Source organism: Saccostrea echinata, unplaced genomic scaffold (genome assembly GCF_033153115.1).
Source record: "Saccostrea echinata isolate AGI-Se365-2 ecotype Australia unplaced genomic scaffold, CSIRO_AGI_Sech_v1 ptg000006l, whole genome shotgun sequence".
In the NCBI taxonomy this organism is placed as follows: domain Eukaryota; kingdom Metazoa; phylum Mollusca; class Bivalvia; order Ostreida; family Ostreidae; genus Saccostrea; species Saccostrea echinata.
The window spans coordinates 11,051,987-11,124,075 of record NW_026889755.1 but is presented as its reverse complement, the minus strand read 5'-3'; the positions used below and the strand labels follow the sequence as shown (position 1 = coordinate 11,124,075).

General features: G+C 33.8%; 1 protein-coding gene and 1 long non-coding RNA gene across 2 annotated transcripts; both read right to left on the bottom strand.

Annotated features, from left to right (window-relative positions):
* Nucleotides 1-31,049: 31,049 nt before the first annotated feature.
* Nucleotides 31,050-31,869, bottom strand: LOC133180523 (uncharacterized). Its single transcript, XR_009720348.1, has 3 exons — nucleotides 31,792-31,869; nucleotides 31,396-31,459; nucleotides 31,050-31,217 (listed from the first exon to the last, which is right to left on the bottom strand). It is a non-coding gene; the product is annotated as an uncharacterized LOC133180523 (long non-coding RNA).
* A 6,963-nt stretch (nucleotides 31,870-38,832) lies between these two features.
* Nucleotides 38,833-42,933, bottom strand: LOC133180371 (uncharacterized). The gene is made up of 5 exons (XM_061314914.1): nucleotides 42,891-42,933; nucleotides 42,314-42,741; nucleotides 42,049-42,219; nucleotides 41,553-41,771; nucleotides 38,833-40,754 (listed from the first exon to the last, which is right to left on the bottom strand). The coding sequence occupies exons 1-5, from the start codon at nucleotides 42,931-42,933 to the stop codon at nucleotides 40,218-40,220; spliced, it is 1,398 nt and encodes a 465-aa protein (XP_061170898.1). The 3' UTR covers nucleotides 38,833-40,217.
* Between the last annotated feature and the right edge of the window lie 29,156 nt (nucleotides 42,934-72,089).

Here is a 72,089-nt window from a genome sequence, read left to right as displayed (position 1 = left end):
GTGATTAAAAGGTCATGCATGTTGCTTAATCTAGTGATTAAAAAGTCATGCATGTTGCTTTAATCAAAACTCATGTTGCTCAATAATAACAAAAATTTACACTAAGAAAATATATAAAACAAGAGTAGAAAAAGAGGGACATGTCAGATTTCACCCTATCACTCTAGTAACGGATTCACCCTATCACACTAGCAACGGATTTCATCCTATCACACTATCAACGGATTTCACCCTATCACACTAGTAACGGATTTCACCCTTTCACACTAGCAACGGATTTCACCCTATCACACTAGCAACGGATTTCACCCTATCACACAAGCAACGGATTTCACCCTATCACACTAGCAACAGATTTCACCCTATCACACTAGTAACGGATTTCACCCTATCACACTAGCAGCGGATTTCACCCCATCACACAAGCAACGAATTTCACCCTATCACATTAGCAACAGATTTCACCCTATCGCACCAGCAACGGATATCATCCTATCACACTAGCAACAGATTTGCCCCGTTTTAAATTCACCCATGCTTGAATATGATAACAAGATAATTCTGTTATGTTGAATTTCCTTAAAGAACAATAACTATTTAACGCCATATAAACAAATAACCGTACCCCGGATGATCTGATGAGAATATTAAGCAAGCGATTATCACAACTGCAGAACGCTTCATTAATATCATTTTCTACTAATGGCCAAGTCTCTGTCGATCGAAGATGGCTTTGTTCAAATATTTGAACGGAACACCGAAAAGAAAATCGGAATTATTACTTGAAACTGATAAACCGATTTTATATAAACCCGATTTTATATAAGCTAATAAAGAAGTTTATGACGAAATTATCGAAAGCGGTGGATAAAAGGAAAAACGTGGAAACTATAATAATTACAGGCCCGAGGTTCGAGCAAAAATGTCCAAAGTTTGCTGAAGCAATGCCGCCAGGAAATTTACTGAGGATTTTGTAAGTCCTGATGAGAGGAGCACTATTCCAAGTATAAAATCCTCATATTTGCGACTGTTTATTTTCTAAGGAAGAACTGACAGATTTACCCAAAGATGACAAAGAACGTCCCCTTTTATATGGGAAACTATGAGGCGAATTTAAAAGACTATATAAAAACAATTACGATTAAAAGGTGGCATTGTTTCGACACAAAATGCAATTTCTCCAACGACTGGAATTCTCAAACACCATAGCCTTTTGTAACGTATTGACCTAAAAACTTGGGCTAAATAAGTTCTCAACCGCGTGGCTTTTGTTAGGCTTAAGGGCATTTATAGTGCAAGAACAATTCCAACTGACTTTCCAAAATTGAAAAAAAAAAAAAGATTTCCTCGAATAGATTCAAACGAAAATTGCCGAGTTTGACGTCCCAAATGAACTTATTTCTAACTGGGTTAAGACAAAAGTTTTGTTTCCGGGGGTCAGCGGACAATGGACGAACGAGGTTCGAAGCAAATCAATATTCATTTGTTGGATTATATGACACTCGGCAAATCACTGCCCTGTTAGCAATAACACGATCTGGCTTATTGCTCTCCATCAGGTAATTACATGTGAACCATACTGTTTTTAATAAGTATGTTAAATTTAACTAGAGTTTCATATTCTACTGAAACAATATACAATTAGAGTTAATTTGAGTCTAGCCAGGCGTTATCCAAGACATATTACTTTTAAAAGTTTAAATTTCGTATTTTAGGTAATTTACAAGGACGCATAAATCAATGTCATCCAAAGTTTAAATTCTGTGTAATGCCCCAAAAATATTTTCAAAAAATTAATTACCATTCTGTAAATCGTAGGATGAAAATGGAAGCAGGCATAATTTATAACTTTTTTTGCAATAAAACTACTTTGTCTTATTAATTATCAGTTTTGCTTTTCCTATCGAGTAAATTTTACTTAGAACAACTTGCTGAAGATGAATTTTAGATGATTTTTTTTAAAATAAGGAATAAAAGAACAGTAACACCAAAGACAAAATGTAACAAAGAAGACCAACATGTACATCATTTTTTTCCAGTAATTGTTTTTTACTTTTGTTTTGTTTGTTGTTTAACGTCCCTCTCGAAAATTTTTCACTCATATGAAGACGCATCCATTTGCCGGTGGAGAGCTGAATTTTTTTTACCTATACTCGGCACTCAGGGCCATTGAGCAGCGAGGGATCTTTTTCGTGCCAGCAGCTACTGCGACAGGGGACCTTGATTTATACGGTCTCATCCGAAGGACCGGTATCCTCGTCTCAAAGTGAGATTCTAACCCGCTACGTAAGGATCAACTCCTTACTCCGTGACTCTAGAGCAGACACTATAACCACTGCGCCACGCGGGCGACTTTTTTAATATTTGTAATATTCCTATATTTCCTTCATGAGTCGTAATTTGTTTTTCTGAAGGGGGGGGGGTACCGGGGTGTCCCCAACAAATATCTTCAAATTCAAAATTATTTTGTTTTATTACAAAAATTCAGAAAATATATAATAGTAAAGTGTGTATGATTTCGTTATTCGTATGGATGGTGTAGGATTAGGTTATGAGCGGGGAAGAAGAATAATGTCTCTGTACATGCCGGGTGCCTGCGTAAACATTTTTTTGGCTTTGGTTGTTTTATTTATGTTTTTTTTTTGAGGCGGGGGGTGCTGTGTCAAAAAAATATTAGGTTTAAAATCCTAAGACCCTTATTGCCCCCAGTGTAATCCGCCTTTTTAATACATAGTAATATTTATCCATCGTTTGTTATACATTTGTTACCACGATTTTGTCGTTATTAACAATTTTCATAGCATCTTTAACATCACTGAGCAGTTTTAAATATGATTCTTTCAATTTTTATCACTGTGTGGTTTTACTGAGTTGAAGTCTATCAGGAGATAAAAGTAGATCCACACCTTTTCCCCATTAATTCGTCCAAATTCACAGAAAAAATTACAAATTAAATAATAATCAAAATAAAGTCCAATATTTTCTCATTTGAAAGAAGAAAATTTAATGAACATTTTTATGAAAGGAGATGGGGGAACAAGGCGTGCAGAATTCCTGTAGCTTCAGATATATAATAATCGTATTCAATTTATGAATTTAGCATTAAGAGTAAAGTTCTCATTATTGAAATTTATGAAATTACGATATACAAAACTTTTCTGAGGAAAATTTTATAATACGTGGTACTCTCGGGGTTCGAACCCCAGCAATAAAAACTCTGAGTATCATTTTCTTTTTGAGACCAACGCGCTAACCACTATGCTACAACTCTTGATGAATATCGCGAATTTCACAGAAATTAAAATTTTTAGTAATCATGGCAACACCGTTCATCAAAATCGAAAACCGATGCACTAAATTATGTATCTTAGTGTAGTCTACTTGTGTGCCAAGTTATATTGAAATCAAATTGAAACTGTAGGAGATGTAGCGTTTTCAAGGAATTTCACAGAAATTTCTTTTTGTATAACCATAGCAAACTTGTTCATCGTTCATCACAACCGATGCACTAAATTATGATCTTAGTGTATTCAACTTGTGTGCCAAGATATATTGAAATCAAATTAAAACTGTAGGAGGGGTAATGTTCTCAGAAATTTCTATTTTTAAAAACCATGGTTACACCGTTAATCAAAATCAAAAACCGATGCACTAAAAATGTATCTCAGTGTAGTCTACTTGCGTGCCAAGTTATGTTGAAATCAGGCAAAACTGTAGGAGGAGTAGTGTTTTAAAGGAATTTCACAGAAATTTCTTTTTTTAGTAATCATGGCAACACTGTTCATCAAAATCAAAAACCAATACACTAAATGATACACTTAATTATGTATCTTAGTGTAGTCTACTTGCGTGCCAAGTTATATTGAAATCAAATAAAAACTGTAGTTGAAGTGTTTTAAAGAAATTTCACAGAAATAATTTCTATTTTTAAAGATCATGGCAACACCGTTTATCAAAATCTAAATTATGTATCGTAGTATAATCTATTTGTGTGCCATGTTATATTGAAATCAAATGAAAACGGTAGGAGGAGTAGCCTTTTTAAAGGAATTTCTCAGAAATTTCTATTTTTAGTAACCATGGCAACGCCGTTCATCGAAATCAAAAACCGATGTATTTCTATTATGTATTATGTTCTATTAATTATGAATTATGTATCTTTGTGTAGTCTACTTGTGTGCCAAGTAATATTGAAATCAGACCAAAACTGTAGGAGGAGTACATGTAGCGTTTAAAAAAAAAATGTTTACAGACAGACGGACGGACTGACGCCGGACACCTTACTATCGCATAAGCTCTTCTGGTCTCTGACCAGTAGAGCTAAAAAGATGCAATTATCTCCAAAAACCTGGATGCCTATATTTTTCTATCCTAACTTATATTTGATGATCAATTTTCAATTAGAAAATGCACAGCTGGTGTTTTTTTCCCCCGCATTTCCTGAAAATATATTTGAGATTTGATAATTTCCCCCATATAATATGATTAATAACTATAATGATGAACTTTTGAAGAAATTCAATGGTTAAATTCACGTTAATATGTGAAATCAGAGACATTTTTGTTAGCATTAATTACTTAAAAGCTGATTTTCAGAACCTGGGGATCGGACTACCTTAAAACATTTCACCAATGTCGAACACTCCAATTGTTAACTTATTGGACACCTACAGGTAAACAGATCTCGTTCTACTTTTGGCGACTTCTCCTGGCACTGTTAGGTAAAAAAAAAAAGAGTTTTAGAATTACCATCGTTGTTTTTCAATCGTAGAAATCAGCGATTCACTGGTTTATATGGCTAAATATAAGCACTATCTGTTTGGTCTTATTTAACCGCATTGCGACATTTTTAACTATGTACTACGCATGCGTAAAAGTAAGTTCTATTAAATTCATGAAAATTTATTCATTTTACAACGCAACACTCGGATGAGGATATTTTTGGGATGTTGCCCCCCTTCCCCCACTTTTGAAACCGTTGTAACGGACCTGCAAGGCTTATGTGTAAGAAAACCCATCCAATACCGTATGATTCTTTGTGTCCCCAAATTCTCTACATTTTCCATGTACAAATAAGAAACCAAATTCTCTACATTGTTCATGAATAAATAAGAAATGAAGAGTATTAACTGTGAATTAATCGATTTAAGTTTGCAACGGATTTTCTACATTTTTCTGACGTCTCTATATGAGTGAAAAATTCTCGAATGGGACGTAAAACAATATACAATCATCTACATTTTTCTCGAGATATACAGTTCACCCTACGGATTATTCCTGCATATTTCAGTAGAATTATCATGTGAAATATTTATAATTTACGCTGTTCATTTTCTCCAGTGCTTATATTAAATTGTTTGCAGAGTGCTTTTTAAATGCTGTTTATTTCTCTGCGTCGCCCTATGTTTTCATTTCAATGTTACCTGTAGCTGTCCAATAAGTTGAATCTTACCGAACACTTACCGGTAACGTATTGGATGTAGTGCAGGATATTAAGAAATTTACTGGATCAGGATTAACAAAAGGTGACATCAACAATATTGTAACGAAGTTTAATATGTATGTAAAAAAAAAGAAGAAATCAAATAGCAGTCTTTCTGATATCTTTTATTTATTTTGTCTCATTCACATCTAATTGTAATTAACGTCCAACAAGACGTCTTGATTTGACAGTTCCTCGGACATCATACAACCTCCACAAATATATAAATGGATTTGTAAGAGAATTTAAAAAACATAGACAGATGACTACACGATTGGCATTTGAGGAAAAATGTATGTTATCATTCCAAAGTGACAGAATAAAAGGCCCTGTCAAAACAACAAGAAAAACAATTAATAAACCAATTAAATTCAAGGTGCTGACAACTTTTTTCTGTCTCAACGAAAACATCCTGGCATGACTCTGGAACTGTGAATTTTCTTGACGATTTTCAACAGATGTCTTGTTATCATTTGAGGAACGGGGAGTCGTAGGTAGCTGCGCCATTTGAACACGAATCGTCTTTACGTGTGTGGAGTTTGAATTGCCTACAGGATTTATTTTCATGTAAGTTTTCAAAACAAAGCGAACTGTTACAGAGTAGAGGATAAGCGTCATTGATAGCAGAGATAGAGAAACCGACCTTACGTATATTGAGTGTGCCAGATAATGTCCGTGATAGACATATGACAAAGTACGTTCATTGAATGCATCAAAATCCCCGTGAGGGGGTGAAACAAGAACAAAGTTTATAATCACTACAACAAATGAACTGCCCAAACAAATATAATACTTTCGGTTTTGTTGAAAAAAGTACAAGTTCCAGTTTTCTCGACATAAAACCAGATATCTCTGTAAACTAATTAGAAAGGTCTGTAAGAGGGACAGACACAAACCATTGATCGCCAAGACTGTTTGCAGGACAATTAAGATCTTGTTCCTGTTTAACAAAGGGTTGAAAATTAAGGGACAGATAGTCATGCTTGCAAGACCGATTATAAAATCGCTCATACATAACATGAGAACTAAAAACTTATAGGGGTTCTTTCGTATATCCTTATCTTTCATTAAAATAAAGAAAACTCCTCCATTTATCGAGAGGATCAGGATTCCAACAATCGTTACTGAGATATATACGGGTAGCATTGCGGAATAGTCATCTTCTTTATGAATGGAACAATTTAAGCTGCCATGTGAACAGTTTCCTGTTATGTTATTCATACCATCCATTGATAGGAGTGCCGTTTTAAATCTGTGGCTTCCGGTGGATGTTGATGATTGATCTCAATATGAGGTCTCCCCGAGCAGCTCTGACAAATGGGAGATTGTAGGTATATGTGGCTTAAACTGAAATAACAAAAAATAACAATCAAGCAAACTTACATAAACTTATTGAGCGTATCGAATCATTAGGACGCAACGTCAAGAATTGCTACTAAACGTTGTAACGCTAAAAACGACGTCGAAAGAGATTGTCTGATGTGCAGTGTATATGAATTTAAAGAATAATTAATCACTGAACTAATATTAATCTGTAGACAGAACCTTGGCAAAAAGTATTTTCTTATTTTCATCAAGATAAGAATTATGTTCCTAATTTTCTATCATTGTGTTATCTTTTACATGCGAGGTCAAGCTATGCCAACTCTTCAAATGCAGATTTAAATATTTAAATTTTCCGGTTGATAATTGTTTGACGATGATCATCTATTTAACACCCCCCCCCCCAAAAAAAAAAATCTACCTAAGGAAAGACAAACGCACAGCCGAAAATATACATGTTAAGTTTGAAGGTACAAAAATATGTTAAATAATAAAGAAATAGGAAATGCACATAGACTTACATTCCCAAAACAAATTTGGAACCTAAATTCGGAATAAATTCATAGGCTATTAATTATAATACATATTTGACATGACGTCATTTAGGCACCGGGACATGCTTGCAGGACATGGAAGGTGTTTGATTACTCGATTTAAAATATGCATGGAAAAACTTCTTCACTTTTCGAACCTAAAAATTCATTGAATGGGATATCCTTAAAGACCTTTGTTCCAGTGGTTTTCCGTATCCTTTCTCTGAACAGATGTTCTCAACAAATATGTTAGATTTAAATGTGATGTTAAAGAACAAATTTCGAAGAGCTGTGAGATTTTTTAACTTTTTCGTTAAAAGGTATATGTGGAAGGTGCCTCTCTGTTACAAAGGGACAAGGCAGAAAACGACGTTATTCCCGAATATAACGGCCTGTTAATGTATGAATACCTTCGTTTTATGTTTATACTATTATTATTGGAGAGAAAAAACCCTTTATTTTCATATAAAACACTTCATATTTATCGTCCGAACTGGACTGGAACTGAACTGGAGATCATGAACATCAGCTTTGCTAAGTTTTTTAATATAGATAATGCATAATAATGAGCCTAACGCGATAGAATACGGGCAAAATTTCTGGCAAAGCAACATAAAGGAAAGAAAATTGCTAGTTGGACCTCATTTTATACCTGTTATTATAATCCAAAGCATCTCCAATTTAGAAATCCACAAACTTGACATGAAATTAGATTCTAAAATTGTAATTTTTCACTGTTTTTATATATACATAATTATTCTTTTCTTACTCGTGTGTTATACGTGAATATGGAATCAGGTTATTATGTTTTGAATCAATGCTTAAATCTACATGTCTTTTTCTGAAGTACATGTACCTTCATTCAGTGAACTGTCCGTTGGATTGTAAAAGATTAATGTAGATCTTAGTCTACTTAATGAGATAAGGAATGCGTTAAGATATGTTAGAAAAAAGTTGTGTTTTCTTACCTCTATTAATTTATCTACGTCCGTACTTTTATTTCTTTGTATTCATTAGGATCCTGCCAAAGGCGAATACAGCGTCTGAAGTTGGCATGTGGTTGTTGATGTATATAAATATATAATCATACAAAATGAAATCAATAGATTCATTACATATATAGTTTTTTCCTATATGCTCCTCACTATGTAAATAAGAGATGTACTGATATGTGTATATATCTATACTTATAAATTAATAATTTTTGCAAATAAACTCCGAAACGGGTGCATCAGAGTTCTTACTTACTCCTCTAACAATACACTATATATATACAAGATGATGTCCGTAAACTATATTTAGATTTCACTCGCATAGTAAATGTCGTACATTAAATTAAAAGTCTACTTTTATTTTCTGTAAACAGCCATGAAATAGCAAAAACGTGAGTACGGTGGCGTTTCCGGTTGGCGGATCTAAGTTACTGGCAGTTTTTAATGAAACTGACAACAAGCAAATCGTTTATTTACTTCATAAAACGTCATCGCTTTATTATTCAATCAAAACTTGATTTCAATGATATAAAAGAAATAAGTTGTGATAACCGATTAAAAAGGGAAATGTGCAAATTATTCTCGTCATTCGCCGATCTTAATATTGACGGAAGCTTCTAGAACATCAGATAGCATCGAACCCGAAGTTAAAAAGAAAAACGAGGCGATTATAGCTGCGTGAAAATAAAAAAAAAAAAAGCTTTTGTGTGAATGGTCAGTGAAATAATGGTAAATTATTGATAACACTATAAGTTGTGAATATATTTATATATCGAAATACTATTACATATACGTAGTAAGTTTTTCTAATAAATTTATTGGTAAAATAAGTAACTTTATTGGTAAAATTTGTACTTCGTTGTCCCTCGTTGCTCAAGGGCCGTAAATGCTCAGTACAGATCTAAATTTGCAACCACCAGCAAATGGTGAAGGTTCAAAATGAGTGAAAAAATCCTTAAGGGACGTTAAACAAACAAGCAACAAGAGGGAGTTCACATCTTAGCATAATCCAGAGGAGAAAATGTTTGGAGATCTTAAATTTCGTGGTCTCAGCAATCTGACTGAGGACACGGACATGACACGAGATGGCTCAAGCATAAATGAAAAGCTATAATAAAGTCCTTTGATCAAAGGTACTATAATATCCAAAGACTCATTAACAAGACAAAATTATTGCATCCCTAAGTGTAGATTAAATATTTATAAATCATCTTTTGTCCCAATGGCAATAAGGGAATGGAACTCTTTACCTCTTGAAACAAGACAATCCACTACTATAGGTTCCTTCAAAAATTGTATAAACTCTCAAAAAACACCTACTCCTGCCTTTTTAGCTCACCTGAGCCGAAGGCTCAAGTGAGCTTTTCTGATCACATTTTGTCTGTAGTCCGTCTGTCCGTCCGTCTGTAAACTTTTCACATTTTCGACTTCTTCTCAAGAACCACTGGGCCAATTTCAACCAAACTTGCCACAAAGTATCCTTGGGTAAAGGAGATTCAAGTTTGTTCAAATGAAGGGCCACGCCTTCTTCCAAGGGGAGATAATTAAGAATTTGTGAAAAATTAATGGCATCATTAAAAAATCTTCTTCTCAAGAACCACTGTGCTTGAAAACATGAAACTTATGTGGAAGCATCCTCAGGTAGTGTAGATTCAAGTTTGTTCAAATCATGACCCCCGGGGGTAGGGTGGGGCCGCAATGGGCGATCAAAGTTTTACATAGGAAATATACAGGAAAAATCTTTAAAAATCTTCTTCTCAAGAACAGCAAAGCCATGATTGGTCATATTTATATGGTAGCATCCTCAGGTAGTGTAGATTCAAGTTCTTCAAATCATGACCCCCGGGGGTCGGGTGGGGCCACAATGGGCGATCAAAGTTTTACATAGGAATATATGGGAAAATCTTCAAAAATCTTCTTCTCAAGAACAGCAAAGCCAAGATTGGTCATATTTACTTGGAAGCATCCTCAGGTAGTGTAGATTCAAGTTTGTGCAAATCATGACCCCCGGGGGTCGGGTGGGGCCACAATGGGCGATCAAAGTTTTACATATGAATATATAGGAAAAATCTTTAAAAATCTTCTTCTCAAGAACAGCAAAGCCATAATTGGTCATATTTACATGGAAGCATCCTCAGGTAGTGTAGATTCAAATTTGTTCAAATCATGACCCCCGGGGGTCGGGTGGGGACACAATGGGCGATCAAAGTTTTACATAGGAATATATAGGAAAAATCTTTAAAAATCTTCTCAAGAACAGCGAAGCCATAATTGGTCATATTTACATGGAAGCATCCTCAGGTAGTGTAGATTCAAATTTGTTCAAATCATGACCCCCGGGGGTCGGGTGGGGCCACAATGGGCGATCAAAGTTTTACATAGGAATATATAGGAAAAATCTTTAAAAATCTTCTTCTCAAGAACAGCAAAGCCATAATTGGTCATATTTACATGGAAGCATCCTCAGGTAGTGTAGATTCAAATTTGTTCAAATCATGACCCCTGGGGGTCGGGTGGGGCCACAATGGGCGATCAAAGTTTTACATAGGAATATATGGGAAAATCTTCAAAAATCTTCTTCTCAAGAACAGCAAAGCCATGATTGGTCACATTTACATGGAAGCATCCTCAGATAGTGTACATTCAAATTTGTTCAAATCATGACCCCCGGGGGTCGGATGGGTCCACAATGGGCGATCAAAGTTTTACATGGGAATATATGGGAAAATCTTCGAAAATCTTCTTCTCAAGCACAGCAAAGCCATGATTGGTCACATTTACATGGAAGCATCCTCAGATAGTGTACATTCAAATTTGTTCAAATCATGACCCCCGGGGGTCAGGTGGGTCCACAATGGGCGATCAAAGTTTTACATAGGAACACATAGTAAAAATCTTAAAAAAAAACTATTTGTTAAGAATAGCAGAGCCATGATTGGTCATATTTATATGGTAGCATCCTCAGATAGTGTACATACAAATTTGTTCGAATCATGACCCCCGGGGGTCGGTGGGGCCACAATAGGCGATCAAAGTTTTACATAGGAACACATAGTAAAAATCTTTAAAAAAAACTATTTGTTAAGAATAGCAAAGCCATGATTTGTCATATTTATATGGAAGCATTCTTAGATAGTGTACATTCAAGTTTGTTCAAACATGACCCCTGGGGGTCGGGTGGGGCCACAATGGGTGATCAAAGTTTTACATAGGAATACATAGGTTAAATCTTTAAAAATCTTCTACTCAAGAACAGCAAAGCCATGATTGGTCATATTTAAATGGAAGCATCCTCAGATAATGTAGATTCAAATTTGTTCAATTCATGACACCCCCCCCCCCCCAACCACTTTTATATTTAAACTTTTCAACCTTTCAAGATTGAAGTGATTTCTGCTTTTTCCTAGCCATAGTGCTCAGGTGAGCGATGTGGCCCCTGGGCCTCTTGTTCTCTTTTGGTGATCGTTACTGGAATGTAATTCATACTAGATTAAGACACAATTGCGTTCTGAATAAAGATTTATTTAGGTGCAAATTCATTGACAGTCCATTATGCACTTGTGGAAAAATAGAAGACGCATATCATTACTTTTTTTCTTGTACGAAATACACTGTCCCAAGAAACGATTTGTTTAATGCTATTTTTAGAATGATTAGTTTACGTATTGTAGACACTCACGTACTGTTATGGGGAGATGATTCGATTAGCATTTCTGAAAATGAAAATTTATTTTTAAATGTGCAATTGTTTATTAAGAGATCTGGTCGTTTTTGAATCATTTGTACATACTACATCAAGTCAATTTTGTACATGCACAACCTATGTAAAATAATCGTATTGACCTTTGGTTCCAGTGTAGTTTAATTTTTAACATTATTTTGTGTAATGAATTGTTATAAAGGAGAGGACGTTCTAAGTTTTAAGAACTTGAGTCCGATCCTTTTGTTGTAATATCTAAACAATAAAATATGTTCAAACAAAGACTCATTATTAGCTCTACAGATATTAGACACTAGAGAACTTTAATTGTCACTTAATAGTCATTTATTAATAATATCATTTAGAATTTAAAAATGAGTTGTTGTGATCAGATTAATAATTATGCAGAAGCACAAAGAATTTAAATAATTAATTTGACCCAAAAACTTTTTAAAATTTATTTCCAGACTTTGCATGTTTAGAGAAAGTCAAATGAAGAATTTTAAGTATTTAAATTCAAATACTGGCCTTCAGACAAAGCCTCAATAACTCCTTATGGGGGAGAGAGTTTTGAAAACATCACGGAAATTTTTTTGAACCGATATTTAATGAAACTAAGGACTTGGTTTTAATGAGTATCTTAATATGAGTCTCTGTTATATCTATGCTTTTTTATGATGTCAGAATCAGCTTCATCAAAATTCACACAACTGAACACTAGATAAGGTCATCCATGGGTAGACATATGATTAAACACGTTATCACGAACAGTACATTCGTTAGGATTCATTACAGAAATCACTTTTGTAATCTTGTCATTCACAGTTGTATTCTTTACATGAACTAGATTGCTTAGGTCAAGTAAATTTTGCGTAGCAACTTGCCCGAGGGTTAGTGCTTACAAAAGTATTTATCAGCCCTTGTAATGTTACCCAGGCAAATTACTTTATCAATACATGATCTTTTTTTTCTAATCAAGTTACGGTTCATTCCTTTAGATAGATTCCACTTCCTCTTTCATTATATCTACCGTGTGTGAAACTAACCTATACACAATTGGTCTATATTTTCAAAATCTATAGACCTGACTGATTAACTATACAAGGACGACAACATTCTTTATGTTTAATGTAAATATTATTCATATTCCATTTCAAGTTACACTTCTTGCTTCAACATTGTACAGGGTGTTTCATAATATATGTTACATTTTGAATCTTCAATTTCACAAACACAAGAAAAAAATAGAGACAAGTGTTTTTATCAACTTGATGCATGTATTTATAAGATTCATTATGTACAATTACCAACTAAAATATTACACATTGGACGAAATCTCAAACATTAATGAAAATTAGTGAAATTTCTTAATTACGTCATTTTTGTTACGTTGAATTTCACAACGTCAAAAGCCACCACTAAATGTTTTAATGATCTCCACTATTTCAACTACAATTGAAAGTTGCTTTTCGAAATTGGTATAATCTTGTCACACATTTTTGCTTAGACACTCCTCATTTGAAGGTTTATGTTTTGAGCTCATTCAGTATCTGCGGTCTAGGATTGTAGACCCTGTTCCTAAACAACCCCTACAGAAAAAGACCTAAAGATTGAGATCGGCGAATGCAGCGATCAAACTCTTTCCTTGGGGTATTGCATTATTGAAAATTTGTACGCTGATAACTTCACATCATATTTCGAAGTTCAATATATGCTGGAAATGCTAATATTGCCAGCATTAATTTCGAAAACATCTATCTGACACTTTTCTCGGGAGTATGCTAAACTATCTAAGAGTCTACACTTCACCATTTAAATCTTCGATTATTAAAGTCCTTAGGCTTTCTGGAGTACCGTGTCATTTATCGCATATTGCCCGTCCCTGTCCTTTAACCTTGTTTCTAGCCTTTTGATAAGCATCTTAAAAAGCTTCCATTCTTTTGGAATATTTCCTTCATCAACTTCTGAATGAATATTGGCGACATGTATTGAAAAAAAAAAAACAGCTTTACAATTCAGCAATATCTTGATAAAATAAGTTTACTTCGAAAAATATTCAAATTATGACATCGGCTTTTATGTCACAATTAATCATTGTGATACCAAGATTACCTTGACTTTTTCACATGGAATAAAAATGCAGGATTTCATGTTTAAAATGATATATAGTTTGTAATAGAATTATGATAGATAAGAAAAATAATTAGATTTAAAAATGTAACATATATTATGAAACACCCTGTATCATTTTCCTTCTCACTTTGCTTAATATCAGACTATGTCACTTGTTTTTTTCTTCAAGTTCAGATTTTATGTCTTGAGTGTCTCCTGTCCCCATTTCATCCCATTTCTTCAGCTGGCATTGTTGTGGTGTATTTTCTGTATCACTTTAGCTATCTTTTTCTGTCTCTATTGTGGCATCCTTTTCTACTTCTGTTATGTTTTTTTTTTCTGCCTCTATATCCTTTTTTAGTTCTTTGCCTCTGCGGAAACTTGGTCTACGCTTTCTCCCTGATGGTTTCAGCTATTTTTCAAAAAACCCACAACACTACTATTCAGTTAAAATTAAGTTAACACCAAGGTTATAATGTCTGAACTTTGCATGTGAAATTCAAATATCTCATTAAAGCTGGATTACACACAATCCAAAGAGTCTCAATGGGGTCAAACAAAACTGCAGGAGACTCAGTTTTTATAGTCATTAATTCTGTCGAAGTTTTTAAAGCATCTTTGATCTTTTATGTGTAATTCATGAAAATACTTTTTTAGGTTAATAAATGTGACCAAACTTTAATTTATGATCTACTTTTACGTCTTTTTGAGAATTTGTTACTCATTTTGAGGCACCACCACTTGTCAGTGTTAACTGGTGTTTACATCTCCGAACTTATTCAATACTTAACATATAACTTAGATCTTACTCGGCACTTATGGTCGTTGAGCAGTGACGCATCTTTTTCATGCCAGAACTTACTTAGACACGATACTTTTATACAGGCTCGTCCGAAGGAACGGTACCCACGCCTGGCAATGGGATTCGAACCTCCTACTCTTACTCTGCAACTCGAAGCACTATCGAAGGCACTATCATGTTTGAACACCATCTGTTGTCATTCCAGTTATCTTCTTTGTGTCAATCAAAAATGTAATAATGTGGATTTAGGATTCAGGAACGTACGAAACGCTCAATACAGGCATGCATATTTTGAGACTCCCGCTCCTTCTCTCCAGAATCTTTTTCCCAATCTACAGCTTATGAGTGTTATTAAGCCTTTTCCAACAAAAAACCCTGATCTCATTGTTTCTTCTTCCGCTTTGTACATGTACTTAGTAATGTCTCATCCGAAAGCCCCTCTTTCACTTTTAATGTCGGGCGCTTTGCAAAGGAACAGTCACTGCCTATTATTATCAGGTTTGACGCCGCCCTGCTACCGAGAATCGAACCCTGGCCTCCCGATAACGAAGCGAAAACCCTACCACTAGGCTATCGTGACAGGCCAATGAATGTAATATGTAAATGTGAAGGCATAGTATAAAAGTAAAGGATCCTTTTGTAATATCTTGGATTTCTTCCCATTTCATTCCTAGGTACCACTGAGAACTTATCATTGGTAGTGTATCCTCCATCGACGTTTTAACATGAAGAGAAATAAGTTGCTGATCAGGAGCAATATTTATTCCAATGATTCCTCTTAGTAAAGTAAACATTATGAAAAAGGTAAAGATATCTTATAGTTACCGATCTCCTATAACAATACCATTCTGTGACTCCAAAGGTGGGATGAGGCGACCGTTTTACTAACAGACCGAGTACATGTACTCATTAGTAGGACAAAAAAAATACAATCACATAAGCTCAACAATCCCCCTCTCTTCGTCGCATGCGAGGCGCAGTGGTTAGAGCGTTTGTTCTAGAGTCGCGGTGTAAAGAGTACATCCTTGCGTCGCGCATTCAAATGGAGACTGGTCCTTCGGATGATACCGTATTAACCGAGGTCCCGTGTTACGTGCTAGCACGAAAAAGATCCCTTACTGCTCACTGGCCCTGAGTGTCGAGTATAGGTCTAAGTTTGCAGTCAAGTGGCAAGTGGTGGTGTCTTCATATGAGTGAAAAAATTGAGGGACGTTAAATAACAAACACCCCCCCCCCCAATAAAACAGTTAAACAGACAGTCGTCAAAAGCGCTTAGTGCAATCGAATTCTTTACAAAAGAGCACTAAAAATATCAGTCTTTAAAAAATTTGGCTAAGAGGATAGATACGCCTCCTCCACATCCTATTTCAACAAATCAACACTTACAGTACACAGACCAACAGTTATATAGAGAAAGCCCCCTTTCCGAAATTTAATTTTCTTTGCTAAATATTATATCACTGAAATATGTAAGAATAGATATTTGTGTTTAATAGCGATAAAAAAATTTATCGAAAGAACGAAGCGCTTTTGACTCTCTAATTTTTTTTTTTCACATTATTTTGATGTATCATGTTCCTATGAAATAGGAAAGGAAAACCTTTTCCCTATGGTGTGTTTTGAATTCCTTAAAAATAACTTGAAACGTCCCTAACAAAAAATACTATAGTAAACTATAGTTAACTATAGTACCAAAGTAAAAACTATGGAACTTTGATTTACTATAGTTAAAACTTTGGAACTTTGATTTACTATAGTGAAAACTTTGGAACTTTGATCTCCTGTAGTGAAAACTTTGGAACTTTGATTAAGTACGAAAAATCCTGTGGAATTATGTTTTTGATTCCCATTCTTTACATTTTATGATATTTCAAGTTTAAGATTCATAAAAGCTTTAGAGAAATTTTTTAAAACCCGACCCCTCCCCTAAAAGAATAATGTACAAGATATGAATTTTAATGTAAAGGTTGTCGCTGGCGCCGATAAATAAGCAATATTTATTTCAATGCATTTAATTTTAATGTTATGCAGATGTAACGTAAGTCTTATTTATGGAGAAAAAAATAATATATTATTGTGTCATTTAGAATCAAAATATCTGCTTCATCAACTTCAGTCAACATTTTTGTTTTAATTTATAAATGTAAATATTGCATTTGAATTAACTACTTTGTATATTCAAATAAAGATGTACAACAAAAACCAGCCCCAACCAACCCCATATCCACCCCTCCCCTAAAATGGCTAAATAATAAAAAAATAATAAAAATACATAAGTTGTTAAACTAATGAAAATCCTTTGAAACTTTTATTAAGTATAGGGAAAACTTTGAAACTTTAATTAACTATAGTAAAAACTTTCGAACTTTGACTTACTATAGTGAAAACTTTGGAACTTTGATTTACTATAGTGAAAACTTTGGATCTTTGATTTACTATAGAAAAACTTTGGAACTTTGATTTACTATAGTGAAAACTTTGGAACTTTGATTTACTATAGTAAAAACTTTGGAACTTTGATTTACTCTAGTGAAAACTTTGGAACTTTGATTTACAATAGTAAAAACTTTGGAACTTTGATTTACTATGGTAAAAACTTTGGAACTTTGATTAACTATAGTAAAAACTTTGGAACTTTGATTTACTATAGTTAACTATAGTAAACTATAGTTTACTATAGTATTTTTTGGTTAGGGGTATGTAGATGAGTCATTTGGTACAAAATATTACATTTTTAAACACGTTTTTCTTACAATTTGTTATCTCTGGGTCGTCTCTGCACAATTTTAAAAAGACATTTCTGTGCATTTGTCTTGAAAGAAGCGAACAAATTTTTTTTAAAAAGAAGACCTACAGACTATAAAAATGAACTCCCCCCCCCCCCCAAAAAAGAAAAAAAAAAACAAGATGTGTTTGTGAAACACTGATGCCCCGTATGGCAGCTTATGGCAAAGGTTAAAGTTTGTCAAATGCAAGTCAAAATCCAGGCTAAAAGTACCCAAAGAAAGGTCTTGTCTCGAGGAATAGACCTGTAAAATTTGAAAGACCTAGCTCCAACTGTTCAAAAGTTATGGCCAAGGTTAAAGTTTTTTTAAAGTAGGTCAAACTCCTACGTCAAGGTCAAAGTGGTTGGTATCCAAAGGAAGGTGATGGCACAAGGATTACATATATGAAGTATGAAAGCCCTAGCACTAAGCATTCAAAAGTTATTGCCAAGGTTAAAGTTTTTCAAAAGTAGGTCAAACTCCTAGGTCAAGGTCAAAAGGTCAAAGTGTTTGGTATCCTGAGAAAAGATCTTGTCAAAAGGATTACATATGTGAAGTTTGAAAGTCCCAGCGCCAACCAATCAAAAGTTATGGCCAAGGTTGAAGTTTATCAAGAGTAGGTCAAACTCCTAGGTCAAGGTCAAAGAGGTTGATATCCAGGGTAAGGTCTTGTCACAAGGAATACACATGCGAAGTTTGAAACCCCAAGCACCATCTGTTCAAAAGTTATGGCCAAGGTTAAAGTTTTTCAAAAGTAGGTCAAACTCCAAGGTCAAAGTTGTTGGTATCCAAAGGAAGGCCTTGTCACAAAGAATACACATGTGAAGTTTGAAATCCCAAGCACCAACTGTTCAGAAGTTATGGCCAAGGTTAAAGTCTAATAAAATTTTGCAAAAGTGGGTCAAACTCCGAGGTCAAGGTCAAAGGGTCAAATATGATGGTACCCAAAGAAAGATCTTGTCACAAGGAATACGCAGGTGAAATATGAAAGTCATAGCTCCAACCAACCAAAAGTTATGGGCAAGGTTAAAGTTGACAACAGACAGACAGACAAACGGACAAACAGACAGACAGGACAAAAACAATATACCCCCGGGATCTTTCGATCCGGGGGCATAAAAATATACCAATGCGTAAATGTATTGCTTCTTTGTCATTTTAAATTCCAGTATGTTTGTGTAGCGATGATAGCTCGTAGTTTACGTTACAGTATACCAGTCCACCGCACTAAATAGTCGAGAAGTTTTGGTTCGATCCTCGCACTGAGCATTTTCTTTCTTTTTGTTTATACAACAATCAATAATTTTTCAAACCTACTAAACTTCATTTCATCTGTCATACTCTATTATCAGGTGTCTTTAAGTGAAGTGACACTGTGTTAAATGTGTCTGTTAATCAGCTGTTGGTGTTCAAAATAAATGTGAAAGATCTCTTATTCGTATACACAGATCTTCCTATACGAATGCACGGTATCTGATGTTTAATCTTTGAAATGCAGTATTTATTGTAAACAATCAATATGTTTTCAATATCATATCGGTTTTAGGCTGGAGTAAAATATGCCTTTGGGTTAATCTTGATACTTCAAAAACTTGCATTTTAAAAATGTTTGGTAAGTTTTCTCAGTTTCTCAGTTATCAATTAATAGTAATGATACCAAGAAACTGTAATATGATTATTATTTGTTAACATTTAATTGACGAATATCGAATATTTTTTAGATCATCAAAAGAGGGGAGGAGGAGAGAGGTAACCGTTATATACGCATTCAATACTGATATATCAGATAACTTTCATTGACAAGTTTTTTTGGGACGAAAATGAGTATTAAAAACGTTATTTATAACCTTATTTTTTTTTTCATAAAGGTATTTAAGACGGAAAATGTAGAGAAAATAGGCCTTTGCGGTAAAATACGGTAAAAGCAGCAACGATTGATATGAATTATTGACGTCATAAAACAATTTTACTCCTGACATAAAGATCGGAGAATGGAACATATAATTGCAATGAAAGAAAATGTTATTTTGTTCCGATGAATGCCGCATTTGAGCTTTAAAAATAACTGACTGCCAGTTCACATTTTGTAAACGTTTTTGCAATTTCACAATTGTTACCCTGTAAATGTATGCACGATTCTGTAAAATGATTAAATTGATCAATACTATCTTTACATTCCGGACCAGTCACTTCATACATAAAATATGATGAATTATCAAATGTCAACATCATTTTAAAAAAAAAGCGTAGTGTCATGCACGAGGAAAACAGCATTTAATCACAATCCTCCTTGAAATAATGAAAAAAAGAGAAAGAAATGGGACTTAATATTCAATAATGTCTGCCCGATAAGGAAATTTTCAATGGTTTTCCGAAAAATATTTCAACTGTACATCGTATTTCAACATGTCCCAGTAAAAAGCAAGCTAACACTTTTCATTTCATAAAAATATGCCTATTTTTTTAAATATATATTTTGAAAGCGACGAAGATAGAATTTAATTAGACCCAATCTGACTTGTGAAACCGAAGCTTAGACTTCACAAGACAACTAAGTGCCTAATCAATGACAATATTCTAAAAGATATTTTTTCAAGACTTTGATATTAATGACGTTTTAGCTTTCTTATAATAAACAGTAATTTGTAAATTTTAATTTTTTTCTTACAAAAAGAAAAACAAGTATTTTTATGTTTCTAATCCCTCCGAAGAATCTCAAGAACCGACCGATCGTTTTCCTAATCCAGCCGTAACATCCATAAAAAAAAGCACATTATGGGCAAATTTGCCACAAATTTGTAATAAGCAAGCAATTTTCATGACATCATATAATACGGATATCAATAATCATATTACATACAGGAAATGTCCTCTCTTATCTGAATAGTGACAAGCTCAAGAAGTAACTTGAAACCAAAAGTAAAGAATAAACGAATGAGATTTTCCATAATAAAGCACCTGTCAGAATTGGACCAGTATGTTTTAACTACTCATATTAAATCATTATGCCCCCCCCCCCCTTCGAGGGCATATTGCTTTGCTGCTGTCTGTCGATCGGTCTGTATGTCTGTCAGTCCACCAAGTTTCCGTTCATTTTTTTCACAGAGGTTGCACATACTGAAATGAAATTTGGTTTATAGATTTATCAAAAGAATATCTAGGTCAAATTCTGTTTTGGGTACGATCGAGCAATGTTTGACAGAATTATGCCCCTTGGACCTAGAAAATTTCCAATTATTGGGGGGGGGGGGGGCATAAGTGTTTCATAAATATTTTTTGTTTCTTATGCATTACATTTAAATATGCGAACCAAAATAGTAGTATAAGTATTTTGTAATTTTATACTTTGTAAAATTATAAATTGCTTTCAAAGAAAATTTTCTATAAAACATTTTTGCAATATTCAATTCTAATAATGATATGTCATGTTGATTTCAATGCACTTCCCATGGGATTTATTTAAGGTACCTGTCAATAAGTTATACCTTAATGTAAATGCAACAATAAGTTCGAATAAAAAATTGAAATTGAAAATCAATTTTCCAGGCACAGATAGTGATTTTTGTTATCAATGACCATCATACGTTTTATCTGATAAAATACATGGTAACAATGTCAATAATTATAAATTAATCTGAAATAGAACTACTTATCGTTTAAAAAAGTACATCGTTGATCCAAGAATTTAATATTTATAAATCGTCATTAAAAAAATCAATGACATCTTCAATACAAGATTTGTTTGTAATATCAAATGATCATGGAAATCTTTGTTAAACAAATATTTTAAGTACAGTTGCCACAAACATGCATCCCGAGATTCGTGAACATCTTAAAACTTAGTTTAATTGTAAACTGGCGTAAAACTGAGAAAATATCAAATTCTTAAAATATTAAGAAAATGAGTTTCTATGACGTTCAAAATTGTCCTTTTAAATTACACATATTCACTTCATAGAACACTTTTGGAAGTTCATGAAAAAATAGTTCATGCGGCCAAACTTAGTCGATTATTGATTCGCACATATATATACATAGATCTTCATTATTGGAAAAAAAGGCTTCCAGCAAGTGACAAAAAATACATTTTACCATATTAATTAAATAAAGGATTAAACTGGTATAAGAAACCCTCACATTTAAAAATGAATAAAATAGAAAGCATGCAATATAGTTTTTCATTCTTGTTCACAATACAACTTTAATTCTTGGATTTCTCTCAAACAGCACAAGAAACGGGTGTTTAAGTTTGGTTGTAATTACCTCCCTCCTCCACGTTTTCAAGGACGCAGGGTAAATTCAACCAGTTAATAACAATCTTTAAATTTTAATCTATGTGGGTTACCTTTTAAAGCTGATTAATGAAGAGTTAAATCTTCAAAATGATATTGAAAATACTGTATAGAAACATAGATGAAAATTTTATCTACATATGACCTTCCACATCTTTTAAAAATAATGTAGAATTAACTAATATGCCCGCCTCGCTAGTGTTATTTATTGTCTTGGCCGTGGGCATGCATCACTGAGGTGCGAGAGAACCCGGAAGTCGGCACTGATTATGAAATGGCACTTTGCGAAAGCAATCTGATATATTCCAAAACCCTCAAAACGATGCGGAACATGTATACCAAGAAATTAAGCTTTTTATTTCCTTGCTTAATTAATATTAAAAATTCATGCGTTTGTCTGACAAGACTGAAGCTACCGAAAATGAAACACAGTTCAGGAAAAATAAATACAAACTATAAGAACGAGTTGGGGTAGAGGACTTAGCGTGCGTATTTTTTTAATTATCTGTTGCGCTCAAAGTTTTTTTAAGTTAACATTTATGACAATATTTACAAGTTATTAAATATTCTGTTTCCTTCACTTATAGTCAGTGACGTCAAACATGATCTGTTAGTTATGCTGTAAAATCAAATATACGACGATTACAAGGGCAGAATTATGATTTAAAAAAGGGTCATTGTCAGCGCATAGTGAGGTGATTTGTGAAACAGTGAACGGAATCATTATTATTTTCACTATAGGGCACACCATCTTTACATCAATACATGTATATCTAATATTAGAAACCTGTTGGCTGAACTGCTTTAAGATAAATAAATGGTTCCCTATTCAAGGATTACAACCCCCTTGGCACGTAAAAGATTCTTTCTCTGGTTTTCGAAAAACAGGCTCACTTGGGGCTGCCAGAGGAACCCAAAAAACTTTCAAAACCGGACACTGAATGTTCATTTTTACCGCCGAAACATAGTGGAAATATTTTCAACTCGGCTTTAAAAAATAACAACCAGTCATCTGTAAAATTTTCTTATTTTTCAAGATACGGTGTCCATATTTCTTTTTCTGAATTAGTGCGTACAAAAGATTGTAAGGACCTCCATGAAAATGGTCAGACTAATTCCGGTGTGTATGAGATTTATCCCTATGGTACCGACTCCCGTCGTGTCAGAGTTTACTGTGATATGTAGACAATGGACATGGAAAGAATATAAGAATGGTTTTGGTGACCCGGAACAGGATATCTGGATCGGTAAATATAGATTGTATAAAAATCTATTACTTATCCTATTATATTTGATAAATGATCTTTGATGGACATAAAGATATGATTTCAATACTGTAAAATGTGTTCGGCAATATTCATTTAAAGTGTGTTATTTGCATCTGTAAATACAGATATAAACAACACATGGGAGAATGAGACAAAAGAGAAATAAAGGATATTTTACTACAGGACATGACTTGTGTTATATACTCTCTCATGATGATAACAATTAACCGAAAAGTATGCAAATTAAATATTAAAAAATGAATTATGTGGGCAAAGTCCTCTCAGGTTCAAGATGGGAACGAAGAAAACGAAGACCTCCCGTATGTAAATATTATGTTTATAAAATGCATCTATAAAACAATTATTGTTGGGTTCATTTCTTCTATAATACCTAATAATGCTAATTATGGCGTCCATAGTCTTCTCATTCTTGAATTTTGTGACATTTCTCGCTTAGCCGAGATGCATGAGAATCGTAATTTAAATAAAAAAACACGACTCGTAAATAGGCATACGCCATTTTCGAAATTACTATTTAAGATATCAGCACAAGGGTATACTCTTCGCATTCGTTACACCTGACTGCTTTATAGTCACGGGTATCGGCGTGGAATGGCGACCGGTGTTCGTGCTGGTTATCTTGCATTACCTTTGTTTACATTTTATTTTAGTTTAGTATATTAGTGTTTGTTTGTATACTGCACTGACCTGTGCAACTGTTGTAAGTGTCTTTGGTATCTTACTCTCCTGCATTAGAAGAAGCACACAGTTATTTTTGTCGCTACGAAGTGCTGTATAGCATACGTCCGTCTACACCGGTGACGATTGATTACACTTACCAATGACCAAGTGAGCGGCTCTATATACAGAGGCCCTCAGATATAGCGAGAGTACAATCGAATATGGCGGACACATTCTTTTTACGAGGCGTGTTCAGCTTTAAATTCTAGTCCTGTGTTAATTTACGATCACTAATTTCTGATAATAAAAAGAAAATAGACCACCTTTATAGTACATATCCATCTTACTTTCGTTTTCGTCCTCATAGACTACAACGAGCTCAATCGTCATATTCCCGACATGTGATCTCATTACTGATTGAACCAGCGGACATTATCGACATACAACGTGTTGTCATTGTTGATATTTCACATGCATATCTCTTTTTTGGAGGAAAAGAATTCAACTTTTAATAAAATCAGTCTATTTTCGTAATGTTTTATAGAAATAAACAAACTCGGATTTAGGAACTTCTGTGACGTCACTGTCTACACTTCGTACAGCCATTACGTAGGGACGGACCTTTCTGTATCCCTTTCACCAAAAAAATCCAAACTTTGGAGGATAAAAAATTGACATCCCTATAATTTCACCGTTTAATAAAGATAATTATTACTGGAAAATTTAAGGATTATTTATAGTACATGATCATACAAGAAAAGTATATGACTTTTTGTGACCTACTTTTGTGGACAAGAAGGTCAATTAAGTAGATGGAATATGTTTTTTGAAGAATTTGAAAAATTGTTGTAGTTTAATATAAATCTTTTCAAATTGTTAACATATATGTTGCAGATGTGGATTCTCAAAAACTCCGAGAACTTTTTGAAAACTTTAAGTGGCAATTTTTTTGCAAAAGCGGGTAACTTTTGACTATTCTATTTTTTATACAGCCATTCCTCACAATAAATTAAAAACTAGGGTTTTTTCATATCATAGAAAATTGCTTTTCCAACAATAAAGGAAATTTTTCTATTTGTGATTGGTCATCAACAAAATTACTTTGTTAGAAATCACTCTGATTCTACACACAAGTACTCTGAAATTGATATTAACAAGATGCTGGCGTTCCTCATTGACAACATACATACAGTCTTTGAAGACCATGTCTTCCAAAAACCTGCCGTATTTTCGATGGACACTAATCGTGCTCCTTTATCAGCCGACTTTTTTCATTCCTGTGAAGCAGAATTTACATTCAACAACTTCTACATGGACATTAGAAAACACTTGCTTTTGCCTTTAACTTAACACATATCTCGACTCGATATATCCCAATAAACTCGAAATTAGAGACACTCAGAGTCTGTAACATCTCTCTCATCATTTGATGGTTTACTGCCTATAGATGATAAGGGCCAACTAACAATTAAGTTGTATGACAAACGAGATGGCTTAAGCTTTTCCATCGTCAATTTCCCTTATTCATGTAGAATTTAGTAATATTCCGCTATCACCTGCATTTGGTTTTTACGTCTCCAAACATATTCGATGCACAAGATCATGCTCCAAAGATACGTTGATGTTACAGGGATTTCAACAACCGCTTTAAAGGTAGCATTTTGTAAATTCTATGGTCGTTATAATTACCTTGATAGCAATTAGAATCTATCAAGGGGGCGTATTTTGACTGATGTACTTCATACCAATTGTTAGGCCTTTGTTTTTATATTAAGTTTGACTACCGGATGTTTCGTTTACCTGATAAATACAAAAGGTGCACAGTGGGTGTGAGCGGTCATCAGGGGATGTTTACTCCACCCAGACACCTGATCCCACTTCTGCAATTTCCGGGGGTCCGTGTTTTATGCCATGATCACAGATTTGTACATTTGTTGAGATTGATCACTGTTTGTCATCACCTTTTTCATTGAAGAAACTTGCGGATGTTTTTTTTTTATCTCTGCCAGCATTGTTTATTTACTCTATCTAACCTATAACTGGCTATAAAGTATTTTTTAAACACTCTTCGTGAAGGGAAGGAACCTCTGATATTCTTTCACACTGTAACAAAATATCACTATCATTAAAAAAATTTAAAAAATAAATAACAGTATTTCTCTGTTTAAAATGTAGTGAACTGTAGTTTTCCCCCTGAAATTACGAGATATTTAACCTCACTAGATACGGCGCAAGTGTTAGTTTGGCAATCTCCTGTCTGTAGTTTTAGGTTCATATTTCAACTTCTGGTATGGTTCTGGACAGTTGTACTTAAAAGTGATTGATTTCATTACCATGCCCTTAGTGCGAGATGAGATATCTAGAATGGTGTCGTTAAATGAATTTGTAGCCATGAAGGTGAAGATATGATGCTTAGACAAGTCGTTCACTTTTGAACAGATTAAATACTCGGAAGAGTAAGGCTTTTAGAACTCTAGGGCCTGTGTCATTTGATCTTAGTCTCCTTCCCATCGCCTGTTATGTGATTGCTGAATCAGTGCTCTGGTAAAACGACTTGTGATGGAATATTCGAGTAAAGGTACTTCTAGACTGAGCACAATTAAATTTCAGTATTTGAATGCAAGTAAAAATGGGCTGGTTTTAAAAGACTGCCTTTTTTATTGTACTATTCTGACAATAATTATAAATACATATTTTAGAATCAAACAATAAACATGTTCTCTTGAAAGACTTGAAGGCTCCGCCCTCGGTAACGATCGCGCCATCCGACAAATTAGCAGAAATAGCTTAAGAATATAAACTGATTCTTAAATATGGTAAATTTATTCAAAATTAGCAAATGCATCACAGTGAACTTTTCAATCAATTTCGTTTATCTTGATACAGGAAATGACATAATTCATCAGTTAACAAAGGGAAAGAACTCCAAACTATATGTTTCCATCACACTAGCGAATGGTAGCAGACTATATGAGTTGTATGATCGCTTCTCCATTTCCGATGAAGCTGAGAAGTATCAACTCTTCCTGGCGGGACCTGCCAAGGGAACCTTGGGTAAGTGATGAGGAAAATGTTACATAGAAAGAAAAATAATGTCAAATTTGTCACATGAAAAGATGAATCTTACGTATATAACAGGTAGACAGAGCAACAAACGAGACAGAGAGATTGGAGGGGGGTTGGGCAATTATGTTACAGTTAAAAGAAATAAAATCTTATTTTAAACTTTGACATATGAATAGGACTATTTTTAATATTACATGTTTATCATTACATAAACACTTTCTGGCGGGAATTGCCGAGGGGAACCTTCGGTACTTGTCAGGGAAACTGTTACATATTGATAATGACAAATTTGTCAGATTAAAAGATAAAATCTTAGCAATAAGACTAGGTAGAGCAATAAAAGAGACAAAGATAGAGAATGGGATTGCCAAATTATATTACATTAAACAAATCTTAATTTAAAGATTAACATATTAATTAGCTTTTAAGTTTCAATATTTTTAATATACATGTAACATATATGTCATTGAACAGTTTGTTAGATACTTGCTCATAAAAGTGTGTTGATAACGGTATCAAAAATGAATGCATTTTACCATGTTATTTCAATTGGCATGTAACATCCATATTGAAAAAGCAATCCTGATTAACAGAGGTCTAATGAACAAACTTTAAAATGCCTTGACTTACTTATCATAAAAACTAATGAATCGGAAACACATCCCATCTCTCTTGTGTCGGTTGAATTGGCTAACAGTAAAATGTATGCGTCAACAAACAGTTTATAAGGGTCTTCACGGCGTACAGTCATTAACCTAGCAGACTTCCTTAATATTTATATTCAAGGCAGTTCATTAAGCCCCGGTTCTTCTTTATTCCTGCCCGTTCCATCTACACCTTCAAAGACCTACTATGATCATCTGTTATGCGCACAGGTTCAACGACTTAAGGTGACCATATTTTTTATGTACAACGACTGTCTGTTGTACATGGACTTATGGTACAGTGTAAATATCTGTTATACTACGCAACCATCCATTTGTTGTACGACTTAAAGACGTTCGATTCTGTAAATGTTAAGTTCATCGCACAACTCCAACTGCCGTAAATTGGGGCAGTAAGTTGTAATCAAGTAATGCGCAATAAATGTTTCGTTAATATGATATAGATAAAAGAATTGATTTCTTTGATCTGGTAATGAATATAAATAATGTAATTCCTGTTATTTTCCCGCAAAAATCGTTTTTGTGTACTCGCGGGAAACTTTTACGACTTATCGTAAGTGTCGTATGCTCAGATGACAGCAACAGTGTAAACAACGGAGATGGTATTTACATCGGAGAAGCGTAGAAAGAGAGATGAAAAAAAGATTTCCTCCACAAAAAGAAGATGGGAAAGGGCAAAACAAGGGGAGATGGTGCAGAGTGACCACAATTATTCAATGACGTATGATTTATATCCTTCGGGGACTCATTTCGGTGGTAATAATTAAAGCAATCACTGACAACAATTTCTTAATGAGCGCAAATTAAATATAAAATGAATGATTTTACTTTAAATTTTCCAAAATTTATTAAAACTTAACCAAAAGTTTGGACGAATAAATTACAATGAATATTTTCTTCCACAATAAGTCGCCCGCGTAGCGCAGTCTTTAGAGCGTCTGCTCTAGAATCGCGAAGTAAGGAGTTGATCCTTACGTCGCTGGTTCGAATCCCACTGTGGGATGTGGAGACTGGTCCTTCGGATGAGACCGTATAAACCGAGGCCCCGTGTCGCAATAGGTGCTGGCACGAAAAAGACCCCTCCGCAGTACAGTTAAGGCAACATTTTCTATAAAAAGGCACCAAAAACGAGACACTTAAAGTTCAACCGTCTTATTTTTTAGCATGAAACTCTATCTGAAATATCTTAATGACTTTATCAAGAGTTTGTCCATGGCTTTTAACATCGGTATTTTTTGTCATCATGTGACCCTCTACAGTCACGTGAGCTCCGATTTTAGGTCAAAATATGAAATGTCAAATTTAACCAAAAAGTGCAAGGGCAAGGCAAACAATATTTGAACTGCACAATGTTTCATTGTGTCCATTAGTATCTATTCTATCGTAAAACTGATGCTCATTCAGTCAGATTTCTGAGATATTTAAGTTATTCATTGAAAACAGACACCAGTATTCAAACATAGGGTATTTTCATCATTTAATCGGAAATGTTAAATTGCCTAATGAATTACAAAGAAATGAGCATCACTTTTTAAAAATTATACAGTAAAGTAAAGAATTTAAAATAAAAACCTACCTCTTGGATTGTCGCCTTGCCCTTGCACTTTTTGATTAAAAATTGAAATCTTAACACATTCATTCTAAATATAGTTTTCAAACGCATCATTGACCCAGCATGGGAGATAACTCTGTGGTACTTAATAGAGTGTGTGTACCTCGCAAATTTTGAACAGATAATACTTACGGACTGTGCTGGGCTTTATTTCATTAAATCAAATCGGTATGCATAAAAAAATCCTTGACTTTACTTTATTTTGTATATCTTCGTTCTTTTATACTCTACAAAAGACGTATTTGACACCTACCGCATTTCCTCCGTTCGTCAACAATAGGCCTAAAATTTGCCGCAACATATATCATGTAAATCAATTGGAAAATACCTATGGTGAAAAAATATTGAAAGATGCAATCATTTGTAATAAAAAATAGACAGCCGCTATCAATGATAAAATATTTATTCTCCCCCAGCAGACACATAGAAAAAATATCTCCGACAGAACTTAGTTTTTTGTTTTTCTTTTTTTTTTTTTTTTTTTTTTTTTTTACATATGTGATTATTTTAGTTATCAAATCTTCAACTGTTTAGGGATTCTAGACTACGTTAAAAGTTTTAAGAACAGGAGGAAGGGATTGGGGAGCTTATTCCTGTATTTAATTACCTGTTTTCCGCCGAAATATGGCTGAAATATTGCCGACTCGGCGTAAAACAATAACAATCAATCAATCCTTTCTACAGATCTACCCCCCCCCCCCCACCCCATCACCAGTTTGCCTCTGGCTCCTTTGATACCATATACCTTACTTGCACGTAAAAACAAATTATTAAACAGTGTTTACATCAGGTTTTACTTATTTGGGCATTGTAGCACAAATCACATTGGAGGAGGGGGGGGGGGCTTTAGTCTCATTTTTTGAGTTATTATCGATCCATGCGCAAACAAGATAATCATAGTAAAACTTTGTAATCAAGAAACATATACTCTGTTAAAGAACAGGTGAACACAATATACATGCAGAAATTTAGATCTTGTTGGTACCCAAAAACACAGATAGGCGCGTAGCCAGAGTGGAAGTGAAATGTATGCAGAGAACGGCTGGGGTCCGCTTTGAGACCCCCAGTTGGTCCAGGGCGAAGCCCTGATGAGAACCCATGGGCGAAGTCCCTGGAAGCTCATGGGTTTTATAAAATATTTCATTCAAAATCATGCCATTTCGATTTTCTTTAGAAAATACAAGACATAGTACTTAATATTGCTTTTAACACAGTTAAATACTTCCGTGCAAATTTATTGTACATGTAGAGGCTGAATATTTTTTAAAATGATATATTGGGATCATCTACTCTTTTTTAACTTTCAGCAACAAATATAATTAATTTCAATTATTAACAAAAATAATGTTATATTTCAAATCATATTCTAGTGGATCACAGCATTCAACGGTTGATATTTTCTCAAAGATCTTTAAAAAAAAAATTATCAATGTATTGTAGAAGAATTACAAATCAATAAATGTTTTATTTGGTTGTGGCAATGATTTAATAAAACATTACAATTTTTTTATAAAGACATGGTAATATAAAATTTGAATTTGAATCGAAACAGTATGAGATAAAATAATTTGAAACACAAATATTTGCTGGATGGTATTAATATTTTTTCTCTTCTCACAAATCTCTCCCTTCCCTCCCTTCCCCCCCCCCCATCCCATTTTTGTTAATTTGAAAACGATGTGTACACATCTGCGTGTAGGCAGCTACGCGCCTGTCAGAATATATTCAAGTAAAGATATTCAAATCTTAACAGCCTTCAAACTTTCACACCATTGTACTGTTAAAAATTCAAAGTATTATTTATCTAGAAAATTTATTTAATTAAAAACAGCTTTTCAAATTCAAAGGCAGGCTGTGAAGGGATTTCTGAGCAGGTGCAAAAAATAGTCCACAGTTCAAACAGTTCTTCTGGATGAAATCAATTCTGAAAACAAAATGAAATACCATTATGGAAAGTTCATTGGTGTTTTAAAAAAGTGATACTCAAAACAATGCATTGAGTAACATGGAAAGCATACACATGACTCTACTGTTTTTATTATCAAAACATTTCAATAATCTTGCTAGGAATATGTATGATTTATAGCTTATATGGAGCATACCTTTTTATTTTATTGGTGGAAACACTTGCTGCCTGAATGAATTGTTCAAATTGTTTGGGAGTAGCTACAACACAATATATATGTAATGAGTGAATAACATAATGATTACTATTGTAGAATGAAATGACATTGCATTGTAAAAATAAACCATGCTATACTATATTTTCTGAAATTCATAAAATAAATGGAAATAAACTTTTGATACAAAAATTTTCTGGGAAATTGAAACCTATGACATTTGCAAAAGTAGAATTGGTAGCTATACTTAATTTAAGTAAAACAAAAAAATCAATATACTAGAGATAACATTTAATTCTTTCACCTATACAACATTAAAAAAAAATTTAACACTGGCATGCTATAAAATTAATGTGAAATGCTTTAGTGTGATCATACCCAGTGGAGAAATTGATGCATCTATTTTGATAGTTCTAGCTGATGTAAATGCCAATTTTCACCAGTTCTGTGACAGCTACAATGACAAAAGAATTATACATATAAACAGTACATAAATACATATAAGATTGACTCAATGTACATGTAGTCAGACAAATGAAAATTCAAACATTTTATCTTCTACAAATTTACAGCCTAGTGATACAGATAGTAAAAGTTCTATGATGAATTTAAAATATGAAGCAATGGTAAAAACTGAAATCTTAAAATTCACATATTTTTGATTGCCACAGGTATAAATAAAAATTTGTAGGGTCTTATACTCTTGTATGTACAGTGCACATACATTGTGTACTCTGTGCAGTTTGACTTCACAAATACATTGTAAGTGTGACTGCATCTAAATTATACTATTTGATATCATGACGTGCCAAAGGACAACATCATTGCATGTTTAAAAGTGTGCAACTTTCATAATGTGTGTGTTTTTGTGTATGTGTGTGTGTGTTTGGGGGGGGGGGGGGGGCATACACACAAGGCACTGCACTGCAGTTTGTGACGGACTGTAACAATACATCTTATTGTACATGTTCATGGTTATTTGACATCAATGTAATGAATAGTATGTCTACATGTTAATACCTATGCACATACACACCTTAATGAACGAAAGGGACCTAGGGAGGTAGTGCGGATCGTCTCAGTTTTCCATGATTTCCCGAAATAACGTCATCATCTTCTCATCAAAAAGATAAACAAGGCCCAGGTCTCTTATTTTATCCCTATTCTCTTTAAAGATTGCCTGATTGTTGCATTTTTTCCACTGTATATCTAAGCTGCTGTTGCCACGTTTTTAGATGTAAACAACATTCCGTGTCGCCGAGTGCAAGCGCTTGGCTGAAGCCGAATGCAGCCAAACGACACAATAAAAAGAGAATTATTTCGAAGACGTGTTGTTACTATATAAGAGAAAATCACTAATGTTTATTTATGTAAACCTGAAAATACAGGCATTCATTACAAATTCTCGCAATCATCATTAAATAGCTTTTGGGAGCTCTATTTCCTTATATAGATCTATCAAGGCGGAGCAACTGTCATGACGTCAAACCTCATTATGACCTCATTACCATATTATCTTCATGTGTAGCCTTAACTGTACTGCGTCACTGCTTAATGGCCGCAAGTGCCGAGTATAGGACAAAACTTGTAGCTTTCCACCGGCCAGTGGTGGCGTCTCCATATGAGTGAAAAATTCTCGAGAGGGACGTTAAACAACATACAGTCAATCAATCTTCCACAATATTTTTGGGTATATATATATATTGTGGGAAAAATATATATTGTAAATGATTTGTCCAAACTTTATTTAATACCCAGGAGCACAGAAGAAGATTTTCAAAGAAATAATGCACTTTCACTAATAGATCTATATAGCCCCACCCTGGGGCCAGAACCCCTGACCCAGGGGCCATGAATTTCACAATTTTTGAAGAGGCACTCTTGCTCATCATAACTGTGTACTTAGTTACTTTATTTAATACCCAGGAGCAGAGAAGAAGATTTTCAAAGAATTAATGCATTTTCACTATATAATCAATAGAGCCCCGCCCTAACACCAGAACCCCTGACCCTGGGGCCATGAATTTCACAATTTTGGAAGAGGCACTCTTGCTCTTCATAACTATGTACTTAGTTACTTTATTTAATACCCAGGAGCAGAGAAGAAGATTTTCAAAGAAATAATGCACTTTCACTATATGATCTATATAGCCCCACCCTGGGGCGCGAACCCCTGACCCAGGGGCCATGAATTTCACAATTTTGGTAGAGGGCTCACTGCTTATTACAATGATGCCAACAGTTTGACTGCTTGATGTCCTGGAGTAAAGAAGAAGATTTTAAAAGATTGCATTATTTTTGGTGGTTTTAGCCCCACCCCTCAGGCCCCAGGGGGGCAGGGACCATGAAATTCACAATTTTTGTTCCCCTTCACCCATAGATGCTATATGCCAAATTTGGTTGAAATTGGTTAAGCGGTTTCAGAGAAGAAGCTAAAAATGTTCAAATGTTAACGCACAACGCACGCCGACGGACGAGAACGGATAGCAATAGGTCACCTGAGTGACTCAGGTGACCTAAAAATTTAACTTTTGTGATTACTTTTGAATGACATATCATAGGGCGTGCATGTTTGACACAATATGCCATAAATAATGGCATCCCATCCACTAAGACACCAAAAGCAGGGAACCACAATTCTTTTAATTTGCTTGTTAGTCATATTGATTTGGAAACATCCTCATATAGTGCAGATTGATTTTTTTTTAAATCATGACCTCCGATGGTAGGGTCGGGCCACAATAAGGGATCAAAGTTTTATATAGGAATAAAAGGATTCTTCTTATCAAGAACAACAAGACCATGAATAGACAATTAAATATGGAAACATTCTCAAGTAGTGTAGATTCAAGTTTGTACAAATCATGACCCCATGGATTAGGGAGGGGCCATTTTTTCCTGTCCCTATTTGCCATACACATGAAAATGCAAATGAAACCATTTTGCACATCCACAAAAAAAAACTAATCATCTTCCAAATGATTAGGCTAATGCATAAAATATAAGGAAAGTTCTTGGAACAAGGGTGTTTTAATATTTAAATTTTTTACCCTTAGGGTGTAAATAAAAATTCCGAAACCATATTGCACATCCACAGGACACCATCCAACCATCTCCCAAAAGATGATTAGGCTACTTTGTAAAATATAAGAGGAGTTCAGGGAACCAGGGGTCTTTTGCAATAAAACGTCATTTTTCTACCCCTAGGGTGAAAATGAAAATTCCGAAACCTTACTGCACATCTACAGTTTTGCAAGTCTTTGCATGCTCGAGATTCATGACTGGGTTTTCTTCCATATCCATGAGGATAGAATCAATGTCTCTCTTGATGTTTCCTAACTTGAATACATGCCTGTTAACGTGTTCCTCGAACTGTTCCATGCCACCTGAAGTAAGATTGCCTTAATGCCGGAACATCTACCATCATGAGTCTGTGTCCAAGAAGAGGATGTTTTACTGTGCTGTTATGCTTTATTCACAGACCTCTCGTAAAAGGGTTAAAAAACTACAAATAAATGACACACATTTAGACACAATCAATACAGAAGTTTAACAATCAAATATTGTACTGACAATAAGACTTGTTATTAGCTGTAATTATCAATTATTAACAGGCTTTATGAAGAAAATGACACAGTACCGATATGATATGTAAATATATAAAAATGACCTAAATTGTCCGCCATATTTAAGTGAACCAGTTACAAAAAAGCAGATAAAAAATGCAGAATTATGCAAAATATAAACAATGTTTACCAATGACATTTAGCTACATGATATTTAAACGTTTATAAATCAATTTATGATCACAAATTAAATAAAGCAATAAAACTTACTCCATGTGAGGACAAGACAAGCAAACTATCCGTAAAAACGTTGTATTGTTGAATTGGGCGGAAACAATCAATTAAAAATAAAATCAAAACAGGGGACGGATAATTCCGGACACTACAGTTGAGGCACTAATACTTTTTCCCATACTGTATTTCATGAAGGCAGGAAGTTGATCTGGAAATCCATTTTCTCTCGCACTTCTGACACAGGCAAGATTTCTGCTGTTCTGTGAAAAAAATATGATCAATTGATAGGCAGAAAGTACAATAAAAACAAAATAATATTTAAATAGGAACAACTTGCTTACTAAACAGAAATAAAATGTTTAAATTTAAGTATTTTGCATGCTTCCATAACAGTCATATAAAGGACAAGGTATGGTAACGGCAGAAACTGGTCCCTTATTTGATGTAGAAATCAGAACACAGTTTATTTTGATAGTTTGTAGTTAGGAACTTAAAATTATGGTTTTGAACTGAATTTGTCACAGATGAGAGATGATCATCCATTTTGTAAAATCTTTTCTGCAATGGGCTTTTCTCTGGAAAACTATGATCCAAAGTCTTAATTGAGATTGGTAAGATTTCAAACTGCATTGCAAAGTCCATATGCATGCTGTTATACATACTGTACAAATATGACATCAAATCATCAATACCCTTGCTTTGTACTAGTACTGATCTACCATCAAAGGCAGACATGCCATCACTGTCATGTGAATTGGAGTCAACAAAGTAATATTCATTGCTTGACACTTTGTATATACGCGAACATATAGCTCCTATCATTATCAGCAAATATCTAGAAACCTGAAATGCCTCTTCTAAAGCTTGATGCAATGGTTTCACTTGACCGTTTTGTTCTTCAGAGACAAGTAATCCCCACATGGTTTCAAATTTCTCAATGACGATGATTTTCTCCTAAAGTTAAGTTACTTGGCAACTCATCAAATTTAAGTAGTTTGTTAAGAAACATTTGTCTTTGCAGCAAATTCTTGACCAACATAATATAAACCTGATCTCCTGCTATTAAAGTGTTATCAATAAATTCAGTTGAGAATGAAAATCCTTCATAACTTTTAATCAGCATAGTAAGAGCATTGCAGGTACACTGACTTCCTCTTGAAAAAAGATGAAAACCTTGCATCTCCTTGACGAAATGACCCAAATACTAATTTTGTATTGCATACCTGGTTGATTTCATGAATGAGTGATTTACTTTCTTCAGCCTTTACACCACAATTGTGTAATACAGTTTTAGTGATTAAGGCATTGTTTGTAAAAAATTTTCAACATTGTTTTGTAAATTCTCTTCAACAGATTTATTGAGCAGATCTTTTTCACATAGTTCATTGAGCAGATTTGTTTCACAAGTTTCTTTGGTTTTTCCTGTTTTTTTCTTGTATCCTGAGGGCAGGCTCCTCAGGGTCAACATTGGTTTTACTGTTTTTAACGAGGTCAGTCTCCTCAGTCATTCTAATGTCAGACATTGTTTTACTGTTTTTCTTGAGGCCAGTCTCCTCAGTCTTGTCAGTCCGTATCTCTTTCCTGGCACCACTCATCCTCCAATACTTTCTTCTAGGCATCTACAAAGGATAAAGTTAATAATGAATATTGATACTACGGATGTACAGTCAGGGCTTGTTAATACAAACACTTATTATCATCTGGGTTTATGAAGCATTAGGAATACCAAAATTTACCCCAAATTACTTGTAGATATAAAGGTTCTGTTCCCCACATATCTCATCAGGAAGGTGAAGTATCCTGATTACCATGGCACAACTGTATATCTTTCTATATATTAGAAAAGGGAGGAAAGAAAGGGGGAAAGAACTTCTTTTCTTTCAATTTCTGTACAATCTTAAAATTTCCAACCCATTATTAAAATGACCAATCAGGTAAATAGAGTGATCAGTTGACATATCATCAACATAGGCCTAATTAATATTTTATGAAAAAACAAATGATAGGCAGTATTAGAAACAAGGTCATTGTATAAACCAAAATAGAATAGGAAATTGTCTATTTAAAACCAGGTTTTTGATACTTGCATTGCTAGTCTCTGAGCGTGACATCTTACAATATTGCCCAGAGAATTCCTATCTCATTTTTTTTCTTTTTAAGAAATGGGCACATCGTTCTGTAACAATTGATTCTCTATAAGAAAAACCGAAATGTTCCATTCAAATGAAAATTTTACCATTTCAATGCACATCACTGTTACATGCATAATTGTTGCCATATGACTGCTGACCTTGATTAAATGAACTTATAATTTTGAAAAAGTCTTCTATCTGTTAAATACATAAGGATCAACGCTGTGATGAATATTCATGAAGATAATATGTAACACGGGCTTCCAATCAATTTTAACCTTTTATCAGAACTCCTACTATCAATTGGATCTATTACAGTACCAATCAAACTCAAAATGCATGCGTTTCCTTTCATCCAGAGGCTGTATATGTAAAAAGAATATATGAAATTTCTTCAATAAACCCATACATCATCTAAATCACTGGCCAAAAAATGTATACATGTATGCATGATCAATGTAATTTGAATCTTGTGCAATTAACCAAAAATATCTGTTTTCCTCTATCAATAGGCTTTCTTGTATATAAACTTAAATAGGAAAACTTGCAAGTTAAACATTACTTGATGTTGTATTATAAAAGTGCAAGGGGACAAATAACCCAACTATACATGTTGGCAAAGTGAAACACACTGATACTACACAGTGCCCTCTATTTTAGATGCAAAATCTAATAAAACTTCCTATTCGCTAGAGCTTACCTTTCAAAATAAAAAAAATAAGCAATTTAAAGTAAACGGTGTTAAATATTTCTTTGAACTAATGATACAAAATTTTAAAAGAAATTAAATGTATGATTTTCACTTAATACTGTTCATTTAAAAATTCTATGCAGCGCATAATCATATAAGAAGAACAAATTTGTAAAAGTAGATAAATAAATAAATCCTCCCGAGTACTAAGTATACTTAATATCAATTCTTCTTCTCCATTAAATCTCCAAAAATACTGTGACCTGTAAAATATTCCTTTTCTGTGCCACTGCAATATTTGGCTAATCAGAGAAAAAAAGAACAATAACAAATCATTTCTAATTTCCTTCGAGCTCTGAAAATTTGCAATTTAATAACTGAAAATACTTAAGAAAATGTCACTCAATTCACAAAATAATGTGTATCTATCAATGCAATTTTCTTATGATTTCCATTTCAAGCTTTATTCGAGACGTATTCAAATAAATAATAATTTAATAGGTTTACTGTTCCTGACAGGGATAGACCTCCTTAACACATGCAGAATCTTCTTTAACTTTTAATTGCAAAAAGATGAGCAGACTCTGAAGCACAGGTGTGTATATAAAGCTTTGCTAATGATGGAAATATCTGCACATTTAAAAAAAAATCACCACCAAGATGTCTGTGAGCGAATGCTCACTTATAATACCTCCGCTCTGATGTGAATAAGCCCTCTCATGTTAGAATTTGTACAAAAATGAATCCCACGTGACCATATGACATGCCTCAACAAAGAGTGTGCTAAAAGAATCAGGGGCAGTAAGACCCTAAATATGGCCCAAACCATTTTGGACAAATTGTTATAAATATTAAAAGAATTATTATTGAATCACACCTTTTCAGACATATTTTGATGAAAAAAACACTTTTACGACATTTTGGGGTCAAAAATACAAAAATAACACAATTTTCACTGATTTCTGGAAATTTTTAATAATTTTTTGTCTGTAAATTTAATCAAAGAAATAAATGATGGATTTTTAATACAAATACAACAGAAATGATCTTAAACATGTGAATAGTAACTATTTTTTAGCTAAAAGTGGTAAAAAAAAAACTGAATTTTAATGTAAAACAGTTGTTTTTATGTTCAAAATCAGAGATACCTGGGAACTTAACATGTCTTTAAATGGACTCCACTTACAATATGTACTTTATGGTAAACATATTTTAAATAAAATCCTTTTAACTCTATCAAAAACTATAAATGAGAAAAAACCCTTTATATTATTTTGAATTCACAGAAAAATGTTAATTTTTCAAAGACAAGTACTATTTTATGTATTTAACATAAAAAGACATTGAATGCACAAAGTGAACAAACAAGAAATGTATTCAACTAACATTTTTAATAACAATTCATTAAACTTGACAAAAATAACAATAAGGGATTTCAGTTTGCATAAACAAATTCCAGAACTCCCATCACCCACCTATACTATTACCAAAAAGATCATAGAAGTTAAACATCACACCACTCATGCCTTATATACTACATTTACTCATAATAAGATAATGTTTATCATCCTCACAATGTCATAGAAATGAATTAAGCATCAAAGAATTAGTTATACTAGTACATATTTGTCTGGAAAGGTTTTGTAATTACATTGTACTACAAAAAATAACAAGTACTTGTATATAGTCATGTTAAATTAACAAAGTTCAATATGCGAATCAACACATTGCATAATAAACTATAATAGTTACTATTATCTGAGAAACATTTTGTGATGCATTATGCATTTTACATCAGTATATTAATTTTGATAACAATCATTCATGAAGTATAATCATATGATAATAACAAATCATTTCATTTGTCAAGGTACATAATTAATCTTTCAATATTTACAACTGAACTTATTAAACTCATGAAATGAATCTATCATTGAATGTTATTTGGATGTACAATGTACTATTTTTTAATTTCTCAATTATATAACAGATGTTAAGAAATCACAATTTAAAAATTAAAAAAAAATCATAGATACATAAAAATCCCTATTTACAATTAATAAATAACAATATATACACAGCCTTCCACTATATTGTTGAAAACAATAATGGGAGTCTGGTGCAGTGGATATCATAACCTGCAGAATGTTCACTCTCAATAAACCAATGTCGCAATTCATGTCACTCTTCCGTTGCACTCATTTCACTTTCTGATGAGCCATCCATTACTGCAGGAAGCACAGCTGCATCCTCAAAGTAGTCAGCCCAGTCTTGAGTAGGTCTAAATGCAAAGTTTGTGTGTCTTTCATAGCCAAGAAACCACAATACTGAGGCCACATGGGCACATGCCCCGACAACTCTGGCTCCAGCACGACACTGACAATACCAACCAGTAACAGCTCCCTCTGAGTGCTCTATCCAAAGAAGGCATTGTTTACCTGAAATATGTCGACTCTGGATCCTTATCTGCAGAACATCAGGAATATCAGCATTTACCATGATGACGTAATCACCTTCTTCATCCATGTGCTGAGCAGTGTACCCCTTAGCCAGCTTTAACTGGTAAACACCAATAGTCAAATTACACAGATCCTCCTCTGAGAGACGTGGAAAGTCCAACGAATCAGCAGCATTGATTGGGGTCCATGACTTGACTCTTCTGTGTAGTCCTTCAGATTCCACTCTCTCCTGAAGCTTGTTTGTCTGAGATGCTAAGTACTATATAAGAGATTTTTTTTTTTACTTCAGATTCCAATTTTATCACATATGAGCTATTGATACATGCATAAATTAATAAACAAATAAAAACGTTTTTGAAATTTGGCCATGAGTGTAATGAAACATTCAATATAAGACATATGTACAGTAGTTTATACTGGCATAGCTAAAACACATGAACATAAAAATACATGAACAATGAATTTTTCCACAGCCCCTGCTTGTTGCTGCATGATCAAGAAAACATATATAATGAATTAGAACAAAACCTTTGGAGAATGATTTTATTGAGTAAAATATTGGATTGATTGATTGATTGTATATTGTTTTACGTCCCATTCGAGAATTTTTCACTCGGAGACGTCACCATATACCGGTGAAGGGCTTCAAATTTTGACCTTTACTCGGCACTCAGGGCCATTGAGCAGTGAGGGATCTTTATCGTGCCAACGCCTGCCGTGACACGGGGCCTCCGTTTTTAAGGTCTCATCCGAGAGACCCGCAACTTTCACTTCAAAGTGCCGAGCGCATGGCGATGGAACAGTTGCTACCTATTTTTTATCGACTTAGGTCTGTCGCGGCCGAGATTCGAACTCACGACCTCCCGATCACGAAGCGAGCGCTCTACCGACTGAGCTACCGTGAACGGTAAAATAATGGACAGTTAAAATGAATATAATAAAAATTAATTGACACAGTATTTCTTATAATTTAATAGAGATTTTAAATTAATAATTACAATGTAGATATTAATAAATTCACAAAGAAGGAATGAAACAAATACTGGCATGTCCTTACCTTCATTTTAGCGGCTAAAATCACATCATTTTCTGGGTTTCCAGCATTTAAGTGTTGTCTGTACTTATTACAGAGAGCTGCAACCAAGCAAACATAATCCCTGATGAAGGGTATCTGGGTATTTGGGACAACATTTTGCAAAAACGTCCACTGTTTCAGTCGTCCATTCACCGACTCAACAATCCAATGGATTTTGGTGACCAGTCTTGAAGTATTTGCCTGCAAAACATTAAAAAAATATATATACATTGTAAACTGGGGTACAAAAAAATGTAATTACTCTTAATTAAGTGTTTACATTGTGAGCATGTCATATTACTGACTTTTATTATTAATATACACTATAACTGTATAAGATTGAAATATAAATAAATTATTATAAGCTTCTTAAAAGAATATAAATGCTATATATTAAAGTTTCCATTTCTGTTTTCTTTTAATTTTGATTAAAAAAGAGTTTTAAATTGTAGTATTATGTGTGTGTGCATTTTTATACCTCATCTGTTGTGTGTTGTTTCTGGCTTTTTGGAAGAAAGGCAGGCATCTGGCATCTGATTCCCAAGCTGTCAAGGAAATTGATTGAGTCTCTGAAGCCACGGTCAACTACGAGGACATCCTCCTGATGCAGCCAATCTTTGATGTTCTCCATGTTGGACTGAATGTTGTGCTTCAGGATGCTCGCATCGTTGTTTTTCTGGTCTGCAAAATATGGTCCGAGGACCGATATTATGTAGCCGGTCGTACATTGTAGACACTTTAACCATTGGCTTGACTAGAGGTCGGTTTTTGTGCTGGCTGTATGACCTGCGCTGGAACCTGAAGTTGCTTCTTTTCTGGATAAAAATGTAGGTTCCATCCACGACTAAAATAGCTGGATTGTGTAGATCACTGCCAAACAGCTCCTTAGCAAGTGGTGTTGTGTGCTCCTGGATAATCTCTTCCCTTGAGATATGGTCAAATCCCACATATTTAGGAGTAAAAGTCTGAGAAAATTCTCTCCTGGCTGTTGTTATTGCCCGTCTGACACCACATTTTTCAATGTTGAAGAGTGTTGATAGCATTCGATGGGAAAAACCAGTCCTTAGTTTCACCAGTAGAAGAGCAATACAGGCTCTGATGCTGCGATTCTTCGTAGCTCTAATCAATTGCACATGCGACACTACATCGTCAAAATCTGCTCTGGAAATTCCTGTTAAATTCACATAATCTGCGTCAGAAAGGCCATTGCTACTGTCAAAGTCTAATCTGTTTTTCGTATTTCTAATTGCTGCTGCTCTTATTGTCGAAATCAAAGAAAAAATGTCTGTTTTGTTGAAGTAGGTGGTGTCATGTACCGACCTGGAGCCAGAAGACGAGTTCTCCAGACATCTGATAGCATCATCTTTCAGAGAAAAGTCTGGTGCTAAGTGGGATCGGCAGCACCGTGCACCCGACAGCAGAAGGTGTCCTGATAAAATGAATATATGATGCCGTCTCTCTGCAGACAGGGTGAGGAGCCTTGATGTCCTCTTCTTACATATGACACAGGATGAGTGACTTTTTCCTGATGAAACTATGGGCAATGGAATAATGTTCGGACTTTTGGCATTTGATTTCTGAGACTTTGCCGGTAAAAAGAAAGAAACAAGCAAGTGATTTTGAAAAATATTTTTTGAGTAATATCAAAATTATCATTTTCAATGTAATTAAGATTTTAGTAAGAAAAAAATACCAATATTACAAATAAAACCTAAGCGATAACTAATCTATTCACATATTAATGTATAATGCATGGATGCTTGTAACCAATATTTCACTAATAAATAAAGGTTAATGTTACCAGGTATAATATATAATTATTTCATTCATGAAATCAATTTAAATAGCAGTTTTATTGATTTACCTATTTTAGTTTAATGAATAAAAATCAGAGGCAAAGATATTATCGGGTACTTTAAATTAAAACAAAAAAGATGAAGCTTGTAATGACAAACATTTTTTTTTTTATTTAAATGGTGATTTAAATTAATTTATAATATTCCAAGGTAATCTAATTATTTTTTTTATTACTTACAAAAGGTTAATTTTACATTAATAATATTTTAATTAATTGGTTAAAAAAAAACACAAAAAATACATTGTCCCCACAAGAAAAATAGAAAGAATTTATATTTTTTATTCTGCAAAGAACATTAATTAGATTTAGTGATGTTAGCTAATTTTAAAGAAACTAACTATTTTTTATTTCGTTTTACCAAAAAAAAAAAAAAAAAAAAAAAAAAAAAAAAAAAAAAAAAAAAAACCAATCAACCAAACAAACAAACAAAAAACCTCGTACCAATTTTTTTGATTTTTGACTGTTATAGCACACCATACATTTGCACAGGTACCAGAGTAAGGTCCCTTGAATACACAAACGCTAGACTCGGTTGTATTTGTACTCAGACAGAAAAATATGTTAGCATTTTATAAACACCAACATAGAAAGGTAGTATATTTATATTTTAATGCCAAATCGATAAAAAGTGTTATATAAAAACTTTCTTGCCCGATTACCTAACGTTTTGTATACAGTATCATCTCAGCTCACCATAACTCAGACAAAAAGATCCCGGCATACTACATGCCCCTACAGCTTGTGTGTACATTTAACCAGGATAATTTTAATGACAAAATGGCAAGTTACATGGATGCGATACATACTATATGCACTTATATATTTTCCGTATATGTAAAGATTTTCACAACCGATAAAACGCGGCTAATCATGCAGATCAACCGGCCGATCGAGGGTTCATCAATCATGAATATTATAGGTCCTAAATCAAAGAGAATCGATGATTAAGTCAACTTTTTATAATCTATTTATTTCTTTGAAAGAAGATAGCATGTTGTGTTCCTGTTTAATATATTTTAGATACACATTTTCTATTTTCAACTGTTTGACATGATTACCGTCCCCCAGAGTTCATGGAGTTAGCGGAGTCTGTCATGTCAAATCTTTTATCAATAATATGTTTGGGAGGGGATTTAATTTTGAACAATGCATGTAAATAGTGCATGCAAAATGAAAATTGCTCTGATTTTCAATTCATCCCTACCTGCTAAATGGTTAGAACTTCGATAAATCTACCGTCACATTGTCTGTTTTTGACCCATCCAACTTTGTTTACTGCTGTGATTTGAATATAAAAACCGAAACCAGAAGCGATCAAAATCGCGCCTCGAAAAACACCGTTTTATATATTTTTCATGGTGGCCGCATGCAAACAACAGAATGATATTTTGGGATATAATTTATTGTGTCATTTTAAACAACCTATTAAATTTTTACTGTGTTGTTTGCGTGCGGCCGTATCTAAATCTTGTTTGGAATGTGAGAATTTGATGGAAATTTCTCAATTCCGGAAAAATCACACAACTTCACATAGTGATAACTCAACTACAAATCAAATGTTGAAAATTTTATTGCTATTTACATCAAACTGGACATCTCGTTATATGAAAAATAAACCATCTTAATGATAGCACTGGTATAAAAATGTTTAAAAAATATTGGGCAGCTCATTTATGCTTACTGCCTCTGATTCTTTCAAGCATCTGCAATGAGTAGTTGCTGAGAAAACTGGGAGAGGGCTTAATTAGGCTATGCCTGCTGCCCAATCCATTTATGTTCCTACATAATAAAATATGTTGAAATCAAATCAGAAAACTGGGACGGAAATTTAGTACAGACAGATGCACAGACAAACAGGAAGTTGACATCTTATTTCAACAAAAAAAGAATCCAAACATATGGCATGCCTAAACAAAGAGTGTGCTAAAATTTCAAGTATCAGCAATTAGTATGTAGTTGCTGAGAAAACTGTGACGAACATTTGGTACCAAAAGACGCACGGATAAACAGGAAGTTGACATCGGATGTGAACAAAAATGATCTTTCCATAAAGCATGCCTACACAAAGACTATGCTAAAATTTCAAGTATCTGTGATGAATAGTTGCTGAGAAAACTGGGACAGAAATTTGGTACGGAGAGATGCACAGATAAAAAGGAAGTTGACATCGGATTTGTACGAAAATGTATGCCACCATATGGCATGCCTAAACAAAGCGTGTGCTAAAATTTCAAGTATCTGTGATGAGTACTTGCTGAGAAAACTGCGACGAAAATTTGGTACGGACAGACACACAAGGATTAAACAGTATACCACCTCTCCTTCGGAGTGGGGGTATAAATTACTCATTGCTGCACAATGGAAAATTGGAAAATGTATTCAACAATTCAGTGCAATTATTTTCTTCCCCATTGCTGTAACCATGGGATGTTTGATCACGGATGGGTTTTTTTTTAAAGCAAAAATATTTCAGGTCAAGTAGAGATTACAGTCTTAAACAGAAATTTGTTGTTGTTGTGTTTTATTGTTGCTTGATTATAATGTTATATTGTAACAATAAATTATCTTCATTGGAAATTGTATGCTAAAGATCAAATCATATTTGGTGCTTTTTTAATAAGAATTATTTAAATTATATTCCATTTGAAATTTCTGTTCATTAATTTCGTTAATTAAAAAAACATTTCCGAAGCATGTGTATTGTATTTAGAAGTAACATACGATAAATAGAGACATACGATCAACAATAGATATAAATTGATATCGTTGTCATTCCTACTCTTGATGTATGTATAAAATCCACAACAATAAAATATTTTATTTGCATTTTGTTAGGATTTGTTCATCGACATTCAACACACTGTTAACATGTTTATGTTATGTTTGTCCCAGAAATCCCGCGAGATTTGTACATTTTCCGACTTTTACACAAAAGAGCACATAAGGAAGAATAACTCTTCCATAGTGGAAATAGAACGTATTCACAGTGCGAACTTCCATTGTGCATTTTTGTTAGCTTTGTGAATATACATAGGTATCTGCACACGCATGGCGTTAAGATGAATTGCTTCGTTTATAAAATCGTCAGTCTTAATCGGCGATACTGATTGCAGAATGACCGTTGAATTCATGATAAATTTGCAAAATTTCAAAGGCTTTAAAAAGTTTACAGTCAACTCAAATGAGCAAATGAAAACATCGCATCTCCATTTTTGAATCGGTTCGATATTTAATGCATGTTTAAAATATTACCTCTATAAATGAACGAAAATAAACCAGGTATCTTAATTACAGTCAAAACTGGATCTGTTCTCTAATTCTGTCTTTTTTCCAACACAACGTGGCTGTGAAAAACAAAGAGCCTCGTTCTGATATCGGATATTGTAATTTTCGTAATAACGATCCCGATCGGACAAAAATCTAAAGACAATGGAAAAAACAACAGCGTGACTAAAAAATACAGCGGTCCTTCATTAAGAATATATTAATCAACATTAAATAATGTCATTTAAAGGTATAAACAATTACAGGTATTAACAATAACAACACCATGATGAACAAAAAAAGGGGGGGGGGCTGATTTCACAATCTCGGTTTTGAGCCCAGTGTTGTTTTGGCATAAAGACAGAAATGTCAGAAAGTCATAAAGTCAACAGAAATTAAATCTGCACTATGTCAGAAAATTTTCAGAGAAGATTCCTCAATCTTTGTCCAGTAGCTTTCAAGAAAAAATATATAATCCAATGTAAAAATATGACCCCCTATTGTGGGCCCACCCAATCCCTGGGGGCCATTATTTGAACAATTTAAAATCTACATTACCCAAGGATGCTTCCACACAAGTTTCAGTTTTTTTGGTCCATTGGTTCTTGAAAAGAAGATTAAAAAAAAAAATTCTACATATTTCAGTGTAAAACTTTGATTCCCTATTGTGACCCCGTCTTATCCCCAGGGGTCATGCTTTGAACAATTTAGAATTTACACTACCCAAGGATGCTTCCATACAAGATTCAGCTTTTCTGGCCCATTGGTTTTTGAGAAGAAGATTTTTGAAGATTTTTTCTACATATTTCAATGTAAAACTTGTATTCCCTATTGTGGCCCCATCCTTACCCTGGGGGTCATGATTTGAATAATTTAGAATCTACACTACCCAAGGATGCTTCCACATAAGTTTCAGCTTTTCTAGCCCAGTGGTTCTTGAGAAGAAGATTTTTAATGACCCCACCCTATTTTTGTCTTTCCTTAATTATCTCCCCTTTGGAAAGGGGCTTGGCCCTTCATTTTTACAATTAAAATTCCCCTTCCCCCAAGAATACTTTGTACCAAGTTTGGTTAAAATTGGTTTAGTAGTTCTTGAGAAGTTCAAAATGTGAAAAGTTTACAGACGGACGGACAACGGGTGATCAGAAAAGCTCACTTAGCTTTCAGCTCAGGTGAGCTTAAAAGCCTCATATTCAACCAAAAGCTCCACTTGGCCAGTACCATGCAGGCATCCCTATGGAGAGAATACATATAAATATTCTAGGGCCTTTCATAGAGTCAGCTAGAGGGAATCGCTACATTGTAATGATGATTGACCAGTTTACAAAGTGGCTAGAATGCTATGCCATTCCTAGCCAAGGAGCAGAACAAGTAGCTCTGTCACTAGTTGAAGGATTCATTGCACGAATGGGATGCCCTCTTCAGATCCACTCGGACCAAGGAAGGAACTTCATGAGTGACTTATTCCAACGACTCTGTAAAATGCTAGAAATCACAAAAACACGCACAACTCCATACAGACCATGTGCAAATGGCCAAATAGAGCGGTACAATAGAACTATTTTGCAGTCAATCCGTTGCTATCTAAAGAAAGTGCGTTTCCAGCGACATTGGGATCAACATTTACAGCTCATTGCTGGTGCTATAAGGGCCACAGTAAACAGACAAACTGGATTTACCCAACAAAATGATGCTAGGGAGAGAGATTCTACAACCTGTAGACATCATGATGGGTACGGGTGAAAACCAGCAGCCTCGAGTACCATCCGACTATGTTGAGGAGCTAGAAGAAGTGAAGTAACAGGTCCACACAATTGCCAGAGAAAATCTACATAATGCACAAATGCGTCAAAAACGGACCTATGATTTGCGGCTTCACAACCACACATATGATGTTCGAGACAGTCTACATGATAGATTCGTCAACAAAAATAGGACAATCCAAACAGCTACAAAAACCTTGGATTGGTCCATTTGTTGTGACTGAGAAGTTCTCCGGATCCCAGTCCTTTATCGCATAAAGAATCGACGAAAGGAGAAAGTGGTTCATCATGATATATTAAAGAGATGCTCTGAACGTGACATCCCAGTGTGGCTGGTCAAATTGCTTCATGCAGTGACAACAGCTGTACCGGCACAAGATCAAGAGGTAGCGGATGAGGAAGAGGAAGATGCATGTTACTTGGACAACCTATATGGCGATCAGAAGGTTAACATTCCAAATGAAGACTCAAGTGCCCTCAACAATTCAAGTGAAGATCCTAGAGCCACTTGTAATTCAAGTCCTGCTTCAAGAGCCAACTCAAGAAAGCGTCGGTGTGTTAGGCTGCCAAAGGCATTGGCAGATTATGACCTTTCCTAAGCAAGTACATCATTGTTTTGAGGTCAGGATGTTTATATCTGTAAATATGTTACTATTAGTTCCTTTTCAAGCATACTTTGTATAATTGATGTTTTCAGTTAATTTGTATTTTGTGGCTTGCTAATGCTGGCCCAGAATATCAACTTTTAGCTTTACACAAGGAATTTAGATAAAACGGGGAGGAGTGTTGTGGAACCGAATAGTACTGTGTACGAATTACCTAACACCGGCATTAATTATCAGTGTTGATACATGTCCCCTTACTTCAGTGAGCCTCGTGTCCGCTAGTGTCCCGACCGCCTCCTGCAGTCCAGGACATCAGCATCAGCACAACAGCTTATTTTCAGAAGATGAGGGTTCATACACATTGTCGACAGAAACTCAAATTTGCAAAGTTCCTGGAAACACTGTTTGATAGTAATTGGATGGATTCATCATTTGTACTGATATTTCTTCATTTTTTATATATATATATATAGCCAACTGATCTTGCTAGCAAAGCTTTCCCCTATTTGAGGTCCTATCATGCCCAAAGCTTCTTTCATAATGTGGTGTTTTGATGGAATTGAGACTTTACAGTAAGTCACTACTCCACTTTCTGCAGGTATAATGATCAAATCTTTCGAGTGTTTTTCTTTCTAAAGCACCCGACTTTGCCAAAGAATTCAACTTTCTAAACTTTGTCGTTTACCTTAAAATACCCCATTAACTACGTGTACTGTACAATTACATCGCAGCTTACCCTAACAAAAAATACTATAGTTAACTATAGTTTACTATAGTTAACTATTGTTAACTATTGTGATAACTTTGACACTGTGAAAACTATAGTTAACTAAAGTGATAACTTTGTGATCACTATGACACTATAGTGATAACTCTGAAAACTTTGATTAACTATACTGATCACTATGAAAACTTTGATTTACTATAGTGATAACTTTGAAATTTTTGATTTACTATTGTGATAACTGTGACACTATAGTGATCACTTTTAAAACTTTGATTTACTATAGTGATCACTATGACACTATAGTGATTACTTTGAAAACTTTGATTTACTTTAGTGATAACTCTGACACTTTGATTTACTATAGTTAACTATAGTAAACTGTAGTTAACTATAGAAATTTTTTTATGGTAATGTTAGGTCCAATGACGCCATCAAGAGAAAAATCTGCTTAAAGGACTTATCGCATGATTTTTCAAAAATCTTAATTTTATGAAAAATATTATATACAACCTTGTTTATTAAAATTCTGAATACAATAAACATTGTTGAAAGCGTATTTTAAGAGATATTGAGAGTTGAAATTCAAATACGGCAATATGCATATTTCAGTCGGATTTCGGCGAAATACTGCTCTGACGTCATAGGCGACAATTCAGTGATGGAGAGATGAGAAGTTGCACACTATTTACGAAGTTATCAACGACAAATGCAGCTTAATTATGAAAAATGCTGAAAAAATTAATTCCTAACGTGATTTTCAATTACTATAGAAACATTAACTAGTTCTAACGTATAAGAATTTTGAGATATTTTCGTTTTTTATTCCAAACATTTAGAATCTGTAGCTCTGATTACGGCAATGTTTCGTGATCGGAAAATTATTTTTCAACACCGCCATCCTTTACAAAACATATGAAGGCATACTTGCATAAATTAATATTATGTTAAAAACGAAGAATAACAAAGTTATATAATATTAAATTTGTGAATCAAATAAGTTAATACATGTGATAAAATGACAAATGAAATTGTATTGTGATGGCGAGTTTCTTCGTCTTCGCCGTGTCTCCCTCGCTATCGTCACTGCTATTTTTACAATGTTAACGGATTTTTCAGATTATTTCTTGCTGACAATTCTAAAATATAAGGTTGGATATTAAATTACATATCGATAAAATCAGAGATTTGACCGTCCATAACGTAGAAAATTCAGGTTGTATTGCGTATATTTCAGAAAGATTTACGTGAAGAGCTGATCAGCCATTGTCGCCTTTGACGTCACAGGGTCACGTGATCGCTATCTAATTAACTTCGATTTTTAATTCAGGGGTTTTCATTTGAGTCAATAATTGATTAATTACCGCAGTTTATCCGCAGTAAAAACACAAAATTTATAAACTGTGGTCATAAGGAACGTTTTATGCTATTAATTTCAAATAATTTAGAAACATGCGGTAAGTCCTTTAATATTTCTTATTTCATCCTTTTCATACTTGTGCTGATTGAATCTAAAATGGATTTTTGTTCCCCTCAGTTTTCTCTGACTGCATAGGTCGAAAATGGGTTTGAGTTTCGAGCATTTTTCGTTCACATTTTATAAATCAGTCATTTTATGATAAATGGACCAATTCAGGGTATAAAACATGAAAAAAAAAATAATTGTTTCAAATAGCAAAATGAACATCATAGTTCTCTAAAGGACATATCAGTGAACTTGAAAAAAAAGAATTGTCCACAAATCTGGTATACCATTGATTTTTTAGTAATGTTACGGAAGTGAATGCTTGAACACGTTTTATTTTTTTTTTTTAAATAAAGCTGAATTTGACAATTTTGTTCGTTTCTTTCTTAACAATCTGGGAAAATATAGCAATCAGTTGCATTAGTACATGTATGTAATCTGAAATTCATGCATGGTATTTTCAATTTCTATTCTATTTTTAATTGTTATGATTTAAAAGTGTCCATTTTCTAGAATATTTTAGAAATGTAGAATTGAACCACTCTTTCTGAAACATAGTCCACGGGTTTCTTTTCATACTACTTTGAATAATTGTTTTCTGTCATATTTTGAAAATGACAGAAAAAAAACTACAGGATTTTTGCAATATTAGGGAAAACTGAAAATCGAGAACAGATGTCTTCCTGAGACATACACCTCGGGTTTTCTTTCATGCAGTTCAATATATGATTCGTTCACTATTTTGAAAATTACATATCGAACAGATACTTCGTTAATAAAACCACAGGATTTGTTTCATATGCAGTTTAAAATAAGACTTCTGCAATATTTAAAAAACAAATAGGATCGTGGTAGAGAGAGAGAAATGAAAGCCCGTAGAACGCAAGGGGGGGAGGGGGGCTGAGTCTCTGAGTATAGTATTTTCTAAGGTAAATTTTCCTTTAAATGCTGGTCCCCCCCCCAACTTTTTGATGTTGTAAGGTCGAGGACTGGCCCCCCCCCCTTTTTTTTTTTTTGAAAACCGTTGCTACGGGCCTGAAATGTCAATTACCTATTTAAAAAATAGCATCGATAAGGCACCAAAAAGTCAAATTCGTTTCTTTACCTTGTCTACAAAATCAGATAATTGTAATGGAGACTTTTGCAGATATTCTCACAACGCTCCTTCTACTCCCTTTTGTTGCCGCATTCCTTTTAAGCGTCATTTTAATAAGGAAAAATCTTTGTATCATAGACTTTCTCAACTTATTTTCCAAACGATTTTAGGGAAATATAAATGAATGAACAGAGATTTACATAGTAGGGATATATAAGAAAAGTCCTTTTTTCCCTCAAGAACAGCATAGCTATGGATAATTGAATTATATTTAAGCAATTTCTGATATTGTAAATTCATGTTTGTTCACATGATTGGCCCGGGGCCACAATTGTCAAGTTTTATATAGAATTACTTCGGAGGAATCGTTAAACATCTTCTTCTCAAGACATCAAAGGCATGAGTAGTCATTTTTAAATGGAAAATCCTCGGGTTTTGTTCAAATCATGTCAAGTGGGGCGGGGCCATAATAAGGGATCAAAGTTCCAAAGGGAATATGCAATAAAATCTTCACAAAAAAAGAAAGAAACGCAAAGCCAAGATGATCGTATTAATATGGAAACATCCTCGTATTATGAGTTTCAGACTTTGTACAATTAATTGGGGAGGGTGGAGCCACTATTAGGGATAACCCTTTCATTTCGAGAATCGGAAGATGGGCAAACACGAATTTATATTAAATATATTAACATGTTCAACAATCTTCCCGAATTTTATGTTATATCAATTTAATTTTTTCATCATGCGTTTTTGTTGCTCACCTAGAAATGAACTGACTTTTTTGTTTAAAGAACTACAAGTCGTACGTGTATTAGTATTGAATTCTTTTTATTTAAAATCATTAGGAAAAATGAAGTGACGATCTGTTTTGCTTTCCTATTTCTGTGTTATCCTTCCAAAGTCATCAGTTTGTATCTCTGTCTTCTCCCTCTCCACGTCACCAAGCCACTGCATATATTTTGTCGAAAGAAAGAAAGATCAATTTCACTACACAGACACTGTGACATCAGCAAAATCGGCATCTAGCATCTTTAGCATAAACGTAGAAAAATCGTCATTTTTAATAGATATTTAGTGAAAATGGTCTGAAATTGATATTTAACATGATATTAACTGCTAAAATTCAACACTTTCAAATATAATTTTTTAGGGCTAATAGCCCTTTGTGGTCCATTCTCATTTTAGAATTGAGAAAATGGTCTTTCTTCCTGCTGACGAAACAAAACCAGAAATTCACCAAGAATGTTTGACAAGTTGAAAATGTTTGATCTACGGAAGTAATGAGCAATTGTATAAGATATTTAATTTTTCATTTACTAGATGAAATCCCGCGCAAGCGCGGGGAATTGAATTTACACCACTACAGACAGAAAATATATTGTAGTTTCTACTGACAGCTTACAGGCTTATAGCAGGACTTTGTTCAAAATCCCGCATGAAGTTGATGTACGTCTCCACCACCCCCCTCTTTTGTAAAAACTTTTACGTTTTTCTGTTTATTGTGAAACCTGTTATACCAAGTTATGGATATTGTACTTCAGATGCTCTTATTTCATTTCCGTCAAAGATAAAAGCAGCAAATAAGCACATTTTACTGATAAATTGATATGGGGGGGGGGTTAAAATTCATAGGTACTTGGGTCTTGGTTTTATTGTGTGAATGGTCATTGAAATAGTGGTAAATCATTGATAACACTATAACACTATTATTGATATGTAAAAAATGTACCTTACTTTTTTTTACATATCAATAAATATATATATTTATAAACCCAATACCCAAGTACCTGTGTAAAAATTAAGTTGTAACGCCCTATGAATAACCGAGTATTTGATACAAAAGACAGTATTCAGAAGAAAAAAAAACAAATGTATTGATTAAAGCACAAAATTTTACATCTTTAATTGTATTTGAACAATACCTTCTTCATTAATTTTCTCTTTTCATGTAAGCAAGTTTATTACGAAGTACAAATTGTACTTCGGGTTCGCTTCCACGATGCTCTCCGTATCGAACATATACAAATTTTACCGATAAATTTATTAGGAAAACCTACTACGTATACATGTATATGTAATAGCCTTTCGATATATAAATATATTCACAACTTATAGTGTTATCAATGATTTACCATTATTTCAATGACCATTCACACAAAAGCTTTTTTATGTTTAAGCAGCTATAATCGCCTCGTTTTTCTTTTTAACATCGGGCTCGGTGCTATATGCACTACTGGACGAAAAAAGTGCTGAGAATCCCAAATTTTACTGATAATGTTTGATAATTACTTATACTGTGCTGTTCTTGCTGATAAATACTGATATTTACTGTTATTCTTACTGTTGTTACTGATAATTTTAGTTGTTTCTGATAAATACTGATAATTACTGTCGTCTTTACTGTTGAGTCTGATAAATACTGATAAATACTGTTGATGTGCTGTCGATGCTGAGATTTACTGATAATTACTGTGGTCATTGTTCTTGAGCTGAGAAGGTGCTAAAATAGAGCATAGGGTTGTTAAAACCTTCTTCTATCATTACTTTCTTTTTATTTAATTTTCACAACAACATTTTCATGTTTCTTTATATATACTGCTTGTGACAAAAAATATGACACTGATCTCGATTGCAATACGGTTGTGAAAATCTTGAAAATTCTAATTAAAGTTAACCATTACATAAAATTGTCAGCGTAAAGGCAAATGTTTTCCAAGAATATACGAAAATAGTACATGTTTGTCTGTGGGCAGAATAAATGGAATTTTCCTTTTCCATGAAGATTTCATTTTAACATAAGACACTGTAATTTATACTAAAACATTAAGGCTTTAAAAAAAAAAAAAGGACTGATAGCCCGACTCAAGAAATTTGGGTAAGGAAGTTGGTGAATTTTTTCATTAAAAAACACTGAAGTGGAAATAATCATTAATGGGTGGGAAAAAATCGGGATAAAAAAAATTCCGGCGGAATAGAAAAATTTTGATTCGGACCTTTTTTCACTCGGTCAAGAGAGGACAAACAATCATTTTCTTTTTAAAGATGGCCTTACGTGATAGCAATTTTTTTTTATTCTTTCCCAAAGATATGCATAGTTTTTTTTTCTTTTTTTTTTTTCTTTAATGTTCGGTCTTTCTGATCTTTTCCGCCCTGAAAATCTGCCTCAAACTGATAAATTTTATGCTTTTTTAAAAATAAATTGAGAGAAGAAAACAGGGGTGAATATGTTCCGTCTGGAGGCACATTTATTATTATTATTTTTTTTTTTTAGGAATACGTAATGCAAGCATTCGTAGATCGTCCCAGAATATAACTCTGCTACATGTTTATACATGTGCAACCGGCAGATGGGGGCTGATCAAAAATTATTTGTCAAAATTATAATGTAAGTGCAATATATAGTATACAAGTGTACACGTAATTTTGATGTTGGTCTCTTACAATTTCACAAGTCACCACAAAATACATTTTTATTCAATAAGTTTTAAAAATCTCATTCATTTAATATAAATTTTATGGAATGGAAAATAAGAAATTGGACCTACTAAATGTAAATAATGGATGATTAAGTTGATCGATTTTAATATTGTAAGGTCACAGATCTGAATGGAATACCCGTTCAAATTGATTTGTATTGATCAACCCGTGATTTGGCTTTATTGTGTACATGTCTTAAGCACTGGGGCAGAACGGGGTACAACATGTATATTCCATGTAAGTTGTAGTGGTCAGCGTAACAATGGGCACTAATTACCTATTGTTCTGCGTCTTCGGCCATCGGTGTTAATAATAAACAAATGAACCTACGCTGTACATGTACTTGCTACTTGGAGCAGGAACAATCTTTATGGACACACAAAAAATTTAATATTTGTTATCGATTTTGTTGACAAATTAAACTGATAGAAAAATGTTTAGCAAAATAGGACACCTACAAAATAAAGGAAAAAAATAAAGTTATATACATTGTACAAACTTATTAATCAAATGAAGTAACTTAAACATGTTAAAATAAAATAAATTTATTTTAATTCACGTAGATCCTTCCTCAGTATTTAATTTCATTTGCTAGTTTTACGCACATTTCTTGAGATAAAGTTTGAAGAATATCCGGGGGGATGGTGCTACATGTAAATTCATTTGAATTTCTGTTAACAGTGTTTAGGGGCCTGTAAAACGGACGAGGATTTCGACTTTCTCTAATAAATAATTATGCAAAATTTATACGAGATTTTTTTTTATATAAGATGGTTTAGTGATTTAGCAATTTGTGTAATGATATTAGCATCAACTGTTCACAATTCAGAAACGCAAAAACTCCGCATCGCTGAATCCGAGAGAAAAAAATCTGTTATGAATTTTGAATGTCAGTAACATGCTGATCGCACTCACGAATAAATGTTATGTCTGAATTTCGTATTGTTCCTTGATTCTCTAAAATAATTTATTCACGTATATTATAGATATTAAGTAATTATTACATGTACAACTTATGGAACTTAAAACTAAAGAATCAACCTTGCGCCTATCGGCTTAGTTAAAGTCTTTCATCCCCCCTTTTTTTTCTGCTCCAGTCTGAATAACTAATTGAATCATGTCGCGTGTACTTTGAGAACACTGGTCTCGCACAACGAGAAATGGAATGGACAACAAATATTATACTCTCTGTACAAGGTTATTTCTAATTTTACTAAATGCATATCGTAAGAAATACAAAACGAACTAATATTTGACCCGATTCTCAAAACGAAAGTAGAAACTTCTACACGTGGTGGACATGTGAATATTTTACACGGTGTTTTAGAACAACCGAGAAATTTCAAGTTTTATTTTATTTGTTTTTTAACTGACTGACCGCGTATAAGCAGGTCATCATTATTTTTTGATTGATCTAGCTGTTGCCAGTAATTACGTACATTGTACTAACGAAGAAAGAAAGATGCGTATTTCATTGAATGAAAATCACACTGCGTATGATTTCTAGTTCCTGATGGCTTAAAAAAAATTAATTAATTAAAAAAAAAAACAAAAATCAACAACAACAACAACGAAAGATTAGATAGCTTGATACCACAAAATGATATTTAAAAATTGCGAGGAGGACATAAATTATAGAACTAGAGCGCACTAGCTAAAAGAGATAATTCAAGAACAAATTTAAGATCATGATTAAATCTTATTATTTAAACCTGTCACATTCTTCATTAAAGGGCATAGTATATGTTATATGAATAGATTTTTGTGAGAAGTATTTTATACTGCCTTGTTAAAGGGAGAACGGTATGTAAAGGGGAAGGGGGGGGGGGTTCTCAACTAACAGGGCAGACTGAACCCATGTTACTTGTCAAATATTCAGGTTCTCTACATGAAAAAATAAAATTAATTTAATTGCAACCATTGACTGTATTAAAGATACTTCCTAAAATTTTTAACGACAGTACAACTTGAATACACGCGGAAGAAATAAGAGATTTTTAAAAAAAAAAACCTTTGTGAATAAAAAAATTAAAATTGTTTGAAAAGGTACCTGCATAGGCAGAGTAACCACTGCATGACCCCCCCCCCTTTCAGATATTGACAACAAAGGAGAAACATAAAAGATAAAGGAAAACATGAACATTTATGATCTAATTTTAACATTAAGATGTAAAAAAACAAATAATAATAAAATAAAAAAAATAAATGAATAATGAAATGTGAAAAAAATAAATAATTCATGTGACTTTTTCATTTAGAATTTAACTAGTAAGTGGCTTGTAATGAATTTTGTTGATAAAATACTTTCTTTAAAATAATTAATCATCACTCAAGCTTTTTTAGCACCTTCTCAGCTCAAGAACAATGACCACAGTAATTATCAGTAAATCTCAGCATCGACAGCACATCAACAGTATTTATCAGTATTTATCAGACTCAACAGTAAAGACGACAGTAATTATCAGTATTCAGGCCCGTAGGAAGCAATTTCAGTTTGGGGGGGCACAGCCAAACATTTTTCAGTTGACAGTTGAGGGGGCACTACTAAAAATTTTCTGACAAGCAAAACAAAAAAAAAAAAAGAAAAAAAAAGAAAAAAAAAGGTCGTCAACTACCAAATATTCCTTGACAAGCAAAAAAAAAAAAAAAAAAAGGTCATCAGGCGGTTTTATTGAGGGGGCACATGCTTATAGTATCTATGTTTACTATAGTAATCTATATATCGGCAAAATTATTGGGGGGGGGGGCACGGCCCCCCCGTGCCCCCCCCCGGTTCCTACGGCCATGTCAGCAAAAACAGCACAGTATCAGTAATTATCAAACATTATCAGTAAAATTTGGGATTCTCAGCACTTTTTTCGTCCAGTAGTGATGATGTTCTAGAAGCTTCCGTCAATATTAAGACCGGTGAATGACGAAAATGATTTGCACATTTCCCTTTTATCACAACTTATTTTTTTAATATCATTTAAATCAAGTTTTGTTTGAATAAATCAGTGATGACTTTTGATGAAATAAATAAACGATTGCTTGTTGTCAGTTTCATTAAATATTGTCAGTAACTTAGATCCGCCAACCGGAAACGCCACCGTACTCACGTTTTTGCCATTTCATGGCTGTTTATAGAAAATGAAAGTAGACTTTTAATTTAATGTACGATACTTAGTATTTGAGTGAAATCTAAATATAGTTTACGGACATCATCTTTTATCTAGTGTATTGTTAGAGGAGTAAGTAGGAACTCTAGTGCACCCATTTCGGAGTTTATTCGCAAAATATATTAATTTATAAGTATAGATATTGCATAATTAGTAGGTATTAAAACTTATAAGAACAAGAGGCCCAAGGGCCTCAACGGTCACCTGAGTATAATACAACTATTTAGAGGATCCATAGAGTATAAAATAAACCGATAGATAAGCTTTTTTTGCCCAAAAGCAAGAGAAATAGGATGATCAGGATCAATGAAATAATTAGTCTAGTATTCAGTAACAACTCATAAATTAAATTCTAATCTATCCCCCATTTATCACTATCACCTTGCAGACTATTAACAAACTATTAGTTCTTCTGTTCTACTTTAACCCCATATTGTGAACAATCACATTGGTATCTCTTGGTCTTTGAAGAACATTTAATAAGTTATTTTTGTCTCATTTTTATTCATTTATTATTTACAAGTCTACCTGATCATTTAAACTATGAAAGTACTTTTTGTATTATACAATAATTTTTTTTTGAGAATTCTCTTATTCTATAAACTTTCAAATACATTATTTACAGTGATTGATTATCAAAAGTGAATGACAATTGAAAACAAAAATCAGCTCAATATCTGCAAGCGTTTAGAAAAATTTCGGAAAACCAAGTGGGACAGACTGACAGACAGACTCAGAGGAAACCTATAGTCCCCTCCGGTTTCACCGGTAGGGGACTAATTACTTCTCTCAGTAGAATACGAATTAATAGAGCCCTGGTCAGGACAAGAACACTTGACCAAATGATCCTGATGTTCTAAAATCTGGTAAAAATATCCCTGCTTATTAAAACTTTTATTCTGTTTGCCTTCGATATGCCAAAGAGCAGAGAAGATTTTCAAAGAAATAATGCATTTTCACTACAGATTCAACACAGCCCTACTCTGACAGTAAAACCCATGTCCCAGGGTCCTAAAATTCCCATATTTGGTACAGGTACCCTCATCATCATAACTATGCACTTAGTTGAAGATGTTCAAAGAATTAATACATTTTCACTATATTATCAATATAGCCAACACCACGCCGTCTATCCCCACCCCCGAGAAACACCAGGGGACAACAAGTTTGAAAAATTTTGTAAGAAGCACAATTGTTCACCATAACTATGCTCTTTGTTTATTTGTTCAACACTAAGGAGCAGACAAGATTATTTAACAGAATTAATGCATTTTCGCTTTATTATCAATAGAGCCCCACCCTTACACCAGAGCATCTGACTTAGGGGCCATGAAACTCACAATTCTGGAAGAAGCACTTTTGTTCATCATAACTATACACTTAGTTTCTTTGCATTGTAACCAGGAGCAGAAAAATGTATTTTCAAATAAATTATGCTTTCTCACTATATAATCAAAAGAGCCCCCCTCCCCAACTCTGGGGCCACGAATTTCACAATTTTGGAAAATAAATCACTGTTTATCATAAAAATGCACTTAGTTTGTTTAAATAATACCCAGGGGCAGAGAAGAAGATTAAAAAAAATGCATTTTCACTATATAATCAATAGAGCCCCGCTCTAACACCAGAACCCTTGTCCCAGGGGCCATGAAGTTTACAATTTTGGAAAAGGCATCAATGATTATCATAACCATGCACTTAATTTGTTTAAATAAAACCCAGGAGCAGAGAAGAAGATTTTGAAAGAATTAATGCATTTTCACTTTATAATCAATAGAGCCCCACCCTAACACCAGAGCCCCTGGTCCAAGGGCCATGAATTTCACAATTTTGGAAAAGGCATCCTTGGGCATCATAACCATGCACTTAATTTGTTTCAATTATACCCAGGAGAAGAGAGGAAGATTTTAAAAGAATTAATGCATTTTCTCTATATAATCAATAAAGCCCCGCCCTAACACCAGAGCCCCTGACCCAGGGGCCATCAATTTCACAATTTTGGAAAAGGCATCATTGCTTATCATAACCATGCACTTAGTTTGTTTAAATAATACCCAGGAGAAAAGAGGAAGATTTTCAAAGAAATAATGCACTTTCACTTTATGATCTATATAGCCCCGCCCTAGCACCAGAACCCCTGACCCTGCGGCCATGAAATTCACAATTTTGGTGGTAGCCCAATGCTAATTACAATCATGCCAACAGTGTGACTGCTTGATGTCCAGGAGTAAAGAAGAAGATTTCTAAAGATTGCATAAATTTTGGTGGTTTTAGCCCCACCACTCGGGCCCCAGAGGAACGGGGACCGTGAAATTCACAATTCTTGTTCCCCTTTACCCAAAGATGCTATAGGCAAAATTGGTAGAAATTGGTTTAGCTGTTGTAGAGAATAAGTTGAAAATGTTTAAAAGTTAACACACGACGCACAGCGCACGACGGACAAAAACGGATAAGGAGAGGTCACCTAAGTGACTCAGGTGACCTAAAAATGCTAGTAGGTTCACATGTTTTTCATCTTGTCGATGAAGCTCATCGAATCAAGGAGCAAATAAAGAAACACATGTACCATGGTTCCGGCGATATTGATGAAAAAACATCTCATTTTTAATTGTAGTTGACATAACAAGAGAAGCACATTAGGAAAATATCACAAATTGAAAAAATAAAATTTTAGATTCAAAAGGTGAAAATAAAGAAAAGTGATCGATCTCTAAATCGAGTAAAGAATTTAAAACATGAAAGTGACAAAGTAAGGTTAAAATAGGTTTTAGAAATTGATGAATTCCATTCAAATTACAATGACAAGTTGGCATAGTTTACCATTTTTAGGTCATCTAAGTCCTTTAGATGACAGGTTGCTATCTGTTTTCGCCCGCCGTGGTGCGACGTGTGTTATGAGTGAATTTAAAAGAAAATTGATCTGACTCTTATTTATCGACATGCACTAAAAATACAAGCAATAGGAATAAATTTTTATTCCTCAGCATATGTATTTTGATATGGACTAAATACCTGCCAAATATCTCATCGATATCACAAGTCATGAAAAAGTTATTCCCAAAAATGTCGGGAGTGCAACACCTTTTTGTGACGTTTTGAAAATTCAATATTGTTTTGAAGATCTGTGAAATAAATAAAAATGGTTTATGTTGGCAATAAAGACATTCATGAAAATATTCAAAGTATTGAGCTTTAAATTTAGACTGTAGCATCTTTTGTTTAACCAGGTTGTGGTCATGGCTGATGCTGAAAAATTTGCTAATAAACCATGTGAGGAGTGCAACAGACAAAAATGAAGTCTCCAAAAACAAAAAAAAATTGTCGAAAAAGAATTTTCATACTGTAAAACAATAACTGGTATACCATATAAAACTTTAAAATATTATATAAATCACAAGCAGCATTAATGAGAGTCTAGTATCTGTGCATACCCAATTATATCAGGGGTACATGTACAACATTTGATGTTTTGCTTCCCAGCATGGAAAAAAAATATCAGTATATGATTCTCTGATTTCTATTTTTGAAAATTAAGATACACAAAGTACATTTTTATCAAATATATCTATCAGTTGCAGGGTCTATCTATGTATCTATCTATCTGGTGTATATTTTAATAGTCAGGAGTGCAGCACATTTTTTAAAGATCCAAGTAAAATAATTAAAACACTTCCCTTCCTACTTATAAATATTGTTTAATCAATAATGATTTATTTGAATAATTTAGTACAAAATTATTTCCAGTTCTGCCTCTTTTTCCAACTTGATCAATCCAGAGATTTTACATGTATATCTTTTCTTTTCTTCTTTAATGAAAACAACAAAAAATCAGTAAAATATTGCTCTTGATCAGGAGTGCAACAAAAATGTTAGAATTATTGCTGATCAAATATGCATAACCAATAAATAGAATTACTTTTGGCTGACCTCAATTGCTTACAGTGTTTGTCCTATATAAACTATAAGATATACGTTTATCTTAACATATATTTTTAGCTAGTTTTTTGACATACATAGTGCATACATTAATGCCAAGTTTACATTAGTGATCATGCGCGTATAAAAAGCAGAGAGACGCGGGTGCATTTAAATAAAACAAATATAAACATTTTGAAAACAATAGCAATAGATCTGGGCATTGATTGTAAGATGAAAAAAAAAAAGATCTAATTTGGGATATTCTTGCAAGCAGTACATCTACAGATGCCCTGTGTCCCACTGTTGAAGTATTTTCTTTTTTTTAACCTTACTTAAATTGCTTTCCCATGCATAAAATAATTAATTTTTGCATTAAGAATATTCTACTACTAAACACGGATAAGGAATACTTTCCAACTTCAGAACATTATGTGATTTTGAGCTGCCCTTCTTGTGAACTTGAATCCTCTTCAACAAAGGATACTCTGTGCCAAGTTTGGTTGAAATTGGTTCTGGAGAAGAAAATGAAATTGTAAAAAGTTAACGACGACAGACAACGGAAAAATTAGCTTACTTGAGCCTTTGGTTCAGGTGAGCTAAAAACGCAGTGGACATCAAAGGAAAAACACCGCAGCAATGATACAAGGTGGGATTCATTTTTGTGAGAATACGATTTCATTTTCCTGTTCATCCGTGCGTCTGTCTCTATCATACACAACAAATTTTGGCCGCAGTTTCCTCAGCAACTACTTATCGCAGATGCTTGAGAGTTTAGCACACTCTTTGTTTAGTTATGTCATATGGCGGGATCTATTTTTGTTCGAATCTGTTGTCAACTTCCTGTTTATCCTTGTGTCTGTCCTAAAATGAACTTGTGTATTTACATCAGAGCGGGGGTTTTATTAGTGAGCATTGGCTCACATACTTCTTGTTTAATCAACATGCTATTAAATAATTTAGATAAGTAAGTAGGCAATTCTCAAGAAAGAAAATACGCAGAAAGCACATTGTACAACATATATAAATACATTCTAATTTATTTCTTGTGCAACTATAGTTTCTTGAACAGGAGGGAGAAAATCCAGTGTTTTAAATTGCAACGTAGCCAGTGCGCGACAGATTTTGCTTGTACTTTATCTTGCAAGACAATGACGCCGCTATTTTTCTATTGTGACGTAAAATTCTGTAAGATAACATAAGGGGATGGGGGGTTGCTTGGAACGGTTCAGTTTAAATTATAGGTATCGGGGTTCCTTTTGACATAATTTCAAATTGAAATCCATGAAAACGCTTTATTTTCTACATAATTCTGTCATGGCCGTAAAATACGGGGGAAAGTAAGTTTAAATCAATTATGACGTCATAATGGATCTAGCATCAAAAAGACAGACTAAATTCATTTCCTAGATCTTGACCTTAATGACGCTGTCGGGCCTTCCTTGTTATCCTATTTGGGTAAGCTATGTCTGTTCGATTTTTTTCATATAAACCTGTAAATGAGGTTCAATAAAAATAAACCCTCAAGACACTGAGGTACAAATAACGCTAACTGACATCTTGCGCCGTTTCTTTATTTTTCTGTTTTTAGCTCTACTGGTCAGAGACCAGAAGAGCTTATGCGATAGTAATGTGTCCGTCGTCCGTCCATCTGTCTGTAAACAATTTTTAGCTCTACTGGTCAGAGACCAGAAGAGCTTATGCGATAGTAAGGTGTCCGGCGTCCGTCCGTCTGTCTGTAAACAATTTTTCAAAACGCTACTCCTCCTACAGTTTTGGTCCGATTTCAATATAACTTGGCACACAAGTAGACTACACTAAGATACATAATTTAGTGCATCGGTTTTTGATTTCGATGGACGGTGTTGCCATGGTTACTAAAAATAGAAATTTCTGTGAAATTCCTTTAAAACGCTACTCCTCCTACAGTTTTGGTCCGATTTCAATATAACTTGGCACACAAGTAGACTACACTAAGATACATAATTTAGTGCATCGGTTTTTGATTTTGATGGACGGTGTTGCCATGGTTACTAAAAATAGGAATTTCTGTGAAATTCCTTTAAAACGCTACTCCTCCTACAGTTTTGGTCCGATTTCAATATAACTTGGCACACAAGTAGACTACACTAAGATACATAATTTAGTGCATCAATTTTTGATTTCGATGGACGGTGTTGCCATGGTTACTAAAAATAGGAATTTCTGTGAAATTCCTTTAAAACGCTACTCCTCCTACAGTTTTGGTCCGATTTCAATATAACTTGGCACACAAGTAGACTACACTAAGATACATAATTTAGTGCATCAATTTTTGATTTCGATGGACGGTGTTGCCATGGTTACTAAAAATAGGAATTTCTGTGAAATTCCTTTAAAACGCTACTCCTCCTACAGTTTTGGTCCGATTTCAATATAACTTGGCACACAAGTAGACTACATTAAGATACATAATTTAGTGCATCGGTTTTTGATTTCGATGGATGGTGTTGCCATGGTTACTAAAAATAGAAATTTCTGTGAAATTCCTTTAAAACGCTACTCCTCCTACAGTTTTGGTCCGATTTCAATATAACTTGGCACACAAGTAGACTGCACTAAGATACATAATTTAGTGCATCAATTTTTGATTTCGATGGACGGTGTTGCCATGGTTACTAAAAATAGAAATTTCTGTGAAATTCCTTTAAAACGCTACTTCTCCTACAGTTTTGGTCCGATTTCAATATAACTTGGCTTACAAGTAGACAACACTAAGATACATAATTTAGTGCATCGGTTTTTGATTTCGTTGGACAGTGTTGCCATGGTAACTAAAAATAGAAATTTCTGTGAAATTCCTTTAAAACGCTACTTCTCCTACAGTTTTGGTCCGATTTCAATATAACTTGGCTTACAAGTAGACAACACTAAGATACATAATTTAGTGCATCGGTTTTTGATTTCGTTGGACAGTGTTGCCATGGTTACTAAAAATAGAAATTTCTGTGAAATTCCTTTAAAACGCTACTCCTCCTACAGTTTTGGTCCGATTTCAATATAATTAGGCATACAAGAAGACTATACTAAGATATATAATTTATTGCATCGGTTTTTGAATTCAATGGACGGTGTTGCCATGGTTACTAAAAATAGAAATTTCTGTGAAATCCCTTTTAAACACTACTCCTGCTTCAGTTTTAGTCTGCTTCTAATATAATTAGGCATACAAGAAGACTATACTAAGATACATAATTTATTGCATTGGTTTTTGAATTCAATGGACAGTGTTGCCATGGTTACTTAAAATAGAAATTTTTGTGAAATTCCCATTAAACGTTACTCCTCCTACAATTTTGGTCTGATTTCAATCTAATTTGGCACACAGTTAGAATACACTACGATACATAATATGTATTTCTGTTTTTTTTTTTTATTTGGGTGAGTGGTGTTGTCATGGTTACTAAAAATAGAAATTTCCGTGAAATATTTTCAAAACGCTACTCCTCCTACAGTTTTTATTGGATTTCAATATAACTTGGCACAGAAGTAGACTACATTAAGATACATAATTCTATTCATTGTTGCATGTTGCAATGTTTCAAATCCAAGTGCTACTTTTCGTTTGTTATACAAACAGACCAGTAGAGCTACAGTCTCATCAGAGACTTCTGGTTCAAAATGCTACTCCTCCTACAGTTTTGGTCTGATTTCAATATAACTTGGCACACAAGTAGACTACACTAAGATACATAATTCTGTGTATCGGTTTTTGATTTCGATGAACGGTGTTGCCATGGTTACTAAAAATAGAAATTTCTGTGAAAAACATTCAAAATGCTACTCCTCCTACAGTTTTGATCTGATTTCAGTATAACTTGGCACACAAGTAGACTAAACTAAGATGCATAATTCTGTGTATCGTTTTTTTTTATTTCAATGAACGGTGTTGCCATGGTTACTAAAAATAGAAATTTCTGTGAAAAACATTCAAAATGCTACTCCTCCTACAGTTTTGATCTGATTTCAGTATAACTTGGCACACTAGTAGACTATACTAAGATGCATAATTCTGTATATCGGTTTTTGATTTCGATGAACGGTGTTGCCATGGTAACTAAAAACAGAAATTTCTGTGAAAAACATTCAAAATGCTACTCCTCCTACAGTTTTGATCTGATTTCAATATAACTTGGCACACAAGTAGACTATACTAAGATGCATAATTCTGACGTGTATCGGTTTTTGATTTCAATGAACGATGTTGCCATGGTAACTAAAAATAGAAATTTCTGTGAAATACTTTCAAAATGCTACTCCTCTTACAGTTTTGGTCTGATTTCAATATAACTTGGCAAACAAGTAGACTACACTAAGATACATAATTCTGTATATCGGTTTTTGATTTCGATGAACATTGTTGCCATGGTTACTAAAAATAGAAATTTCCTTGAAATACCTTCAAAATGCTACCCCTACAGTTTTGGTCTGATTTTAGTATTACTTAGCATACAAGTAAACTACACTAAGATACATAATTCTCTGTACCAGTTTCGGATTTTAATGAATGGTGTTGCCATGGTTACTAGAAATAGAAATTTTCTTGAAATACTTTCAAAACGCTACTCCTCCTACACTTTTTGTCTGATTTCAGAATAATGTGGCATACAAGTAGACTACAGAGATACATAATTGGTGTTATTGTTTTTTGATTTTGTTGAATGATGTTGCCATGGTTACTTAAATCAAAATTTCAGTAAAATTGTTTTAAAAGGCTACTCCTCCTACAGTTTTAGTCCGATGTAATAATAAATCTTGCCACAAAAAGAGACTAAACCAAGGATCATTATTCTATTTATTGCTGTTGCAAAGTTTCAAGTCCAAGAGCTACTTTTATCTTCCTTTATAAGTACAACCAGTAGAGCTACAGTCTCATCAGAGACTTCTGGTTACAGAAAGTTGCATGGAAATCTGATCTCGCGGATACAACGATACCCGATATCGGTTACTATTAGCGAATTCAAGGATCATACACGATTAGTCTTCTCAAACCTGTTCCAATTAGGGGTTGGGGTTTTATATAGTACAACTTACGTGCATATAAAATCCATATGTTCTAGAGATAATAGGTTCGTCAAGTGGAGAATGGCTCGTATTTTGATTTATACTTTTAGGTGTGCACCAAACTGCCTTGGAACATACAAGCTATAATATATTAAAATTAAGCTTGAGTGAAAAAGTCTGTAACATATTTTATTTGTATTTAGAAGAGGAGAATTTAGCGCAGTAATGATGTTACATTCATTATAGAAATGAGCTTTATATCAGGATACGCAACCTTTATCGAGATTGAGCTCATAAATATGATTACTTTTCTCTAAAGCTGTTTCTGTTACTTCATGTTATCTATTTATGTTTGGTACAACTTCCTTAAATTGACAAATCAATAAATTAGTATCTTTTTATATAGTATTTTCTATTGAATTTTTGAAGCAAAAATCAAAATATTTCAATGTCATACAAAAAAACATAATTTTTATATAAAGCTTACCATGCATATGATGAGCAAGTACATTTTGCATAGATCCCTTTTCAGTATAATCCTGAAGTCACGTTTCTCTCTATGACATGAATATACAAGTATGTATAATGAAGTTGTAAAGCTCCGCCTTTCAAAATGCAACATAATGATATGACATAACAATAAAGCGTTATACATGCTTCAGTGCGTTCAATTTTCAAAGTGTTTTAAAACGTGAGTCATTAGATATGGTCTTTACAATGTTGTACTTGAAAACATATATCGTATCAAATTGTGCGCTTATTATGTCCAATACACATCTCTACTGTAAGGTAAAACGTATTAACTTTATTGTTTCGAGTTAAACAAGGGGTCTTAATAGTTAACTGAGTACAAGGGAAGACTATATAGGATCCATAGATTGAATAAAAATTAAAATTATGTTGCCCAAAAGCTAAAGAAATAGGATGATAAGGGATCAGCAAAATGACGAGGCCCAAGGGCCTTAACGGTCACCTGAGTATAATACAATACTGTATAGGATCCATAGAACTATATAGCGAAATTAACTGAAAGACGAATCTATGCTGCCCAAGAATTTCAATCACAGGTAATCAGAGATTACATAGCTCACCTCAACGAATGTTCTCTTTAAGTTAGGCAAAGTCCCATACTAAACTAATAATCTAGTAATGTGGATCCCTGGATGCGACATTTATGCAATTTTGGTCTGATAGGGCTTGAAGTTTCTAGGGAATGGACTTACCTAAAAATATAAACTAGTCACTCATCCAGAAAATGCAAGTTAAATCCAGCATCTGAAGCAAGTTTGAGAGTGTTCATCCATGCAGGTTTAGTCAAGATAGCCCTATAGTTTCTTGGTAATGGACCTGCTCCAAAAACTTTAACCTGGTTACTCACCTAGGAAAATGTAGGTCAGATCCACGTCGGAAGCAAAGATCAAATAGCGTGAGTTCTTAGATGTATCATCCGTGCAAGTTTGGTCATCATAGGGCATATAGTTAAATGGAGGTCAGATCCAGCATCCGAAGCAAGCCTGGTAGTGTGCATCCTTAGATGTGTCATCCATGCAAGTTTGATCAATATACGGCTTATAGATACATAGATAAATGAGACCTGTTCCAAAAACGTTAACCTCCTCCAAAAATTTTAACCCACTCCAAAGACATTAACCTGGTCATTCTTGAAACCTTGACTGGTAGAATGAAACACACTAGAAGCATCCTCCATGAATATCTGATTAATATAGGGCATAGAAGTGCTTAGTGCTTAAAAAAAGAATCTGCTCCTAAATCTTTAACCTGGAAAGCCGATGGTGACGCTGGCTATACTGCATGCCTATTTGCCACTTGTCACAAACTACAACATGCCCCCTAGTCATCCCGGCTCTCTGTGATCACAACATCACTGATAAAGTTTCCAACAACTCTGAGCAGGCATTTGCCAACTAGTCTTTGGTGTCTATGATTTAGTTGACAATAACATATCAACTGTTAATCAGGACATCAAAGTAAACCCTACCGTTTTCAATTGGCTTTTTTGCTACATAAGTAATCTTTAGTCAATCTTTTATTATGCTTTACAAGTAAGAATCCGACTGTGAGCATGCTTTGCTCATTAAAACAAAACATAAGTATTTATTCTCTCTCTCTCTATATATATATATTCTTTCTTGTATTCTCAGAAAATCAGATAACCTGTTGATTAAATTGCATACAAGGATTTCTTAATTCATCCAATTCAGGAAAGGGGAGGAACTCTCATTTGCTTCACTTGATACAATTTTGAACTCTGTTTGTCTTCTAGTTACCATTAACAAAACTTACAGTAGATCTATGTACTTACCTTCATTTGCCCCCATTTGTCATTAAAACCATTATGACTTAACAAAAATAGTGTTTGACCACTTATACAAAAAATTTCATTCCCTCAAATTTCTTCACTCTTTTATTTTAGAATATTTTACAAATGCATACAAGGATTTTACAAGCATTTTACAAAGATAAGTCATTTTTGGCTACTTACCTTCAACTTAAGGGTTTACCTGACCTTTAAAAACCAGGAAAGTATCTTTTGTATTAAATGTTATAAGAAAAAGCCTGTAATATTTTGTTATTCAAATGACCTTTCAATTACATTTTTACAGTGATTAAGAGCCATTCTCTGTAATGACTTGAACTTTTGTATAGGAGCTGTGGCACGCATAATCTCAGAATTTCTCCAAACTCTCTATGATAAAAGTCTTTGATACCATAAACTCAAATCAGGCAAAAATTGGTTGCTATGTGTCATGGTTACCATAGCAACATGTCCTAAAGTTTGAAAAATGGCATTTTCCAACATGTTCAGAGTCCCCAAGTTAACGTTTGCAGCAAAGCAAACAAGTGGCAATGACTGTTTCTGAAAGTTGAAGGCATGGTGTCTTAAATACATGATAAACATGTTTGGTAAATCAACTATTACATACGTTACTATGGAAACAAAGTATTCAAAAGTAATAATTTTGTTCATTTAATTTTATAAAGTCATACACTTAAGAATAAAAACAATGATAGGTTGAAATGTAAGCAAATAATAGACAAGAGATCCGTGTAACAAATATCAAGGACGAAATATGATATTTCTTATAGGTTGGTAATGGTTGCCATGGTTTTAATACCACGAAGGAATTTTTAAATTAACTCTCTTAGTGTTTTAATCTTAGCCTATTTTTTTTTAAAAGCATATTTCTATATAACTGACGATCAATTTTTAAAGGCGTTGGTGTGACCCTAATTTTCACATTTCAAAAAATTCAAATTCAATTCTTTAAATAGAGAGTTGCTATGGAAATAAGGCGAAAAAAACATGCATAAAAATCTGAAAAAATATTGTTTCCTTGGATACGTACCCTTGTGTGTAGATTTCCAAAACTTTTATGATTGATATATATGAACAACTAACCTGACTTTAAATTTTGATTACCACCCAATCTCTAACTGGATGCAAAAAGCTGACACATAGGGTTTAATACTGACATAAAATTAACAAAATTGAACATTTTCCCTTCATGGTAACCATAGCAACAGTGTTGTATTTTTCAACAAACTTCATCAATGTATGATATTCAACTTTAGTTCTACCAGATAAGTACTATTCAAGGTGAGTCAAATAATGTTTCTTGATTAAAAGGTTAGTAAATTCCTATAGCAAAAAAAATATCGCTTTAAACAACAGTACGTTGTTTCCATGGTTACACTGCAAAGTAACAATTAATCCAAATTTTCTTATGTTGTCGGTGTTGCAAGGTCCTAAGGATGTTTATGTGCCAGTCGTGAATTTTATTGTTTTTCCTCAAGACTCCTGTTACCATGGCAACCATGAAAATTATTTTTAATATAATATTGCCAATACCTAATTACTTAAGGTCAAATATTTTTTATTATTTTTCTTAGGTTGTTGATTGAGTTTGATAATGTAACATCTACCATTTGTGAATATTCAGCATTTTTCAGCATCTAAAATTTAATTCAAATGTACCCATGGTTACCACTTACTAAGAGAAAAATTATAAATAGATTCTTTATAGCATAAGTGGCAACAATCATGTTTTTTGGAGAATGTTTTTTTTTCTTAGTCTTTATTAATGCTTAATAAAGATTCAAAGTAGATGAAAATCTCATTTTTTTCAACT

Coding starts and splice junctions, on each gene's coding strand:
- LOC133180371 (XM_061314914.1), bottom strand. CDS start 42,933: ATGATGCTATCAGATGTCTGGAGAACTCGTCTTCTGGCTCCAG. Junction 41,772..42,048: donor AACAACACACAACAGATGAG/GTATAAAAATGC, acceptor AATGTTTTGCAG/GCAAATACTTCAAGACTGGT. Junction 40,755..41,552: donor TTTTAGCCGCTAAAATGAAG/GTAAGGACATGC, acceptor TCTCTTATATAG/TACTTAGCATCTCAGACAAA.